The sequence below is a fragment of the Mixophyes fleayi genome, chromosome 1 (assembly GCF_038048845.1).
Source record: "Mixophyes fleayi isolate aMixFle1 chromosome 1, aMixFle1.hap1, whole genome shotgun sequence".
In the NCBI taxonomy this organism is placed as follows: domain Eukaryota; kingdom Metazoa; phylum Chordata; class Amphibia; order Anura; family Limnodynastidae; genus Mixophyes; species Mixophyes fleayi.
Window position 1 is genome coordinate 40,853,922 of NC_134402.1, and position 72,089 is coordinate 40,926,010.

At 40.4% G+C, this 72,089-nt stretch overlaps 2 protein-coding genes across 3 annotated transcripts; one reads left to right on the top strand and one right to left on the bottom strand.

Moving 5' to 3' along the window:
• Positions 1–1,659: 1,659 nt before the first annotated feature.
• On the bottom strand, positions 1,660–22,098 carry ZBTB49 (zinc finger and BTB domain containing 49). Of its 2 annotated transcripts, XM_075194656.1 has the most exons (8): positions 22,021–22,098; positions 15,279–15,452; positions 11,711–12,753; positions 9,536–9,582; positions 6,485–6,558; positions 4,710–4,792; positions 4,431–4,592; positions 1,660–3,200 (listed from the first exon to the last, which is right to left on the bottom strand). In XM_075194656.1, exons 2-8 carry the CDS (start codon positions 15,428–15,430, stop codon positions 2,542–2,544), a joined length of 2,220 nt encoding a protein of 739 aa, XP_075050757.1. In that variant the 5' UTR covers positions 15,431–15,452; positions 22,021–22,098; the 3' UTR covers positions 1,660–2,541. The 2 variants fall into 2 exon arrangements, with proteins under 2 accessions (XP_075050757.1, XP_075050758.1); XM_075194657.1 differs by lacking the exon at positions 15,279–15,452 and having other exon boundaries at positions 22,021–22,088.
• A 10-nt stretch (positions 22,099–22,108) lies between these two features.
• On the top strand, positions 22,109–36,499 carry LYAR (Ly1 antibody reactive). Its single transcript, XM_075194658.1, has 9 exons — positions 22,109–22,211; positions 24,128–24,288; positions 26,294–26,408; positions 29,713–29,820; positions 30,689–30,772; positions 30,869–31,235; positions 32,149–32,214; positions 34,220–34,305; positions 35,627–36,499. The coding sequence occupies exons 2-9, from the start codon at positions 24,167–24,169 to the stop codon at positions 35,759–35,761; spliced, it is 1,083 nt and encodes a 360-aa protein (XP_075050759.1). The 5' UTR covers positions 22,109–22,211; positions 24,128–24,166; the 3' UTR covers positions 35,762–36,499.
• Positions 36,500–72,089: the final 35,590 nt, after the last annotated feature.

Sequence of the window (72,089 nt, forward strand, 5' to 3'; positions counted from 1 at the left end):
TGTCACCAGGTATGTGGCAAACTACAAACATGACCACGTCAGCAAAAGCTAGGAGTGTGTGGCAGATATCGTCGGACTCTCCTCACTCCTTCCATCCTGGGGGTAAATGTATCAAATAGCAATTTTTGGGCAGTTGGAAAAGTGGAGATGCTGCCTCAACCAATCAAATTCTAGTTATCATTTATTTAGTACATTCTACTAAATGACAGCTAGAATCTGATTGGTTGCTATAGGCAACATCTCCACTTTTTAAACCTGCCGGAAACTCTTAGCTTGACAATGTATACAGTACAAAATAAAGATACCTCTGCCAGAAGAGCGTAACATCTAATTACAAACATAGGAATAGCTGCAATAATATAACAATATCTCTGATAGGTCAACTTTAACAGGGGGGGGGTGCATGGAGGGATGGGGGGAGCATTTTGATGATGATCAAGCATAGGTCTTTACTGTAGCAGATTGTATGACCTGCATTAGTATATATATTCTTTCCATTCCACCTGTTACATTTAAATCTTGCCACCACCATCTCTTAAAGTAAGACTGTCATTCACCATATAAATCTGCCTGGGAGTATTTATTCATAGTTGCCTGCTGACTCTGCATTTCAAAGACAGTCCCAGTTTCTGAAGATTTGTCCAGTAAATGTATTTTTCACTACCGCACAAAACAATTCTCCTCTTATGCACATCAGGTGTGATTCTTACAATCTATTTTATTATGTAGGTTTCAAGTTAATATCTACTGTTGATATTTCAAATGCCAAAAAATACACTAGACATTCAGAATGTCGACACGTTCATTAGGCCGACATGGTTAAAATGTCAAGAGGTTGTAAAGTCAACAACCCCAGGCTAGTCAGCATGGGGATGGATTCCCTAGGGAGAAGGGTGGGGTACGGAAGATCTGTGCTGACTACACCGACAACACTTACCATGACATCTGGAGTCTGGCTGGCTGCTTCCACAACGAGGATCCATCACGACACTTCACTGAAGCGACTTCAATCAATCCCGAAGACAGAAGATGCCGACGCTGTTCACGCTGCTCTTGAGGGGGTAATGCAACTATAGAGCTATGTGCAATGTACAATCCTTTGTAAAGTACATTGTACATAGCCCCATAGTTACATTACCCCCTTAAGAGCAACGTGAACAGCGTCGGCGAGGTCAGTGACGTCATCCAGTGCAGCCGGCGTCTTCTGTCTTTGGGATTGATTGAAGTCGCTTCAGTGAAGTGTCGTGATGGATCCTCGTTGTGGAAGCAGCCAGCCGGACTCCAGATGTCGTGGTAAGTGTTGTTGGTACCGATACGCTGACTACCAACGAGGGAGACCAGGTCAGCAAAATAATGTGGACCCCACTCCCTCAGTTTATCCAGCACCATGCTGAAAAACACTAGAGTTCCTCCCACACCCCTAGGGTGATGGGTGTGGGGTAATAATAATTAAATGTCAAGAAACCAGTTTGTCCCTGGTGCACTACAGGTGCCAGCTTAGGCCAGGTTGTCATTAAAGTGTCTGGGCATACTGGAGCTTGTAGTACTACAAGCACCAGCATACCCATGGGTGGGGAACAAGTGCCAGCATGGCCTGGCACCCAGGGCCTTTTAGGACACATAGTGAACCAAAAAAAAATGTAAATAAAACACACACAGTTGAAAACATTACTTTAATTGAAATCAAAACCACCACAAAACATCCATCATTCACACTATTTATAGCTCATCTACATCCAGGGTATTCCTCTGTAATAGCTCCAACGTTCTTGGCTTGGAAAATAAAAAACACGAATACATTCACAGCCTTCATCTGTAAAGCATCCATCGATTCTTTGCAAAATTAAAAACACTTCATAAAAATAAAACTTCAACGATTTGCATGAACCTGACACGTGTGTTGGAGCACTGTACCACCTGCAATTATCTCATCTATTCATTTAAGAGGAAATAGTTCCAGACTTTGATATGTTACCGCCTAATGAATAAAAGAATACAAAAATACATATTATATTTTATATTAATTGAACTACAAAAATAAAGTAATCAGTTTTAAGTTTGCTAAAATTTTAAAAACATTCTTACTTAGCATTTAAAAAATGACTTTTGGGTGGAGGCAAATGCGAGAACATAAAAAAGAAATTGCACTTAGCGTGAATGTACATTTTGTTTAATCCAGTAGGGTTCCCAATGTCTCACACGGCGCCCCAAACACCTCCCATCTTACCACTCAGACGGTTTCAAACAGGCCAAGCTGGTGTGAAATGTCCATTTGTGTCCATACGAAGCTCACAAAGAGGAGTAGACACCGGCTCAGTCTGTTCCAAGCAGGCAGAGTGCTAAGAAGAGATAGGATTGAGATATGAGTCTCATCAGATACCGGTGGATCTGGTCAATGATACATCCACGATAAGTACAATTTCATTTTTATGTTAAATCATTAACCTAGATTAGCTCATTAAAATGTACTAAACTTGGTATTTTTAGGTGGATGATTAAAGAAAAAAAAAGAAAAAAAAAAAGGGGGGGGGGGGGGGAGAATCATTGATCCAAGTCAGTTTCATTTTGCAGGGTCTTCATAGCGAGCCCCCAAAGAGTCATACTAGTGAAGAAGGGGCCGTCGGATCCTCTGTATCCATTAGAGGACGCTCGGTTATTCAATGGTTCATTGCAGTTATTCTCCATAGTTACTAAAGAGGAGCGTATCATCGATATATCGGAGTGTAAACTTTCTTCTGTAACTGCAACCTCTACCTCTGTAAACGCATAGGTGTGGGCTGTGTCTGCTAGGTGAGGCTTTGAGGCCTTTGAGCGCTGTGCACTTCTCTTGTCTTGTGTAGTAAGTTCCTCTTCCTGACTCACAGTTTGTAATTTGCAAAAGGAATTAGTTGTACTCCCTTCGAATTCACTCCTTGCGGCTTCCACCGAATGTCCAGGTTCTTCTATGAAAGCAACGGAAATGTTCTGCGTTAATGAATCTGAGTTCTGAGATTTATCCAGGTCTGAGGATTCCACGGCATTCGTAAGCTCTTCTGGACTGATGTCCTGGTCTTCCCCGGGCTTGCAGTGCATATTTTTATGGCGTCTAAGGACAGCTGAGCGAGAGAAGCTTTTATTGCATACATCACAATTGTACGGTTTCTCTCCTGTATGTGATCTCACGTGCCTGCGGAGGTCTCCAGAGCCAGCAAACTTTTTCCCTGAAAATTAAGGGGACGGTTTTACTAAAAGGTCATCATTATACTACTCATTCCTGTAGTGACAGAGAAACAAAATGTACAGAGCAAGAACTTCACTGTGAAAAAGTAGATTTGACTTGAAATCTACTTAATGAAGCACTGACTCCGTTTAAAAAAAACTAAACACAAAATGTAATGTATTTATACTTTTATTTGGGAAAGAACATTTCTACTAAACTACCTCTAATCGTCATTGCCCCCAAGCTCTAACCGCTTACTAAAGAGGGTGTAAAGACACTATTTCATATTAATATATGTGGGAGGCTGAATATACATAAAATAATTGGAGTATTTACTGAACTAAATATGTCCACCTTGCTCTGTTTTACTGCTCTGCAGCAGTTGCTCTGTTTAAAGGGAGGTGCTTCTCTAAATGGGCAGACAGAGAGTGAGTGGCACCTTTGCAGACTTGCTTTGCAGAAATGTAATGTGAATTGGTGGATTCATACACAGGGGCAGGGAACCAAATTAAATAAATTCTCAAGTTTTTAACCTGTATCAGATCCTATTAGGATGCTGTCCTAAAGGCATGGGAGGAGCTTCAGCTGTTTGTAGTGGAGTGGGAAGCTAATTCCGAACTATGCATTTCCCTTATGGTCTAAATATGAAAGTTAAAATTTTGGGATTTAATGGTGCTGTAAGACTGTATTCAAATGGGGTGGTTCTCTAACCTTTAATAGAGGTTTATTTAAATCGACTACTGCATCCCACCATTGTTTCTTTCCATTCAAATGACTCTGCTCATTTTTTTTTTCTTCCTACAATACTTTTGCCTTCTTCTCCACCTATCAGTGAACGTTCCTAACTTCTTTGTCCTGGCTCTCTCCCCCAGTTAGTACCACCCTATTTGTGTCTCCCCCTTCCCTTTAGAATGTAAGCTCTCATGAGCAGGGCCCTCTTTCCTTGTGTGCTCCTTCTACTGTTCCTTCACCCTCTGTACCTCTTGGCCTGCTAACCTAGCCCTGTTTTCCTTGTCTTCTTAAGCTTTGGCCTTCTTCTCGCTGATTTCTACCATCCCTTTCACGATCTGTCCCAGAAATAACCTGATTTGCTTTACCCTGTCACCTGTGTTTGTATACATTTTTGTATCATGTTGCGTCTTGGTTCTGTTTTCTGTATATGTAATGTACGGCGCTGCGGACCCTTTGTGGCACCTTATAAGTCAAAGATAATAATAATAGGAGGACTTACCACACGTCAGACAGCTGTACGGCCTCTCCCCGGTGTGTCGGATCCTGTGCTTTATTAACTTCCGGTGCATGTTGAATGATTTACCGCAGTCGTGGCAGGTGAACAGTTTGTCCGCTGCGTGGGTCTTTTCATGTTCCTTCAAGTTGCTGACATTACTAAAACCTGCCACATAATGAACACAGGATATGGCACTCGCGTAATTCACTTGTCACAGAATTTAGAGAAACAAAAGCGTTTTTAATTTCTCGTTTTACATGTATAAATCTTCAGTCACTTTACCTCGACCACAAATATCACACAAGTGAGGTTTCTCTCCTGTGTGGATGACAATGTGACGCTGGACATCTCCAGAGACCGCAAACCTGGAACAACAGAGAGTTCATTCAAAACCAACACCTCATTCAACTTGAAATATACTAGGGTGCATATAATATATATATATATATATATATATATATATATATATATATATATATATATATATATATATATATATATATATATATATATATATATATTTATTTTGTCATAGCCTACAGTTGTACTCTGCAGGTGCCCAACATTGTGGGATAATAGTCCTTATTGAAAGTAACTGAATCTTGTATTGGCATGGATTATATTTCCATACATTCTAAACTCCATACTACAGACAAAGGTCACCCCCTATCCCTCTGACCATGTTTACACACACTGATGATGGTCACAGGGAGACCGTTACATACAACAATACACAGTCATATGTGATCTACCTATAGATTGCAAGCTTGTTAGACCAAGGCATTATTACCAATTTGTATCTTTTTTTATATAAATCAAATGTTAACTCTAGCAACCTGACATGTTAAATATAAAAGCGAAATATTTTTATAAAACTTAAAAACAGCTTAGTTTTGTGGATAGTGTATACATGAGAAGTCAAAGAACGTTCTGTATGTACAGGAACATCCAAGTACCACATGGGCATTGGGCACATTGAGTAACTGACTGCAGATCAGGACAAGATGAGGTCTTCATAGAGAGGTTGTTCAACTGATAGGCAGACGTGGCTGCACAATGGTTTGTAGTCAAATATTACCGGAAACCCAGTCACTTATATCATGATAGAGTGGGAAGGAAATTAAACAGGTAAATAAACCTATAATAAATGAATATGTATAATGATATTTTGGGCTAGATTTACTAAACTGCGGGTTTGAAAAAGTGGAGATGTTGCCTATAGCAACCAATCAGATTCTAGTTATCATTTAGTTAGTACATTCTACAAAATGATAGCTAGAATCTGATTGGTTGCTATAGGCAACATCTCCACTTTTTCAAACCCGCAGTTTAGTAAATATACCTCCTTGTGTTTACTGTATGTGAATAGAGATTAAATTCTGTGGGGATATATTAAACTCTAGAAATATCTTACTGGATAATTGCACATTTGAATGTAAAAGAGAAAATGCAGCCCCAACCTTCCTATTCTCCGCTTAACTGAACTGTGAGGTTCCCTCCTTTGGAACCCCTTTCCTATGCAATTTTTGGGGTCCCTAAAGAAATCCAGCCTCCACAAGATGGAGCCCTGATCTGGAGTAGACCACAGCAAATCTCTATGCTGACCCCGCCATGGAATCTCCCAGCGCAATAACGTGGCTGCTGCCGTCTCCAAATGGGTTCTCCTAGATTTGTTCAGGGACCTCAACAGTGTAGAGGAAAGGGAGTCCCAGAGGAAATAACCTTACAGTTCAGGTGGAAGGGAGCAAGGGTGGGGGTCCTGTTTATAAACCATATGTGGATTTGTCCTGTAAAAACAGATCTGAACCACACTGCAGTCCTTATGTCAAACTAAGAAAAACAATATAATTGGGTATGACATATAGTCCCAATCAGTATAAGGAATTCTCCTGGCTACAGTAAGGATAATTTGGCAGCCACCTCTTCTTTTGGCCTAAGACAGCTATAATTTATATGTAGGCATAATACCTAAATGTACTTAGATGCAGACTACAGCAAGCTGAAAGAAACAAAATTATATGGCGTTAAAAAATAAATCATCGCATGTATCTATATACCTTTTACCACAAATCTCACATATAAAAGGTTTTTCACCGGAATGCCGTCGTAAATGAGTCTGAAGATTGCCGGCCTGAAAGGAAAGAGATTTGTGTCACACACTAAAAGCAAATCATTGTGATGTCCTCCCCCTGCTGGACGTAAAGTGCATTACCATTATTTCATCATGCACTGTACACAATGTTTGCAGAGTAGCAAAAAACAGGCGAGTAAATGACTGCTAAAATACAATGAACTCCAATATCAAATGGATTATGATGATTATGATGTACAGGAAAAATGCTGTATACATGACTAATATGAAATAGTATATAGCGGCCAATCCTCTCTTATTACAGCCACTGGATCGGACAACATTGTCATTACTATCAGTGTATGAACATATTACAATATTTATACATAGAATAATATATCTATTACTGGAAGAAATTGTTCCATGTGTTGGCATTTTCAAACTTTTATTTTGTAACCAATTCTTAAATAAAAACAATAATATGCTGAGAATATGAGATCTACCAAACAAACACATAACCTCAGACACACGAGTCTCTCTGTGATTACTGAGACACACTATTCTGATCCTTTCCAAGCCTGAGAAGGCCGATAACAGACGATACATTCTAGGTTACACTCTGTCACATATCTTAACTCCTGTCAGTTTTGTAGTGGTTTGATTTAACAAGTTCCCACACCCTATCACACTTGCTTCCCAGGACTGAAACAATGCAGCTCCCGTATATAGAGAAAGACTCAGAGTGAAGATGACCACAGGGCGATATAGGAAAATTGTCTGGCTACTGCCTGTGTATGTCTGAGAATAATTAGATTGGATTATTTTTGGGCATGTCCAAAAGTCTGGTCAGTAGATGGCCACTGCTGACCTTTGAACTGTCAACTGCACTCTCGGGCTAATACTGGATCCACCCGAGCAGCTGTATACGTCCAATTTGCCCATCCAGGTACGTGGCAAAAAGTAAAAACGGATACCATCACTCCATACTCATGTGGAGACATGATTGGCCCATATGTGGCCAGTATGATAAAGGGATAAAGGTAGAAGGTGGCTAACTCCACTTTTTAGATTTGGTTTACACTCTTTGTCAACCGGAAGCATCCAAGCTATAACCAGTGCACTGTCATTTACATATGTGTCTGTGCGATTTATTCAAGGGGAATCCACCTCCACCCAGAAGTCTGTGCTACATACATACCTTCCCCCTGCTTGCCGCTCATACAACCAGAAGTCTTGGCTACATACATACCTTCCCTGCTTGCCTGTCATACAACCAGAAGTCTTGGCTACATACATACCTTCCCTGCTTGCCTGTCATACAACCAGAAGTCTTGGCTACATACATACCTTCCCTGCTTGCCTGTCATACATCCAGAAGTCTGTGCTACATACATACCTTCCCCTGCTTGCCGATCATACAACCAAAAGTCTTGGCTACATACATACCTTCCCCTGCTTGCCTGTCATACAACCAGAAGTCTGGGCTACATACATACCTTCCCCTGCTTGCCTGTCATACATCCAGAAGCCTGGGCTACATACATACTTTCCCCTGCTTGCCGCTCATACATCCAGAAGACTGGGCTACATACATACCTTCCCCTGCTTGCCTGTCATACAACCAGAAGTCTTGGCTACATACATACCTTCCCTGCTTGCCTGTCATACAACCAGAAGTCTGGGCTACATACATACCTTCCCCTGCTTGCCTGTCATACATCCAGAAGCCTGGGCTACATACATACCGTCCCCTGCTTGCCTGTCATACATCCAGAAGTCTGGGCTACATACATACCATACCCTGCTTGCCTGTCATACATCCAGAAGTCTGGGCTACATTCAATACCTTCCCCTGCTTGCCTGTCATACATCCCGAAGTCTGGGCTACATACATACCTTCCCCTGCTTGCCTGTCATACATCCAGAAGTTTGTGGGGCTGAGAGTTTATCCTCTGTGATTTCATCTGCACGGTTTGCTGCAGAGGCCTGTAGGCAGCACAGACTACATGGAGGAGGTGGACTACCCCAGAATCATTTACAGCCTGAACAAGTAGAGCCAGCAGCAGACTGTAATATTAAATATTACTAATATCTGTTGTTTCAAAATGATCATTTGTAAAGCGCTGAGTATAGGGCACGATTCATGCGCACATCCTCATAGATCATTGCACAATTTTATGTGCCTTAAACCCAAACCAATACCGAAGGATGGTAGAGGACATTGAAGGTCATTTACAAACCACAAGGATTTCATCTTGAGGGATGGTATTGAAATGAAATATGTGGGTGGAGAAGGCACATTGACAGGGGTCTTCCCTACTTTTGCACAGCATTTTGTTCCCGGCAAATTAAGTGGGAAAATCATGCAAATACAATGCTGCATGTGCTCTGGCCACAGTATAACTGGAGTACAACATAACATTGCATCTCCTCTGTCTGTTCTCTCTTTCTGCACTTACTAAGAGGCTGCCACAGCTCTTACTGTCAGTACGATCAGATCAGATGACTGCACCATATTCTTATATCATCCACTGGCAGACAGATAAAGTTACAACCTAATTTATGTATATAGCGCCAACATATTCCGTAGCGCTTTACAATTGGGGACAAACATAGTAAACTAATAAACAAACTGGGTACAACAGACAAAGAGGTGAGAAGACCCTGCTCGCAAGTTTACAATCTATGGGATAGATATGGGACATATATACATCTACACATATATATATATATTACGATGCTAAGAGAAAATCAGAATTTGTATTCACTTTTCTCCTGTCGTATACAAGCATAAAAATTATACCCCATTCACATTCCTAAATGAATTATGTTTTGCTACGGAAAGAAAAATGGTAATTTTTAAAACATTGTTATTACCAAAATCATAAAGCCAACGCCAAGATAGGAATCTTGAGCCAGACTGAATTCATAGTAATCTCATAGTTGCCCTGGGCACTATGAGATTACAGAACGGTGCATAATATAACACATTAACAGAACGCTATATTATTTAATATAGGTAAGAGAATCATCCCACCTGTGAAAAGTGCTTCCCACAAACGCTACATTCAAATGGTTTCTCACCTAGATGGAGACACAAGTTAGAGAAAAAAGTTTAGATGAAACAAAATTATAAAAATAACTACTTCAACCTGGCTAAAGGAAGAAAGATTTATAAATTGGTCAATTAGCTAAATATAATCATACTGGTCTACTTTTTGTACTTCCCTTTTTGGAGATCCTGGTGAGGAGGTCCAAGGGGCAAGTGCAGGGGTGTGGTCATGATGATTTAATTTGCATCATCAAGCCCCACCCACTGGTGCATAAGCAGAAGCAGGACCTGTGAGGGTGGCTTATTCTCCCGGGAGTCCAGGAGGGCTCCCCAAAATGTGTGAGTGTCCCTGACATCCTGGGGGGAGAAGGCAAGTATGAATATAGTCCTCACTAACAAGTAGTCTCATCAGGCACATTTTCCAGTGAACCATTTTCCTTAAGGGACCTATCTTCGCACAGAATGTAAAGACATGTCCACCAATTTAAGAGATCTGCTTCTGATAACTTCATTCTGCTGATCAAAAAAGGTGAAAAATCTCAGTAAAGCTCTCTGATGTGGTGAAAAGAAAACGTCATTATCAATGAATGCATTGTACAAGAAAGCTAGAGGATGTCTGCAATCCACTTACAACCCTCCACCTCCTTTACTTCTCAAGTTACAGGTGTTAATAAGTACAGGTAGTAGCTGAAATGATCTGCAAACTTCACCACCGTCATTTCATATTGGATGTCAAGTGACAAACTAAAACTATTAACTTGAATGCACTTGCTATAGTAACCGGTGGTAGTGATATTACCGACAGAAGAAATACAGACAATTATCCTGTAGACATGAAAAATATTTTAAAAAAAAGCACGATTCCCCCTTAGTCCCAATAACCCTAGTGCTGGTAGGAGGAAAATCGGGGGAAAAAAACAGTGTAGGGTCCCCCCGATTCTCCTGCAACCAGCCCTAAGCTTTGCCAGCCTGGGAGGGTGGCCCTGTAGCAGGGGGTCCCCCTGACATAATGACAGACAGCCCCAGACTGAATTCCCTAGGGATATTTGGTCCAGAAAAAAAGAAAAAAAAAGAAAAAAAAAAGTGGGCCTCTGGGCTTTCCCATGCCGTCAGTGCTGAAAGCGCCAGGTTATAAATAGACCTGCCTGCTGTTAGATATTATTATGCGGCGGGACTTCCTTGATTAAGGAAGTAATTTAACGTTCTGCTGAATCCTGAAGGATTATTTTGGGGATCAAGCTGCCAGACTATTTATTTTAACAACATTTAAGTTAAAAGCTTACAAGATTTGATTGCACAGATGAAGAACAGAATTGATAAGTATGAATGTTTGTTTGTTTATTTTACAAAATATTGTGGCAACGAGGGCTGCAATTTATTTACATTTTGCATTGGTGCACTTCAGGGCCCCCTTGTGGTTCCCCAAGTACCTGCATGCCTTTTGTTTACAAAATTGTTTATTTTTAACACTGTTTACTGCAGGGGCTTTCAGTGTCTGTGTAGCCACTGGACAAGCTGGCATTGCCGACTTAATGTCAGCATTTTGACTGTCGGCAATCACAATGTCGGTATTTTATCAGTGTGGGGCAAACTGAAATACCGGCATTTACCCCATCGGCAGGATAAGGGTCGGTATTTCGAACCCAACCCATGGTAATTCCCTGATGTCGGGTGAATGACACAGTAGAGGGGAGTGGCTTAAACTACCAAAGCAAATAGCGATTTTCGATGTTAATTTAAATCACCATGATGAGGGTAGGGAGCATCAGTGTATAAGGATTTTTGCTGTTGTTGTCAATTATATAAATTAAGAAACTTGAAAATTGCAAAAGACTGTTACAGGAACCTATTGGTATTAAAAAGAAAAGGAAATGTTGCTGGAGGGTTGCATTAGAAGACATATTATGTAAGTTATGGGGAATAAGATGAACTTTGGACCTTTGTTTTAAAAAAACAAAAACATCATTTGAAATGGGAATGGAAATGAATCTCAATTAAAAACAATAAAAACGTCAAAAAGTTGTAGGCTCTTACCACATTTCAACTGGATATGGGAAATGTCTACTGTCGTGCACTCCATTGGACACAATGCAATTTCCTTTCAATGTGAATTTCCTAATTTCAATAAACGTTTGACATGAGACCATTACCTCACTGTACCTGTATGTGAGCGTTTGTGTAGCTCTAGATTACTCGGGTGTTTGAAACTCTTCCCGCACACGTCACAGGAGCAGTGTTTGGGAGCCGGTATACCATGATCTTCCGGATCAGGATGCTCAGCTCTCTCTCCCTCAGTATCATGATCCACACTGTCAAGGATTTCACCATCTGCTTCCTTTTCTAAGAAGTCTTTATCGGGGCTCTTCAGCTCCTCGCTGGTGAACACGGTCTCCTCTATAACTTTCTGCAAGACCCCGATCGGTTCCGATGACTCTTCAGCAGCCTTCTGAGACCTGAGAAAGTTTAACTTCTTTAGATGAATTGCTTTTTTAAGACGCATTTCCCGAGGAAATTGCAATAGTGAAGCCTCTGGATCTTGTGAGGAGACAAACGTATGAGAAAATGCAGGTAAGGGCTCCAAAGGTAAAGAATCAGAAGGTGCTAATACAGTCTCCGAGTTATTCAAGGACCATGGCTGGGATTCCACAATATTCGACTCTGTGCAGATGTTGGAAGCAGAAAGCTGCTCTGCCTCCTTATCCGCACTCTCCTTGTAAAACAGTTTGCTGTAAAAATCCCGCAATTTGTAAGGCTGACCAAATTGTTTTAGTTGAATTTCCTTATTACTTGCGTTGAAGGACACAGCTGTGCTTTTGGGCACAACACTTGAAGGAAGATTCCCCTTATCGGCCTGAGAAGGTCTCTCATCCGCTACTGGCTCCTCCAGTAGTGTTGTGCATGGGTGCTCACTGGATATAGAATTAGTAAATGTGGGATAAGAGCCCTGGAGAGGTAGAGAACTGCCGCATGGCAAGGAAGTTACTGTGTCCACATTTGTGGTCAGTTTTAAGAAACTGTAACACATGTTTAGGACGTGTTGTACTTGAAGACATTGTGCAACGTCCAACATCATTTGTATGTTATCGCTGTTCAGGTCTAGTTGAGAGGTATACATAAAGTCCAAAATTTGACCTATGCCGCCAATATTTTTAATGTCCAAATGAAACACATCTTTCTGGTTTGAAGCATTCTGAAACAGAGATCTGTTAGAGAAAACAACACTTACAATTAATAGATAACGTTGAAAACCCTACATTTCTGCCAACTTTTACTTCTATCTTTCAGATATGCTACAATGGCACAAGCGTGTTACAAAGAAGCCAATGATTGAGCAGTAGGTTGCCATAGGAAAGATTGAAGGGTCTTTACATTGGCAGAAGACAGGGACAACCAGAAACCTGTGTCCTACCACAAGAGGTCAAATATATGTTAAAGGGACAAGATAATAAATACTTGGCATTAAAACTATTGTATAGTTTTATTAATTTATTTTTTACTATTTTGATGGTTTATTACAGGAGACACTATACCATGGGGAGTTTTAGTTACTGTTCTATATCTTCATTTAGGGGATACAGATACATTTTTATTCTATTACTTGTAACGGAAAGCCAGAATACCAGGCGCTTGAAATACTAAAGAATGCCTGGATAGAATTACCACAATTACCATGGGAACTTCATAATAAATAAATTAATTTAAATGATCAGAACATAAATCTCATGTGGTACAAATGGGGCACCAGGATACCATTGAGAAGTCCTGAAGCAGTCCAGATAACACGAGGTGGAAAGCAAACACAACATGCTCAAGCAAGTACAATGGTCAGACATATTATAATAATCCAATACTTAAGGACCCAGCCTTTGGCTATACCCCTGTAGGGGAACATAGAACAGAAAACGGAATTAGACTTACTGGTAATTAATATTCCAGGAATCCTATAGGAGAGCACCCATCATGAGATTACAACCTACTCACTTATGGACAGAAACAGACAAATTAAAGAAGAAAGGTAAACCTGCCACCACTACCTTCACTTTATTTGTATCTAGGTCCCCCTTTAAATGTCAATTTATGGCTTTTGTTAACCCCTTGTTTGTTAATGTAGGACACTACGTTCATATTGTCACGCTAAATGGGAACATTCCAACTACCAGGTCTCTGAGGCGCGGCTTCCAGATTAGTTCTTGTCAATTGTAGAATAACTTCCTCTGGTTCTCTGACATTTGTGCCAGGAATAGAGAAGCCTTGTAGGCGAGATCCCCACAGTGACAAACTGGCATCGATGTTTGTGATGGTAAGGTCCTAAGTGGACCAGAACACACCTTGGCTCCAACAGATTCCTTCTATCCAGCATGTCAGGTATATACTTAGGGCCTCTGAAACTCTCATCCTTTGTACCTCTATTTCATAACTTTAAGATTCCTGCCTATGGGTCATGAGTGGTGCTGATAACAGCTTATTTCTGGTATAGAAGCAGTCACTGATCTTAAAATGGAAAAGGCTTCCCTGATGAATATCTAGGACAGTATTGGAATCAAAAAACAAAACAGGAAAATGAACAATCACTCATGGAGGGGGGAGGCAGGACTAGATTCCTAGGGAACCAATCCAAGAACACATGTGTGAACTGGGAACAGGTAACCAAAATACAAAAAGAAAGAAAGAAAAATATCTATACCTATCTCCAAAAGCTGGCCCTGGCTTCACAAACTCCAGTTGTTGGCCAGCACCAACAGATAACTCCATGTTGCTCCCAACAGACAGAGAAGTCAAAGCACAAATAAGGCAGGTTTTAAATATTCCCACCCGTTTAGGCTCCACCACCTTGCAACAGGGAACAGAAACTTCCCTCATCCACACAGGAGAGCCCTACAACACTTTAGGGATCTCCCAAGATGCCACTGGCCTCCTTATATCCTGAATATCAATCCTGGTAAATTTAAATCAGGATGATTCAGAAGGCTTTGGAGACCTAGGGGTAAATGTATCATTATGCGGGTTCTTCAACACCCGCGTGTTCAGCCTCTTCCGCGATTAAATTTCAAGCGGCGCTGCATTGTAAAGGGAAGTTAACCCTTTACAATGCAGCGCCGCTTGAAATTTAATCGCGGAAGAGGCTGAACACGCGGGTGTTGAAGAACCCGCATATTGATACATTTACCCCCTAGATTCTTGCGAGAAACTCCAGGTCTGTATCTGGAATTGTGTACATCTTCTGGGTCGGCTGCTCCATTCCTTGTGAAGCAGCTACCTTGCTTCAGGAACCTGAAACCCCTTGTCTAGCTATTCTCTGAGACATCCTGAATTTGAAAAAAAAACCCACCTTGGGCCCATAAGGGGTTCTAGAACCAAACTTCTCTTGTCTTGAGAGAGAGAATTAATACGGAGGAGGGATGGTTGTGGGAATTTTAACTTGTCTGTTCCTGTCCATAAGTGTGTCCTGTCCTAATCTCATGGTGGTTGCTTTAAATTATTTGATCATGTCAGTCAATCATTTTGCTATTCTCCAGCATAAATTCAGCCACTCAAGGCTTTTATGGTCTATGGATGATAATTTGATACACAAAGGAATATGGCAACTCACATACAAATTAATAAAAATCTTCAAAGAAAAGAATGTTGTCCTGCTCAGACTGACTAATCATCAGAATACACTATCTACCTTTGTATACAGTATGCTTAATTGCACACATTTTTTCCATACATAAAGAATAACCCTTACCGAAAGTATTGGCTGAAAGCAGCCAGCACATTTTTGTGTGCCTTAAAACAGACTCCTTTCACCACCAGCATGCAATCGCAGAGCAGTCCTTGGATACGTTGCTCATGAAGCTGCTGTAGAAGGTGACAGCTGTGACTTGCAGCACGGTCCATTCTGGATGATCATTTCAATACTCTAGAAATCATATTACATAATCATCAATAGTACACTACAATACACCCAGATTTCTTCCACAGTAGAAGTGTGATTTGTAAGAGAATATGACAGCACTCATTTTGCATCAACGGTTTACACGTAACATGGGGAATATAAACACCTATTGTATGAGCCACTAAACCCAAAGTACAATTGCATTTAATATAGAGAGCTGTTCTGTAACATTACAAAATGTATATAAACGTTTACAGTGTATGAAAGAATGGATAATATTTATAAATGCATAGAAAGCGGAGCTCAAGTTATTGGGGCAGATTCAATTAAGCGCTAGGTGCCACGGAGCATTGCCTCGATGTTCAGATGCGCCTAGTGCCAGATGTTACACAAGGAAAATCATCATCAACATTTATTTATAAAGCGCCAGCAAATTCCGTAGCGCTTTACAATTGGGAACAAACATTAATAAGACAATACTGGGTAATACATACAGACAGAGAGGTAAGAGAACTCTGCTCGCAAGCTTACAATCTATAGGACAATGGGAGTTAGAAACACAAGGGCATGTGCTACATCATATTGCACAATGGACCAGCCAAAAAAATGGAACAAGAGGAAAAATGATCAGACGTTCCTGTAAGAACTCTGACGGGATACGTCTCTGTGGACTGTTCCGGGGACACATCGCGTCACCTTGTGCCGAATTGAATCTGTCTTCCATAACCCTCCATAAACACATTGGGGCATGTCTGTGCCCTTCCGCAGCATTACAGTAATTTTTCCTGTGCTGTGTAGAGGAAATGATCTCCCCCGTAAATTAAATGCTAATTTAATCTTTAATACATTGCACAAAAAAAAAAAAAAAACCCCAAAAAAAACAAAAACAAACCTATAATCAGTTTCCACAAACCCAGTTAGAGGTTATCTGTACCTGCAACATGAAAACTAAACAATGTAGAAGGTTGAAAAGTTGGGGAAAGTTTTATGCAAGACATAATTACATTGGTATAGAACTAGTAAATGTGGAGTAAACCTTACATACTGACCACCCTTCACAATATCTGCAAGGTATAAACTTACTTATTAGATATCTTCACATTTTAATGCAGATTTACTATTTGCTGAATTTACCGATTTCAGAAATAAAGATAAAAACAGTGAATGTGGTATGTGTAAGTCAGCCAGCGCTTCGTTACACCTCCTTTAACACAAATCAAGGCTTCTAAATCTTTCTTGTAAACCGTTAAGAGACTACTTTCCCCTGCACAACTCTTCTAGCTCAGAAATATCCCTGGTTCTTCTCGCATGCACTGAACGTTTGAGATCGCCTCACAGTGTTTCATAATGTTCAAGTATTGGGACTGCAAAGGTCATTCCAAAACCTTTTCGCTCCTGGGTTCTTTTTGAGGTATGTATGTTCAATTTCTTCACCGATGCTGGATCATTATCCTCTACGATTTCTAGATCTTTAGTTGAATTCATTATTCCTTCCACCTGGACAATACTTCCTGTATCACTGACAGCAACACAACAACAAAGCATAATAGATTCATCCCCATTCTTAACTGTTGGCAAGTTGTTCATTCAATGCTTCTTCACCTGTTTTCTAGAAAGGTATCATTTGTGGTTGTGGCTAAACTTTACTATTGTAGATTCTGATTTGCACATCTGACCAGTTTACGTAGTTCTGAGATTATTCTCTATCTTCCTGGTCTTACTTCGACTTCAATGGTTCCCTTTAACGCCAATTCTTAATAATGTTTCTGACATTGTATTTCCAATCTGGAAGCATTTAGATATCATTACAACCTACCCTAGCAATGTTTATTTTCAATTTCTCATTCAGCTGCTTAGAGGAGCCCATGATTGTTGTATATGTACAACAAAAGGTCGAAGGGTTTATTCAATTCTGGAACAGTCTTCACCTGACTAAATTTAAGGCCTAATCAGTCCATTAACTTTTAAAAGGATAATTAAAAAAAAATAAAATATATATATATATATATATATATATTCATGAATCAACTGGAAGGGTGCCTCGACTTTTGCACATACCACATTCAATGTTAAATGCACAATAATACGTGACGTTTAGAGAATTAGTGAAACAAGCACTTTGGCCATGGGTTCCTAAACTTCTGCAAACATACTCTGTACAAGCTAAAGGTTCCTTGTTTCCGACCATAAACTGCTAAACATTAACATATTTACCGCAGCTTTACCTCAACACATTACTCTGTTTGGAGGACACCTCTTTGAGTAAGCAGCTGCAATATGAATAGATTGCTAATGGAATAGTCTGCACTCCAAGGAACCCTCTATAAGCATTTAATTGCACACCAATGTCTTGCTCCATTTTGGCACTCTGTAAAATACAGGATATGCTATGTGTTTATGTTTATCCGGGGTTGTGGTTTTAAATTAATTGCCGGCAATGTACTTTTTTTTAATCAAACATGTCTATGTCATATATAACCAGGCTGTTAAGATACAGTGATACTTTGAGACATCTAGTGGTTACATTAAATACTGCAAGCCATTGCTTACATATGCTAAACATCCTCGATACACATATGAACATTTGTAATTTATCTTCTATACCTTGGAGCACTACACCTAAAATACACTAAAGTACATTCAAAAATTCAAAAATTACAGCTGTATTACCCTCTTTAATAAACTGTTTAGCAGTGCTCAATATAGTATCTACTTCACGATCGTGTCTGCAATATATATATATATATATATATATATATATATATATATATATATATATATATACATACATATATATATATATACACACATATACACATACATACATATATGTATATATATATTTATTTGGTTTTTTTTCACACACATTAACCACTTAGTGATTTGCAGGTTTTTATCCACTCATAACTAGTCCAATATCTGGTGATGTATCCGTATCACAGGAAATTACTTTTTTTTTTTTCTTTAAATGTATTTATTAATTCGCTAACATGTATTTGATATTGTATTTAATTTTGGTAGCATGGATTATTTTTTTTTATTTTTTTTTACCAATAAATAGAACAATTCTACTTTTATTTTTTATTATGGTCAGTAAATGGAAACTTTGACAATTGTGCTTCACGGACAACAATAGCATATTCTAAAAGGTGATTCACAGCATCAGAAGTCGAGAGAGTTGTGTGCATTTTAACTAATGCCGAATTACTCAAAAGTATGATCATTTTGCTATATATCTGGCATTACGTATGTCTATTGTAAAATTAACTGATTGAACCTCTATCATAGGGTAAATTTTCTGCGCAAACTACCAAAGATAACGTAAATCCAAAGTAACATGAAAGGTCACCTTTAACCTGTGCAAATGATGATGTTCCAGGAAATGATGTTACACTAGTTGTATTAAAACACAGCATATAATGATGGCATAATAATAATACAGTTCCTTGCCCTGTATAATAATGTGTAGATCTGTGTATATTGTAACACAACCATATAATAGAATCAAGTGACTGCACAATAATGTAAATCAGTCTTCAGATTACAAGAGGAGACGTAGTAAATACATACAATGGTGCCAGCCTTAAAGTCTACAAAGCAGGAATGATGAAAAGGAAAGTTTCATTTAATTAAAGAAGCAAAGATCCCAATCATTAAATAAATGATGGATAGGTTGAAATACTAGTCAATAAAACAAGTAATTTCAACCTAGAAAATCACAAGGTCTGGAAAATCTCTCTTTCCTAAATTATACGTTTTTGTGATCACATGCAGAAAACGTATCCGCACTCGTTAACCCCATGGGTGAGCGCTGACAAAAATCTGCAAGAAGTAAAAACTTGTGTAGGAAGAACCTGCTTAGTTCTGCAATGAAGCAATGCACAGCCTTCAATGGAAAACTGCTCCAAAAGCAGAACATTAGTCACGGGTATAAATTACCTAATTATGATACAATACAAGTTTTTATGCACCTGGGGGTAAATGTATCAAGCTGAGAGTTTTCCGGTGGGTTTGAAAAGTGGAGATGTTGCCTATAGCAACCAATCAGATTCTAGTTGTCATTTTGTAGACTGTACTAAGTAAATGATAGCTAGAATCTGATTGGGTTTTCAAACCCGCAGAAAAACTCTCAGCTTCATACATTTACCCCCTGGGGTGCAACAATCATCTAATCTGGCAAGTACCCCGAAGGCTCCAACAATCCAGCACTACTCCCCTCTTTGTTTGTATTTTAGTGTCTCAGTGAGGTCAGTGCCTAATAGTGAATTGATAAGCTGAATTCTCATGCATATTGTTTCTACCCACAATATGGTTCTCCCCACTGTGTGAAGGATACAGACACTCTTTAAAAGGGTCAAACATCTAAATGAACTTAAACAAAAATGTTGTAGGGCCCCAAGCACTTTACATGCACCATAAATAAGGTCACACACATGATGGGGTAGATTTATCAAACCTTCCGAAACAGAAAACTGAAGGTGTTGCCCATAGCAAAAATACAGAATCTAGCAATCATTTATCTGGTACATACTAGAAACAGATAGTTAGAATCTAATTGGTTGCTATGGGCAACAACTCCATGTTTTCCTTTTTAGAAGGTTTGCTAAATCTACCCTTAAGTTATGCGTTCGAGTTTAAGATGCACTTTATCTCCAGCTGCTGTGGAACGAGGAATCACAGCACAGTGGCCTAGTGGTTAGCACTTCTGCCTCACAGCACTGGGGTTCGATTCCCAACCATGGCCTTATTTGTGTGGAGTTTGTATGTTCTCCCTGTGTTTGCGTGGGTTTCCTCCGGGTGCTCCGGTTTCCTCCCACACTCCAAAAACATACTGGTAGGTTAATTGGCTGCTATCAAAAAAATTGACCTTAGTCTCTCCCTCTCCTTCTGTCTGGGTCTGTGTGTGAGTGTGAGTGTGTGTCTATATTAGCTAATTTAGACTGTAAGCTCCAATGGGGCAGGGACTGATGTGAATGAGTTCTCTGTACAGCGCTGCGGAATTAGTGGCGCTATATAAATAAACAATGATGATTCCCTGTCAGACCTGGTTCAGACCATGCTTCCTTTGGCTCTGCCTAGCAGGACAATGCACCATAGATAGAAGGGCAACTGCCTCATTTTGTGATATTATCCAGGAAATCAGCTGTAATATATTTAACTAACTCCATTTGTTGAATCATATTGTCAAATTAGTCTCTATGACATAGGGACCTAAAGGAAAAAAATGAGTTGAGCAGAATATATTCAAACATTAAAATGAAAAATGGTAGCAATAAAATTACCAGGTGGTAGGTGTATATTATTAATGATGAAACCTTCTACTGCTGTGTGGAGAGGATAAGGATAAATATAGGATGTAAACAACTCAACTAGATAGCCTATACCAGTGTTGGCTAACCTGTGACACTCCAGGTGTTTGTGATACTACAAGTCCCAGCATGCTTTGCCAATATATAGCAGCTTACTGCTGTAAGAGTATGCTGGGACTTGTAGTTTCACAACACCTGGAGTGTCACAGGTTAGCCAACACTGGCCTATACCATCATAATGTTCTTTGTTAACAAACCAATCGTGTAGCTAGTTTGTCTTGTTAGACTAGTGCTATTACCAAAGATTGTAATAAACACTTTATACTTACTACATGTAAACTTTCTTCCAAAACACCCTCTAAATTAAATAATGGATAACCCCAACTTCTCGGTTCAATACTGAGCCAGTGAGAAATATCAAAATGACCCTACTTTCATATTACATCAAAGACAGAACTTGGACTAGACACGGTAATCTGACTGTCCATCTTTCTCTGGGTGAGCTTCTTCAAAAATTAGAATGCACTGCATGGTCTATAAACAGCAGATTTATTTCTATAACTCCATTATTATTGGGCACATGTCAAAGTCCTATGCAACAGAGAGAGCCTCATGCAGGGACAGAATTACAGCATATGTTTAGGAGAATATTCACAGATATGATGTAGCACTTACCCTTGTGTATCAAACCATTGTCCCATAGATTGTAAGCTTGCGAGCAGGGCCATCTTACTTCTCTGTATGTATGTATTACCCGGTATTGTTTTATTACTGTTTGTTCCCAATTGTAAAGCGCTACGGAATCTGCTAGCGCTATGTAAATAAATGTTGATGGTGTTCATGTTGATGCACAGCGTGTAGAGTGCACAGCGTGTAGAGTGCACAGCGTGTAGAGTGCACAGCGTGTAGAGTGCACAGCGTGGCCCTGTGAAGAGGAAAGCATGCATGTTTTCTACCTAGCAGTGAGCTTGTCTATGTCTACAGACCCACAATGGACACTACAAAATAATCATCATTAGATGTTGCAGCAGACTTTGGCAATATGGTTTACCACCTGTTGTGAAACTACAAGATCCAGCAAGGCATTTGCCAGGAAGAGGGGGGTAAGGAGATGCTGGGACTTATAGTGAAGGTTGCATGTCTGTGCTGTAGTGGGTACAGATGTATCCTGCCAGCCACAAACTTGTCCTGCAAGATGCACATGCAGCAATGTGGATACAGTTACACGAACCACAGCCTATATGAGATACAGTATATAATGTACATGGCAGTCAGTATCTTACCCACTACTCTACGGCTTCTGTCACCGACAACTGATGACAACACCAGACTCAGTGACGTGCATTTTATCCGCCGCCAACGTCACTTCCGCCCCCACAACGAAGCCGGTTTCGATGTCTGTCCTGAGTAGCGGAAGTGACGTCACCCAGTAAACAGTGCCCGGTGTAGAGGGGGAACACGTGGATCTCAGGAGGTGAGCGGGGTCCAGGCGTTACATGTCATATAATGGAGGCATATGTGTGTATGTCAGCACCTGTGTGTGATAACTACAGAGCTCTGTCAGTGCCATACATTGTGCCAACATGCACTGCTCATCCTAGGTTATTATGTAGATCAATGGCTGCTGATTATAGAACCACTGATTGACAAGTCAGAGTGATTTTTACATGTTATCTGTTTATGTCCCTGAACCATGCAATAGTGTACTGAAAGATTACATTCCAGAAAGCACTGGAACAGTGGACACTGTTAAAGTTTAATAGCACTTAATTGTGGCTGCTCTCTTTAGCAGCATTGGTTCTTGTTGAATTCCATCCATTATATTTTGAATAGATTTCACTTCATCCTAGTGTCCGAACGTACGAGAGTCCAGTTGTTTATTCCAGTATATTGTTGGGATTGAACAATGCATCTACACAGTTGGCTATAAATGACAGACACATATACAGTTTGGTGTCACACCCTTCAGGTGTCTGCACAAATTTAAGGAATCTAGTTGTAAAAATAAGGTATTGGTCATGGTGAAATAGTTGCATGTTTCTGATTTACAGGGACAATCCTTTTCAGAGTCCCAGCTTACTGTTTTGTATAATCATCATCATTTATTTATATAGCGCCACTAATTCCGCAGAGCTGTACAGAGAACTCATTCGCACCATTGGGGCTTAAAGTCTAAATTCTCTTCATACACACACAGACTATGGTCAATTTGTTAGCAGCCAATTAACCTACTAGTATGTTTTTGGAGTGTGGGAGGAAACCCACACAAACACGGGGAGAACATACAAACTCATCACAGAGAAGGCCATGGTTGGGAATTGAACTCATGACCCCAGTGCTGTAGGACAGAAGTGCTAGCCACTTAGCCACCGTGCTGCCCTGTTTTGTATGCACCATTCAGTATATAGTATTCTTTTATATATCATTTAACAGTTTTTAAATATTAGAAAAGTGAGTAAACACACATTTGGACTTTACATTCTAAAGTATTTCAATTACGGCAGTGTTTATGTGTGTAAATCTGTACAACAGCTTTTTCTCCAGTGGTATGATCTACAGTATAATGATTAACTGTCTGCTTGAGAGGGTAGAGCTTCTCTTTGATCACTCTAGGCAACTCCTAGGGATATATTTTCTAATCTGCGGGTATGAAAAGGTGGAATTGTTGCCTATAGCAATCAATCAGATTCTAGTTATTTAGTACGTTCTTCAAAATGACAGCTAGAATCTGATTGGTTGCTATAGGCAACATCTTCACTTTTTCAAACCCACAGCTTGATAAATTTACCCCCTGGTGTCATTCTGGGTTCCAATGTCCTAGTTAAAGGGCTTGGACCACCCACAACCTGTCAGTGAAACCACTCCCCTTAGACAAGCTTTTGGGTAGGTTTGCGCAGTGCTCAGAGGAACATAGTCAAAATCAAACATTTGATCGGTTTTTAAGATTGTAATGAAGACAGTCACTACATCCCCTCATCGTGTTTAATTTAAGACCCACTGAAGCTGAATAAAGCAGTATTTAAGGAGAAACATGTAAAAGTTTAAGTCAATAAATGGGGTAGTACTAAAGTGGAAATATACAAAAGTGGAAGCTGCTCAAATCAATATACAAGATTTTGGAGTGACGTTTTTACTATTTCCAACATATATGTTATAATGTGAATCTGCAAATTAGTGCACTTTAACATGGGACATTGAAATGTGTTTGGGGGGAATAAGTCACACCAGCAAAAGTAAATGTGGGTCTGGATTTTTTTGCAATTTGTAAATGAACCTTTGCGCTTATTCGTTAGAAACGTAATAATACAAAGAATAAAATGTAAGAATTATGTGTCACATTAACTATTATTGCCATGCTTTGATAACCATTTGTTTAAATCTTTTCTTTAGGACAGAAGACTACCCTGTACAGTTCCTGTCCTTTTCACCATGGTGTTTTTTACCTGTGATGCCTGTGGGGAATCCTTGAAGAAAGGACAAGTGGAAAAACACACAGCTATGTGCAGGAATTGTCAATGCCTCTCTTGTATTGACTGTGGTAAAGATTTCTGGTATGCCATCTCCACTAACCAGTACTAACCGTAGGTTAATGTGGAAAGGGGTATTGCAATATGCATAGATACATATGTAAAGTTGTCATAGCGGAGATTAAATCGTTCAATGTCATCTAGTTTAGTATTTTCTGACCACAGTAGTAATCCACGTTAATTTGCTGGATTACTCTCTATACACTTACAGGTGGGAAAATGCTATATGATATATTTGTGAATGTAATTAGTACTTTCATATAAAGTAATGTGCATTTTACATTAAGCGGCCCTTAAAGGAACTTGTAAGAGGGGTACGGCTTCAGACATTTAAAACCTTGTATAAAAAGCAGGATGTATGAACGTTGTTTCTAGGACCAGAGCACATAAATGTGCCCTAGGCAAATGCACCTTAAAAATGGGTAAAAGGGTGAGCTGATTTAAATTGGCTGAAGGGATTAGTCCCTGATAAGCTTTCCCCATCTATTAGTGAATATGTATGCAGACCAGTCATGGTATTCTAATTGTTTATATGTAAGACCAACTTACTAGAAATGCCTTTTATAAATGACATATTGCTATGTTTACATGTAATGAAGATCATTGATTTTATTATAATTTAAATCCAAGCTTTGAAATGGCTGTTGATGGATTGTGTTTGTGTTAGGACATACTGGAGGTTATTTATGAAGCATGAATGACGTAGTGCTGGATTGGCTTTGGTCCCGCCACGCGCCTCTGTTTGTGCAGGTGCGCTTACATTTCCAACGCAGCGCACAGGTTTACAGAACAGGGAGGTGTTGGCAGATTTTTCCATGCACAGGCCGATGGGAGGAGTCAGAGGGGGAGCGAGAGAATTTCTTGCTAAGTACTTCATCTGCGTTTAGTGCAGAAACAAGATTTCATTTTGCAGAAATAGATTACTGAAATGAAGTTAAAGGGTCGAAGTGGTGCACCAGTGCATAACCAAGGTGTTTTGAGGTGCACTTCATTATTAGAGCTAATGCAGAGTGAGCAGTTCAGAGACTCAGATGGTTAATTACAAACAGTCTGCCGTACCCATAATTACTCATAGCAACTGATCAGCAATGAGCTTTAATTGATCATGTGCAAGTAGGTCAGTGAAAGCAAATTTCTGACACTTAATATCAGTTACTGCATGTTTGTTTCCAGGGGGTATATTTACTAAACTACGGGTTTGAAAAAGTGGAGGTGTTGCCTATAGCAACCAATCAGATTCTAGCTGTCACTTTTTAGAATGTACTAAATAAATAACTAGAATCTGATTGGTTGCTATAGGCAACATCTACACTTTTTCAAACCCGCAGTTTAAATATTCCCCCAGGAGTGTGTGTACAGAAGAAGGGCTGTCACAGGTTCCTTCTTAAAATCCCCTTTCTTAGATGTTTTCGTGACTGTTATGGAATTGCTGATAATTATTTATATTCATGGTGGTTAATCGTCTTTCACAGTTTTGGATCTCTTCAATTTTCAGTTTAAAAAAAAAAAAATACTACATCTATTTTTGCAAACCCGTGTTGTACCAATACACGCTGCCATTCAGCTAGCCAAATAGGCTGTTGTAGACTGAGTTGGCTTCAAACAACAGCATACACAGGCCTCAAGTTACTTCCGATCCCCATCAGGATCTTTGAGATGCTGCTGAGGACAGCAGGGAAAAGGGGACTGTGTGTAATAATCACCTGTCTGCACTAGCTGCGCTCTGTAAGCTCGCTCCAATGTTTCCCATTCAGCCACATACGTGTCTGGCCACTTGGTCGGCTCAAGTGGCCAAACTGCCTGTATATGGGCACCTTTATTTTAGTAGTGACTACAAGACACATCTATTCATTTCTTTAAAAGTGATAAAAGGATAGTATATACTGGTCCATTTGGCTATCTCAGCCTCCCCCCCCCCAAGTTGCAATTGGCAACTGACTTTTAATAAAATATGACAGTTTTTAGTGAGCAACGTCAAAATTATAATCTTTATACACTAATTGTTCATTTTTGTGTATGTCTAATTCAGGGGAGAAGATTATAAAACACATTTGAAATGCATTAGTGAAGACCAGAAATACGGTGGGAAAGCCTTTGAAGCGAAAGCCCACAAGGGAGATGTGAAACAGCAGCAGTGGATTGAGGTAAGTGTTCGCGTCACGGCCTACTTGCAACGCTATGGGCCTGATATTACCTCTGATACCGTCACATGTGGCCGGCATTACAAATTACAATAACGTTTCTTCTGTCCCAGAGTACAAACTTCTTCAGCTAGAGGTTGTTATTTTGGGCTTTGCTTAGAAATTATTAATGGTGTACGGTAAATCCAGTCGGACAATGACTGCATCGAACCGCGCATGCGGTCATTCTCCAGTTGTGTAACTGGTACGTTATCGGATCTGAAAGTTTAGTCCAAGCACCAAATGGCCAGATCTTAAGAGGGGCCACATCTTACAGAGATCCGGCCTCCTAGTTTTACAGTCAGTTTATTTGATTTTTTTCAATCCCTTAAATTGCATATTTTGTGACTAAAACACTTTCTTCCGTTGATTGATTGGGGCGACTTGTTTGTGGTTTATCTCCGTTATTTTGCACTATACCAGGGTTTCCCAAACCCAGTCCTCGGGGCTCCCCAACAGTGCAGGTTTTCCATATCTCCTTGCTGGAGCACAGGTGTATTCATTACTGACTGACACATTGTAACAGATCCACAGGTGGTCCTAATTATGTCACATGTGATCCAGAAAACCTGCACTGTTGGGGAGCCCTGAGGACTGGGTTTGGGAAACCCTGCACTATACTGAAGACTTTATTGTTCCTGTTATGGGGAGAGTAGGGATATTTCAAAATTAGTATCTGAAAGTATGCTGCTTTCTAGGTGTGCGTCATCTGAGGCAAGACGTTCCCTGGGCAGTCTGCATAATGGGTTTTGTCAATATGTCTGCCATTACTCCTTTTATGCAAATGTTTATATAGAGGGGGAAAAATTCTGTATGCGCTAATTGACTCTTACAAGTACTTATTCTGGGTCAGCAAGGGTTTGTAGCAATTATTGCAGAGAACAAAGTTGGCTTAAAACATGGGATTCTGGATTTTTCATTCTAACAGACAGTATAAGGAGATGGATTTCCCCATCTTTTATAAAGTACCAAGCATAAATATCTCATAGGTTAAACATTTATAGAAAAACACCATAAAAAAACTGTTTGCAGAGTCTTCAGTCAGTAAAATAGTTGAGAGGAACTGTCACTACTTTTTTTTTTTAGTTTTGTATATCTTGTGCTCTATGTACGAGCTAATAAGAACTAAGGGGTATATTTACTAAACTGCCGGTTTGAAAAAGTGGAGATGTTGCCTATAGCGACCAATCAGATTCTAGCTTTCATTTATTTAGTATTCTACAAAGTGACAGCTAGAATCTGATTGGTTGCTACAAGCAACATCTCCACTTTTTCAAACCCGCAGATTAGTAAATATACCCCTAAGTCTCCCAATGTTCCTTGTACCTAGGAGAGAGAGTAAAAAGTCTCTGTGGGCCACAGGCAGATACATAATGTTGGCTATGGAGATGATCTCCTACATGCTTTTAGGGTTATTTCTCCTACAGCACCTCTGTGCTTGTGAGGTATGGGAGCTGTGCTGGAGTGGGAACCTGCCTGGGAGCGTGTAGACGTCCCTCTCCGCAGTCAACATTTGGCATTTGCATATAACGTGCAGACATATTTCATTGGAGACGAGGTAGCAGTGAGCGGAATTAATTCAGTTTAGTTTATATAATACATCCTCATTAAGAAATAAAATAATACAGTTGAATATATGGGATCCTTTTATTAAAGTCCAGAACGAAACAGAAATAATCAATAACCTGATGACAAGCAGTAAATCCACAAATGGTGAAGCAAAGTAAAAAAAACAAAAACAATAAAAAATGGAAAATAGTCCCCCACTTGTCTATCTACAAGTGTAATATAGTCTGTGTCCAGGGCCTCCTGGTTAAATTTTAGAACAAGAGACATTGCACCTTACTGCATTGATGATGAACCGGAGAACCTGACCTTACGGTAACACAGTCTTCCTGGTGGCTTCCTGTGGCAGCTGCCAAAAGTATGTGGACATCCCTTCTAATTGGTGTATTTGGTCACTTGAGCGACACCCATTGCTAACGGCTGCATGGAATCAATGGTATAGCCATGTAATCTCCATAGTCAAACATTAGCAGAAGAATGGGTCACACTAAAGAACTCGGTGACTTTCAAAGTGACACGTCATAGGATGCCACTCAGTTTGTCAAAATTCTGCCCTGCTAGAGATTCTCTGGTCAACTGTTAGTGCTGTCATTGTGAATTGGTAACGTTTAGGAGCAACATCAATTCAGCCGCAAAGTAGTAGGTCACAGAACGGGACTACCGAGTGCCAAGGCGCGCAGAACGTAAAAATCGCCTGTCCTCATTTGCAGTACTCACTGCCAAGTTCCGAGCTGTCACTGGGAGCAATGTCAGCACAAGATCTGTTAGTTTGAAGCTAAATAGATTCGGTTTCCATGTGTGAGCAGCTGCACACAAGCCTCAGATCACCATACATCATGCCAAACTTTGACTGCAGTGGTATAAAGAATACCGGCATTGGACTCTGCAGCGGTGGAACCGCTTTTTCTGGAGTGGCGAATCACGGTTCATGATCTGGCAGTCTGACAGACGAATCTAGGCTTGGTGGATCCCAGGAGAACGCTTCCTGCCTGAATGTGCGCTGCCAGCTGTAGAGTTTGGTAGAGGAGGAATAATTGTCTGGGGCTGTTTTACATTTCTTGACCTGGGCCTCTTAGTTCTAGTAAAGGGAAATTTTATTGCTACTGCATACGATGACGTTCTAGTTCCAATTTTTTGGCAGCCGTTCAGGGGAAATCCATTTCCTGTTGCAGCACGTGCACAAAGCGAGGTCCATCAAGAAATGGTTTTCTAAGTTCGGTGTGGAAGAACTTGACTTTGAGTTTGCACAAACTGCCTGCATTTTTTTTTCGCAATACGTTTTAACCCTAAAAGCTATTTGTTTGGTACATTGTAATGCATAAAGTAACAAATTGCATTGCATACCATAAGCAGCAGCATTTTCGCTGTAGATTTTAAATGTACCTTAGTAAATATGTTGGAACATTCCTGGTCTGTGGTCAAGCTCATCCTAGATGCTTATCTAGATAATACAGAACGTTTTGGCTTAATTACTGCTACAGTAATTCTCTGTTTGTTTTTACTGCCAATTCATTTGATTTGATGACGCCTGCTCTGGCAAGGTGTCTAGATATTCAGTGCTGGGATCTGCATAGCTGTCACTTATATTTTGACATGTAAAGAAGTGGTATGTCTGAGTCTAGTATTAATGATACAGTAATGCTGCAAGTATAACTTACTGTGAGTGACTTTAACATTCTGTCCTTTTATGTCCCTATTACAGAGGATTTATGAAGCAATGAAGAAACCCAACCTTAGTCCAAATATCAAGAACGTTTTAAGTCAACTAAGTACATTTGATAACATTCCAAGAAAAAAGGCAAAATTCCAGGTATGTGTTCATCATTTAACCTTTATTGCCGCTCAGTATAATGGCAGATGGAACAGTAACTGCAGTGGTATCTTATGGTGTTCTAGAACGCGGCCACCGAATCACCTTGTGTCATCAGTGCCCTCCGCCTTGTAGGCAGTTGGTATAGTCTGTATATAAATGTAGCCGGTTTCCCGGCCACAATGAAGACTGTGTGTCAGCCTTCCACTGGCGCAAAAATACGAAGGCTCTGAGATCTGCCGCATCTGTAAATCAAGCAACGACTCATAAGCTACTGTTAAATTAAAATATTAAATTAAAAAAAGTCTTTTGTTTTTTCATCCTAACATTGTCTAAATGGTGCACAATTCGGACAGGCAGGACTGGGTTTTAAAGATCTGGTAATTCATCTATCAGGCTGAACACCCAGATCACAAGGGTCCCTGTGTATTGTGGTCAGCCAGTGGGCACGCTAATATGTCAACTGGCCACGTTTTTACAAACACCCAATCAAAATAAGATACAGGCAGAAGAAAACCTCAATACATTGCATTAATATCTTGTCAGTGCTCTTGTACTGTGTATACCTCAGCTCATGTATGTAATTCTACACGTCTAATTTTTAATTGTTATATTTCATCCAAGAGCAGATATGTCTCTCACTACAAGTAATATCAACAGCTGTTTTCAAGGCTTTGTGTGTAATTATAAAAAATACTGCTTGGTTTAACTCAAATGCGTAAATACATATACACCCTCTGCAGCACCGATCTGTTAGTTTCTTGGCCGGAGACATAAATGTTCCTTTTCTTGATTGACAGTTCAGCATTTAAAGCTCTGTAGACTCTTCGCCCAATTTCTTAACCATTGTTGCTCCGTGTCGTTCTAGAACTGGATGAAAAACAGCTTAAAAATTTATAATCAAACTATACAGGACCAAGTGTGGGAGATCTTCTCAGAAGCCACAAGTACTGTAAGTATTATCGCAGAACAGATTATATGCATTCTTTAAAATGAGGTACTATTTATAGTGATTCCTCCACCATCCCTTTCACAATGATTTCTGTAGCAGAACAAAGCTGCCAATAACAATGCACAGAAGTCGTCCGACGCTGTCGCCACTGAAAGCAAATCGGAGGCATCGGGAACAACAGAGGAACCCAATAAAAAGAAAAGTAAGAGGGAGCGGAAGGAGGAAAGACAGGCAAAGAATAAAAAGGAGAAAAAGGAACTGAACTCAGAGGACCAAATGGAAAACGGGGTGAAGAGGAAGGGCAAGAAACAGAAGGCGGAAGACGAGAGTGAAGGAAGCGGTGATGATGAAGACAAGGATGAGGAATCGACAGAAAAAACGAAGAAGAAGAAAAAACGTGGAAATGAAAGCAAGGACGAGGAGCCACTGCCACGGAAGAAGAGAAAGCAGAACGAGGCAGAAGGTACACTATTTGCAGACATTGGGGGAGATGTAATTGCTGGCAATTTGGTGTGCAGACATCGCGCTGCGCACATTGCCGCCAGTAGCGGTAGGAATCTCTGCCCATTCTTCCTCGCACTCTATTATGGGGTGTAAAGAAAAATGAGCGGAGATTTCAGTCAGAACATTGCCGTGAGGTGTTTCCACGTACACCTCGCGCCAATCGAGGTGTTCTTAAGAACATTGCGGACACGGCTTTTAAACGTTACTATGGTTAAACGTTCATTTTTGCTCGCACATCTATGGGGCACAAGCAAAAGTGTGCCTCACTTCTGTTAAAAAAAACAAAAGCAAAAAGTGCAATGCTACATGGAGTGGCTGTATATCTGCAATATGAATCTTATCACATAGTTTGTATTGTAGCATAAAGCTGGGACTTGCACACTTAAATAATTGGTCTTCTCCCCACCCCTTTAAACACAGCTCTCTGATAGACACTGTTAGTGCTCACCATGACCGTTGTAGGCTCTGCTTTCCTGGGTGCTGGCTGTAAGCTGTTGTGATTACAGCATTGGCGGAGATCCCGGGCTCCTCCAGGTCACATAACATCTGTCACTGATAATAATGTGTTAGCACAGTACAGTATGTGTTGGTGAGCACTGACTGATATATCTGCGGTCTCTGCACTTCTCCACAACGCTGAACGTATGACAACACCTGAGCAGTCCCAACTCTGCTGCAAGGAAGCAACGTAGCTCTCCATAAGTTTCTTGAAGTGCAATTTATGTAAAATACTTAAATCTATGTAGTCAACCTGAGGGGCTGGGTTAATGTCTAGGAGGAAATATTACAAACCGTAGTCCTCTCAGAGATTGCTAAACGTCTTCTATTCATTTTTAATCTATGTTTAAGTCTGGATTCCTTTGTTTTCTCAGAAGAGCCGCAGGAAGAAGAGGCAGAAGACAATTCTGCAGAGGCTGAAGAGGACGGAGGTCAGAGAGGTAGGAAGACACTCCACTCTGGACCAATATAACTTGTTATAAGAACCTAGTTTCCTAACTTCCATACCCCATTAGGTCAGCTGCTTAACTAAACTTATGCTGCCATGTGAAGTAATGTGCACTCAGTCTGCTAATGCCAACCATGTTTTGTTTTCAGTGTCAACAGTGAACGCCTCCGGCGCTCTATTGCTGCCTCCGGCGCTCTATTGCTGCCTCCGGCGCTCTCTTGCTGCCTCCGGCGCTCCTGGTTTACATAAAATATTAATCTGCATTGAAAATAATAGCAGATAACGTAACTGCAGCAATTCTAAACCCTTCCGAGAAACAATATTGGCTTCTATACATATAAAAATGAGCAACGTTTAGCAGTGGATAATCCCAAACCTCCAATATTATAATGGGGAATTGTTTTTGCCCACCTGTAATGGTTTACCCCCTACCTTTCAGGTATACGTTGGTTGTTCCTTTTTTTTTTTTAAATCATAAACAGTTAAACCCCATGAATTGGTGCATTAGACATTGTAAGGATATTCAATTCCATTTTACAAATTTTCAGTGAGAACAATAAAAGATCTAAAATAAATGGCATATGTAGGCCTAATACTTTCACGTGTTACTGCATTTATGCTTCGTATAATGCTAGTACCGTCTATAAAGGAAGCAGATCACTGCAAAATATGTTATGTGTTTCATATGTTTCTGTCTTTGGGAACTGCCTACGAGTAGATTTAGGAATCTTTAGGCAGTAGTGGTTTTTCTGGCGGGTACCGCTATGGCGGGCATAATCCGGGCACTGTTTAAATAACCACAACCTCCACATGATCATAGCGTGTAGCAGTGTGTACCCACCTTTCCGTGGCACATGGGGTTGTTGACCGTTTAAACCAGCTGATAGATAACCCTAAAACAAAACACATTTGGCTTTGTGGCCATTTATTTTTACATTGTGAATGGTGTATTTACCCACTCATTGTTGGACTTAATATTTATTATTAATAATAATATCATCAGTGTCTTTTTATATAGTGCTAATATATTATGCAGCGTTTTACAAGGAATGTTTAATCATTTACATCAGCCCCTGCCCTATTTGGTTTAAGTGTGTCTTGCAATTTGCAAAATCAATTATTTTCTGTTTGTTGGTCTTAGAGGCATATTGCCTTTGGTTTGTGAAACCAGTAGATATGTTTCGAAAAATCCAGACCAATTCCCGCAAGAGAAGAGATCTGCGTCCCTAATCTCCATACAGGCTGAGCAGCTGCCATATTTACTAGTCCACAGTTCTGTCCCAGCTCTTGCTCCGTAATGGAAAACTAAAGGCAATGTAACCCTATGTGCTGCTTTTTCCATTTGTAATAGGCCTAATGACAGCATTTAGAGATTAATACATAACATACTATAGAACTATGAATGTCTTACTGGGTCTGCTAGTAGAGCTCACCTTTCAGTAGACTTCCATTCTTTTTGTCTGTCTCATAATGCCGTAATCTCCTGTAAATCTTATTCATGTATGATAATCATCTCACTATATAACAGCCTGGGAATGATGGGCTGATAGAACACCATCGGGGTTGATCTAATTGGGCACATGTCAGAGTCTAGAGAATGACATATGACCCAGTGGTGGAAGCCTCAGAGATGGGACAACCTGGAACATTACCCTTTGCTAGCCAGAACTTGGCGCATATAATGGTTTGTTGGAGTTCTTTGCACTAATCTACAAGTTCCTATTAAACCGTTATCTTTTAGTTAAATAAAACTTTAAATGACCTCTAAACTTTACATGTACCAGTTTTCTACATATATGATTCACAAATCATTACGGTTAAGGTTCCAGAGCTTGTAATACCTCTCTGGCACGGTGTGGGAATTATTACATATATTTTTTTTTCTTATTAGTGAGATCCCTTTGTGTATTAAACTAACTTGTAGGTTTTAGTAACCCTTGAAATACGAGTAAGCGGCAGACGTGATATGAAATTCTGCACCACTTGCTATTTTGCAGGTAAATTTAACTGGAAGGGAACCATCAAGGCACTGTTGAAACATGCTCCCGACAATGAGCTACCCATCAAGAAACTGAGGAAAAAGGTAAATTATTTGTTTTATTTCTAATTTTTATTTAAACCCTGCTTACAAATTTGGTATTTTTGTTTGTTTACTCAACATATTAGTTGTAATTAACAGTTCTAAAATGGCGACAATTGCCTACCGCACTCAACGCATCTGTCTGTTCACATGTAAGACTACTGGCATGACAGGAGTTGATGTGACCTCATTCATTTCTTAATGAATGATGTCATGTATGACATCATTCAGTAAGAAATGTTTGTTATTGGCAGCTTAAGCATGTAGTGGAGGGAATATTTAATATGAGTTAAAAAAAAATAAAGTGATATTAACAACACTGGGGGCTAGATTTACTAAGCTACCAATCAGATTCTAGCTGTCATTTTGTAGAAAGTACTAAATAAATGAAAGCTAGAATCTGATTGGTTGCTATAGGCAACATCCCCACTTTTTCAAACCCGCAGCTTAGTAAATCTAGCCCTAGCGTTCATCTTAAAGCTAACTTATGGAATTTCAGTATGGCTCTATCCTTCACATTTAATTCTCAAATTTATTTGTCATAGCTTGTGTGGTGTATTGCGTGAAAATACAGCTGATATATTATTACAGAGTGGTGTCTGTTTCTTTGATTTAACTATGTTGTTTTAGTGTATTACTGAGGTAAAGGGTAATGTACAGTGCTTTTGAAGGTTAGAGGGCCGCCGCACTCGTGTCCCTTGAAGTGTATGTGGTTACCTATCTCTACTATATTCTCTATTTCCGATGACTTCCTTACATATGTTCTCCGACACAAGAAAGACAGGGGAGCCGTGACTTTAAAAAAGCGCTGCTTTACAAACGCTCCTCACAGAAAGGGATCCTTTTAAGCAGGACCATTGGATTTTCTGATGTCATTATTATTATTATTATTATTATTAATAATAATAATAATAATAATAATAATAATAATATCATCCATCATTTATTTGTTAGGCGCCACAAGATTTCCGCAGCGCCGTACACAGTACAAACAGTAGACCATACAGGGTGACATAGTACAGAACAATAAACACAAAGTACCAATACTTCAGAAACTCCGGGCAGACATATGGGTAAAGATGGAGCAGAAGAACAGGTATGGAGACAGGAGGGGAGAGGGGCCCTGCTCATACGAGCTTACAGCCTAAGAGAGGGTGAACAAAACAGGCACAAAAGGGAGCCATCGAAGTAAGGGGGAGAGAAAATAGGGGCCAGGGGAGAGAGGGGGGTCATCACCCCAATATGCCCTTAGAATGTTTGTGACTGTGTGCGAGGATATTATTCAGTTGTGACCTTTGACATCTTGCTTTCCATTCCTTTGTAGGTTATCGCTCAGTATTTCGCAACATCTTCTGAACAACATAAGTCTGAGGAGGAGCTTCTCTCTACCTTCAACAAGAAAATAAAAAACAATCCAAAATTTAGACTGTTAAAAGAGAAAGTAAAACTAGTAAAATAAAAAAGTAGACTTGATTATGTTACCAAATTGTATACGTTAGCCTGTCCGCCATCTTTACATGGACAATGTTGTTCTGCACTAATGTTCAGTGTTATATTCAGGATTTAATGTTGGAACAAACGTTTTACACTCTTATCCAAAGGTCCCTGCAGAAATTTAAAGTGCACCTACACACAGGAGGCAGCCATTTTGTGGATTGAACGAATATCCATGTCCATTCAGCCTATCGTTTCTGTTGGAACTAGCGCTTGGTGAATAATGGTCATTGAGCGACTTCAACCTCACGGCTGCATCCATAGAAATATTGATTTATCCCACAAAATGTCTGCTTCCACTGTGTCTGTAACACAGGTGCTGTTTAACTTGATATATGTGACGATTGTTGTGCGCACTTCTGATCTGTGTCATATAGATCATTGTGTTACTGCGGAGATTAGCATTACCTCAGCTAAGGTCTGCTTTACACAAAATGGCTATTCTGGTTTATACTGTAAAATGGCACGCATTGTTGTATACACATTACACAGTTGTGATGAGAAACTGTAAATTGGTAGTTCAGCCTATTTTTTGTTTTGTTTTTATCAAATTTCTTTGTTTTGTTTTTTTTAATACTGTTTTTATTAGATGTTTGGCAATAATGTGATGGAAGATGGGGCATGGTTTTTAATCATGCTTATTCTCGTATATCCTCACAGTTGTCATTGTTTTAGGGGTATATATAAAAGTTTTTGGACCTTTTGAGCTGTATTGTGTATTTATAGTATATTTTTATGCAGCAATATTTTGGGATGAATCGCTCTTTATGAGAATGGAGCATTAACTAACAGGATTGCTGCATCACTGATGGCAGTAGTAAGCGGGTCCATAAACTGCATTCTGCTCAAAACTACTAGTACAGATCACAAAAGGGGGATTCAATTGGCCGCGTTACTGTTAAAAGTAACGCGGCCTGCACACTATTACCATTATCACGGTAGTTTTAACGCCGGGAGCTGCGAGCAGAAAGCCAGGTTCATATTACCGTAATAACGGTAATATCTTTAATGCAGCGGTACTCCAGGGGGGATTGAATTCCCCCCAAAAAGTCTTCAATAATTGCAGTTCACATATTCACTTTATTACACATTTTAGTTTTATATTGTTTCTCAGGCAACATGTGCTTGGATTAGTATATGCAATTTACTAAATTCTCCATGGAATAAACTATTTGAGTGGAGATGAATACTGTGGTTCTAGCCTATGCCAAACCTGTTCCCTTGTCTAAGGCCAATTTAATAATGTAGAAATAGCAAATGTGCTGTAACAAACACATACATTTTATTAAAATATATATATTATATTTTATTATATTCCAAACTGGTTTACAGTTTGATTCCAGCAGTCTGGGGTCATTTTGAAACTAGAACTTTAATCTGGGTGCATTGGGGCACATTTTCAAAATTCAGAGTATTAATGATTTACTGGACAGCTTTTAATAAAATAATTTTGTGAATATGGTCATACAAGGTTTTTACAGTCTCCACACCACAAATTTAGAAATTATTTTACAAATAACTATTTTTTCTTAAATACCTAACTTCTAAGTAATTGGCACGGTCTGTGTATTGTAGTAAAAACTACTCGTATAATGCAGTTCTAAATAACGGTAAAAGAGAAAATATACACATGTTGGGGGGGAGACAAGGGGGCATGGGGGTACATTTACAGGCAATAGTAGAGGCAACAAGGAACACTGTGACTGCGAGACACATGGAGGAGACCAAGGGCACTGTGAGAGAGACCTAATTGGGGCAGACGAGGAGCACAGTGAGAGACCTACATTGGGAAGACTATTGCCACAGTTACCAAGAGACACATGGGGGAGACGAGGGGCACGGTGACCAAGAGACACATGGGGGAGACGAGGGGCACGGTGACCAAGAGACACATGGGGGAGACGAGGGGCACGGTGACCAAGAGACACATGGGGGAGACGAGGGGCACGGTGAGAGCCTTTCATGGGTGAAAACGACGAGTACATTGACCAAGAGACACATGGAGATAAGGGGCACAATGAGAGAGACCTACATGCAGAAGACGAGGACTACAGTGACCAAGAGACACATAAAGGAGACCAGGAGCACAGTGAGAGAGCCTTACATGGGGGAGATGAGAGGCACATTGAGAGAGACCTACATGGGGGAGACCAACATGAAGGAGATGAGAAGCAATATGGCCCAGATAGGCTTGGGGTTGAGGGCAGCTAGGTTTTGTACTCTGCAGATCAGGTTTAGCAGCACGTAAAAAATATTTTGCTGATTTGGAAGTGGGTTGGAAGAGGCCACGTCTTGTGAGGAACACCATTGTTTGATCATTTTTATTAAGGTACTGTAATCTTCAAATTAAATCTGATACAGGATCATTTCAAATCTTTCATAACCACTGTGCTATTATGTATCATAAACAGGCAGCATCAACTAATAGCATTATCTGTAATCCTTTCTTAAATTACAAGGCTCAATACAAGTCAAACAATAATCCAAAATTAATCGGTGAAAGTAAGCTGCACAAAGTAATTGTAAAATATTTAAAGACTACAATTGAACTGTCAGTCCGAGCAGGACTCTCCTGCCCTCTTCTACAAACATTTGTGTTTTGCTTGCAAAACTACATATAAATAGAAAAACATTTGTAATAATCGCTTGACCTTGCAGAGACGTGAGTAGCCATAGCAGCTTGTGTAATGTGGTGCTCAATTATTTTTTACACCATCCTTGTCCATATCTGTAAAAAATAACATTATAGCAATGAAACACAATTGGATTTCATTTTACTCTTGAAAGGTTAATAAATACAGATATAATAATTAATAAAACCTATTACTGTCCACGTTAAAGCATCACGACTCACTAATTGCCAAAGAAGTCAGATGGAGGAGTTTAGGGTTGATGTCTAATGTGCATACATAACATCAAATAGCAGGCCTTTTAAAGGGACCAAGCAATGTGCACTATAAGTCTACACTACCTCCCAAACTCATCCTGCCTGCAAAGTATCATTGGTTAATAGCCTAAGAAATATGCTAGGTTCAATCAAGACCTCCAGCCCAGAGGATCTCTACCAGGAAAATAAGTCTGTGATAGTGGTGTTGGGTAAGTGAAACTTTTGGGGACAAGCAAGAAATGGGCAGCCATCTGCTCTCCTGTACATCATCCATGATGTCCACACACAGGTATGTAGGAAGTTTCTTTATATGTTTTCAGGTGTATACAATGCTTTCAGTCAAATATATACGTTTAGGGTATAAACGCATCACTACTGAGAGGAAATGTAGAATCAATGGGTGCAATTAAAAGTGCCATTAGGAAAACAGTGTCATTTGCAACCCAGATTTTTTTAATAGAGATGTTCACTGACCCCGTGTTCTGGATTTGATTTATGATCTGGATTAACTTCGTATTTTGGTTTTGGAACCTGTTTTTTTTCTTAAATCCCTATTTTTTTTGGGCTGAAATCACATATTTTTGCCTTTTTTTCCCCCCTACATTATTATTAACCTCAATAACACTAATTTCAAGTCATTTCAATTTTGACCACCTCACAGGTCACAATATTATTTTCATACACTTTCAAACAAAGACTACAGATTCAGAAGACCAAGCCTGCCAGACCTATTATTTTGTGTTTCAGCAATGACAATTAGCAATGGAGTTCTCCTGAATGTCACTGTAGACTTTGAAGAACACTGCTACCCCTCCTCTTTCTTTTCTACCTATGACGCTGCCCAACTGCACTAGAGACTGCCAAGAACTGTGCTACCCCTTCTGTGTCCCTCTGTGAAATGGCGCTGGATCGCCATGGAGGGCGGTACTTATAGAATCCAAAGCTCGCGAGAGCCGACGACGTAACAATGACATTTTGCCTTGTTTTTAATTCCGAGGGCGCGTGAATCTGCTAAGTTCGGGTGTGTTCGGTTCTCGGAGAACCGAGCCTGAGCATCTCTAGTTTTTATAGACCTTGATTAGAAAGGAACTTTTTCTTTGGAGGAGCAGGAGGACAGTCTTGAGTAGATCAAGGTGTTCCATATAGAATAAGGACTAGTTACAGTAATGTGATGCATAAATGTGAAAACGAGTTTATTTTATGGGATGAGATTGTATTGACCTGGTGGGGGGTGGTTTGGTGGTGGTTCCATTTTAGCCGCTGCCCACAAAGCCTCTTCCATCATTGCTAAATGGGCAGTTTTTATTGTGACATCAGAAGTGGCTTGGCTAAACTAGGCCTGCTATTTTCAGTGGGTTACTTTTGGTACCAAAGCAGTACCTTGAGGTGTAATGTTTTACTTTATTGGGTAAGCACGTTTCAGTCAAGGACTACTAGCCCACAAAATTCAGCTCAAAATGCCTGCACAGCATCCTTTCCAAAAGCAGAATTTATGCATAGCTTAATGTAGGAACACAAGGTATGTGGTGCATTTCTGGATTTTTATTTTTAGTTTTGTAACCGATACCTACTACTCATTAGGATCAGTGCTGTTACTTCAGTGAAGCCCGGACCAACCTGTGGCTCTCCAGGTGTTTTGAAACTATAAGGCCCAGCATGCTTTGCCAGTAGATAGCCACAGGTTGGCCCGGCCTGCTTTAGTGTGATGACCATTGTTTAAAAAAAAAAACGTTCATATGCATATTTGGTGGGACTGTCCCAGAATACGCTCATACTGGATGGCGGTTCTTGTGCTAGCCTCAGCAGTCCTCGAATACTCTCTGACCCTAAGCATGTTCTACTGCCCTTACGTCTCCCAGACCTCCCCAATCATACCCATAAGCTTCTCCGACATATAATTAGTGCAGCTACCTGTCAAATAGCTGCCTCCTGGAAAAAACCTATACCCCCAATACTTCAAATGGTCTGTAGTCGGGTTTGGCATACCTACCAGATGGAAAACATCACCAGTGTGCTGAGGGATTCTTTTGTGTCCTTCCATAAAGTCTGGTCTCCATGGACTTCATAGCACAACCAACCTCTGCTCCAATTTCAACGAAAACCAGAACTTTGTTGGTACTATCAGATTAGACTACTACTTTCTACTTAATGCGTGAACTCCTTCCCCCTTCCCTCAGTCCCTCCCAACTCTTTCTTACCTCCCCCCTCTAACCCTGTACAATACCTTGTACCCCTCCTTCTCCTTTGTTTATACTGTTCAAAAAACAACATCTTTATAGTAGCACCCCTTCCCTGGAATGACCTCCCTCGCTCCATCCGTCTCTCTCCTAATCTGTGCTCCTTCGAATGTGCACTTAAAACTTACCTGTTCCTCAAAGCCTACCAACCATCCACTTAACCCCCTCATCTCCTCCGCTCGTTCTCCCATCTCTCCTCCCGGTCCCCTCTTCTCCCCCCATGCTTCAACTGGCTCCCCTTGTGCCCGTTCTGTTAACCTCCCCTAGGACGTAAGCTCTCATGAGCAGGGCCCTTTACCCTCCTGTCTCCTCACCTGTTCTTCTGCTCCATCTTTATTACATAAGCCTGCTTGGAGTTTCTGAAGTATTGGTACTTTTTGTTTATTGTTCTGTACTGTTTCACCCTGTATAGTCTACTGTTTGTACGGTGTGCGGCGCCGCGGACATCTTGTGGCGCCTAACAAATAAATGATAATAATAATAATAATAGCACTAAACATACAGTTATATTTCTATTGTAAAGGCACTTTGAGAGAATGTTGTACATCCTGTTATTTACATGCACGTATGCTAATGAATTTTGTAACACTGTTCAAGATAAGATGTTATTAATAAAACGTATTTAAAAAAACAAAAACAAAAAACGTTCATACCCGCTTTGAAATCAGGAATAAAGATCACCGTGATGGACGTGTGACATGAACAGCAACTGGTACAGAAAGTCTACGGAAATATGGAGGACACTATAACATTGAGGCACACAGGTAAGATGATGGATAGGATAATACAATACAATCTATCATGTCAATATGACATTCAATCTCAAGTGTGTTAATTGTGTGTGTGTACCAGCAGAAACAATTGTGGCAGTGTTACCAGCTCTTTTGTATAAATTAGTTATGAGGACTGGCTTTCTCTATTGTAGGTTTTGTTACATGATATATCTGCTATATTTGTGTGCTTCTTGGTAGATAATTCATCAGCTGTTTTGTGCTTATATTAATGCCGGTAAAATGTAACCGGTGTATTTGCCACCTCTAGGCACAGCTGTCACTATCAATGTGATACAAAGAGAAGCATGCAGTATTTACAAATGCTTAATGTCTATCAACTTGGTACCTGTAAGTTGTCATCTCAGCTACAGACTACCATGTATTTCCCAGGTTTTGATGTATTATCTTTATTTCTGGATCATGCTGTTAACATGCAATTGATACAAATGTGGCTCCAGCATGTTCAGAGTTCTTTATGGTCATAGAGCTGAAGCTTACTTTTGTGCCTATACAATGATCTGTGACGCCCTTTTACCCCCTCTTATCCCAGGGCTTCATAATACGGGAATACCTGGGAAGACGGAATAAAGAGAAGTAAATCGAGAAGTTTAGTAGAAAAGGGAGAATAAGGGAAGTCCGGAAATGGCTCAGAAAGGAGACCACCACCACACACAGCCATTGTGGCCTTTGTTAATTGATTTGTGTTTATTTTTATTTTAAGAACAACCACTACAGGAAATTATTAATGATTTAAAAAGTAAAGTAAGATCGCTTTCATACAGAGATTTCTTACCTTAATAATAGACATACTTTAATCAGATCCGTCCATTGTGCTATCTTCCCATCCATTTAGTGAAAGTTACCGTGCTTTAAAACCTTGTTTTCTATTCAGCCTTTTAACTATTGCTTCCTGTGAGAAGGTATATCTGTAATTGCTATGCCATGTGTTGCTGCGTTGAGAACAAGCAACTGTTTCACTATTGCTGTAACTTCCATGAGTAATTGGTCCCTATTGTGTGGTATGATAAACACCAGATCCTCCCCTATTATTATTATATAGGGCCGATCATATTACAGTACTGGAGCTTACATTCTAAATATCCTTTGTTCCCACGCTGCTTTACAGGTAATTGTAGATACTATGAAAATACAAAAAAATAAATAGTACTGTATCAGATTGGTAATGATGCAATGACTAAAGTGTTAGCCACTGTTTGTGGGGTGGAACTGATCTGTGTGGACAAAAGTGTTCGGATGCTTGACCATTACACCAACATGGACTGTAATGACATTGTATTCAAATACATATACTTTAATATAAAGTTGGTCCCCCTTTTGCAGCGATAACAGCTTCTACTCTTCTTGGAAGGCTTTCCACAAGATGTTGGAGTGTTTCTGTGGGAATTCGTGCTCATTCATTCTGTAGAGCATTTATGAGATCAGGCACTGTTGTTGGACGAGAAGACCTGGCTCTCAATCTCCGTTCCAGTTCATCCCAAAGGTGTTCAATGGGGTTGAGGTCAGGGCTCTGTGCGGGCCAGTCAAGTTGTCCCACATCAAACTCATCAAACCATGTCTTTGTAGTCCTTGCTTTGTGCACTGGGGCACAGTCATGTTGGAATAAAATAGGTCCTTCCCCAAACTGTTGCCACAAAGTTGGAAGCATAGCATTGTCCAAAATGACTTAGTATGCTGAAGCATTAAGATTGCCCTTCACTAGAGGTAAGGGGCCTAGCCCAAACCCTGAAAAACAGTCCCACGCCATTATCCCCCCTCCACCAAACTTCATAGTTGGCATAATGCAGTCAGGCAGGAAATGTTCTCCCGGCATCCGCCATACCAAGACTCGCCCATCTGACTTCCAAACAGAGAAGCGTGATTTGTCACTCCACAGAACAGGTTTCCACAACTCCACAGTCCAGTGTCGGTGTGCTTTACACCACTCCATCCGTCTTTTGGCATTGGTCTTGGTTATGTAAGGCCTGCATGCAACTGCTCGGCCATGGAAACTCATTCCATTAGGCTCCTGCCGTGCAGTTTCTGTGCTTACATTAATGCCAGTGGAAGTCCGGAATTCTTTAGCTATGGAATCAGCAAAGCGTTGAGGGCTTTTATGCACTATGTGCCTTAGCAGTCGTTGACCCTGCTCTGTGATTTTACGTGGTCTTCTGTTTCGTGGCTGAGTTGCTGTTGATCCTAAATGGTTCCACTTTCTAATAATATCACTTAAAGTTGACCATGGAACATCCAGCAGGGATGAAATTTAACGAACCGTCTTACTACAAATGTGGCATCTTATCACAGTACCACACTTGAAGTCGCTGAGCTCTTCTAAACGACCCATTTTGTATCACAGATGTTTCCAAATGGGGACCGCATGGCTAGGTGCTTGATTCTATACACCTCTGGCAAAGGGTCTGGTTGTAACACGTCAATTTAATAATTAACAGGTGTGGCCAAATACTTTTGTCCACATAGCGTGTGTGTGTGTGTGTATGTATATATATATATATTAGAGATGGTCACTGACCCCCGTGTTTTGGTTTTGGTTTTGGATCTGGATTACCTTCGGGTTTTGGTTTTGGCAAAACCACCCTTGCGTGTTTCGGTTTTGGTTTTGTTTGGTTTTGTTTTGCTATTTTTGAAAAAAATAAAAAAATTTTGGTCTAAAATAACCTAATTTAGTGCTCCACCTGTTTCTTGGATAAGTAAGGTAATTGTAAAGCTAATAAATTATGAAAAGTTTAATTCCTGGTAGGCCATCATTAATTCTACATACAAACCAGATTGTCTTCCTCTCCATCTATGCCTATTGGCAATGCAGCTATCGCCTTTGGGTGTATATTACACAATACACTTATAGTTAAATATATAAAGAAATGTACAAAGGCAGTTTGGTTTCTGTCTGTATAGGCCCCCCTCCACTTGTAGAAAATAGTAAAAAATTCAGCCATTATAGAATGTACAATATAAATTGAAATGGACAAAGGCAGTTTGGTTTCTGTCTCTAAAGGCCCCCCTCCACTTGTAGAAAATAGTAAAACATTCAGCCGTTATAAACTGTACAATATAAATTGAAACGGACAAAGCCAGTTTGGGGTCAGTCTGTGTATGACACCCTACCCTTATTGAGAAATTGCCAAAACAGCAGCCTTTCAAGACTGTACGTGATATAGAAATGCCCCAAGTCCCTTTCCTATTTGGGGGTAGATTGCACCCTACACTTATACTTATAAGTATACTTATTTTTTTTGGGGTGTGTTTTTTTCCCTGATTTAAAAAGACTATGTACTTTTACATAAGCTTTACCAGATGACGTACAGGGAAGACTACCATCATTACTGGTGCCAGCACCTGCTTGCTGATTCTGCTCATATGGGGACTGCTTTGAATCCATTTTAATGAGCCCAAACCACCTGTAGTGCAAAATATTCAATAGATACTGCTGCTAGATATGACTTTTTACAGCCAGAAAAATTAGTGTTTCACACAGGGGAATATGGGACACCCCAAAGCACTTGTAGTGCAAAATATTGTATAAATACTGCTGCTAAATATGACTTTTGGCAGCAAGAAAAATTAGTGTTTCACACTGGGGAATATGGGGCACCCCAAAGCACTTGTAGTGAAAAATATTGTATAGATAATGCTGCTAAATAGGACTTTTGGCAGCCAGAAAAAATTAGTGTTTCACACTGGGGAATATGGGGCACCCCAAAGCACTTGTAGTGAAAAATATTGTATAGATAATGCTGCTAAATAGGACTTTTGGCAGCCAGAAAAAATTAGTGTTTCACACTGGGGAATATGGGACACCCCAAAGCACTTGTAGTGCAAAATATTGCAAAAAAAATGCCTCCTCTATCCTCCTCTAACAATTGCTAATATAATTGGTAATAATAATAGAATTGAAATAATAATAGAAAGAATAAGGCATACAATTATTGCTCTGTCTCTGCTCTAATACAGCCTGTGACCTAACCCTGCTCTCTCCCTCTGTCAAATGGCGATGGATTGCTGTGGAGGCGGGTACTTATGCTTTTCAATTCTCGCGAGAACCGAGCTCTGAGATCCGACTACATCACAATGACGTTTTGCCTCGATTTTGATTCCGAATGGGCGGGAGAGTACTGAGCCTGCTCGGCTCGGTATTCGGATAGGCGAAGTTCAGGTGGGTTCGGATCTCGGGGAACCGAGCCCGCCCATCTCTAATATATATATATATATATATATATATATATATATATATACACATACATATAACAAGTGTGTGTGTGATCTATTGTCTGGGATGCTTTGGATTTCTTCAGTTTCATGAATCCTGTTGGTTAGGTCATCATGCCTTAAATATACCAAATAAAATTAAAAATGACTGCTGTTTATCCAAAATTGTCACTGATTGTGGAAAAATCTATTATCTAAAATATGGAAAAGTCCCAAGCATCCCAGATAGTAGATGTTACAGCTATATATTTTATATTGTGTTCATGTATTTGTGTGTACGGTAACAGTTACTAATCCCTTCATTTTCTGTCTACCCCCCCCCCACTCCCTCTGTCCCCTCTCCCCAGCTCTCCTTTGCCCTTCCTCCCCCTGCCATTCTTGCCTCTCTCTCTCCCCCCTCCATTTCACTCCCATACAACAATTTCTTGTTCCCGAATTTATTTTACTTCTGAGAACTCTGTGAAAACGATGTCACACTCTAACTCTTTGTCTCGCAGGGAAAATGATCCTGTAACCTGGAGTTGTAGTCCCATAGCATCAGGACAATGAGTTTAAACCCCAACATGTCTAGGGGACGGGATCCCATGACCAGTGAATGGAGAGAGGCAATGCATCATTTCATTCAGACTCTTGTTGAGCTGAAACACTCTCCCCTACAAAGGAAATTAGAGATCAAATATTAAACTTAGTGCAAGATAAGCAAAGAAGGCATATTGTTCCATACATTGAGCGCTACCCGCAGGTTACCAGATCTCACAATCAATATATTCAACATTTCTCCCTTGCTTCTCCCAATTAAGCATTCAAGAAATTACAAGAATAAGTCCCCTTAAGTTCTTTTTTCTGCTCTGTCAGTCAAGAAGAGAGTATTGTGTTTCCCATTAGTACTTACATGGAAGTTCACCTTATACGACATTCTAAACTTCTGTGGGTTCCGTGACATTGTAGTAAGGGACATTTCCTCTTAGCTGTTTAAGTTGTTAAAAAAAAAAGTTATCTTTAATCCATGTCAGTTGTAGCCTTATTACATCAGAACACATGTTGCTGGGTGGTTTCTAATCTGATACAAGGTAAATATAATTGTGGTTTGTATTTATGGTTTAGCTTTTTTTTTTTTTGTTTCTGATTTGTTATTTGGATTTAGGTGTATTAGGAAATGAAATAAACTCAATGGAGCCATAATTTTTTAATTTTTTTTATTTTTAAAAATGTGATTTTTTCAAATGAATGCGTGATATAATACACATATATAATAAATATGTGACCATTTATTCAATAGTGTGCTAAGAAGCAATGTACACAACTTATCACACAGAAGAGTGATGGCAACAGGCGGCCCCTCCGAGCTTTCCCCTGCAACCGCCAGCTGCTTCCTGATTTGTTTGTTATAACTTGTAACACTTGTTTCAATTGCCTGCTGATAGGTTATTACAGATAGGTGTCTCTTTCTTTGAGTAAATGGATTGTTTTAACTTATCACTAAGACTGAGGGTGATGTGCGACCCTCAAGAAGGTTAGAGGGCCGACCACGTGGCCCCTGAATTGGATCAGGGGCCTATTACTGTGTTAGAGCATGGTCAATTAATAAAAAATATTTCTTATTATTAATAATAATACTTAAGAAAGCAAAGTGGATAAAAGCCTTACTATAATATGCTATGAAAAGACATATTTCAGTTATTTGCCTTTTTTTTTTTTTAAAGTGCCTTGTATTGTCCTATCTTTTATATCTATTTTTTAGAAAATAGTCACTAATTCCTCCTAGTTTACTCCTTACTGTGGTTCTTCCCTTCATCATCATCATCACCATTTATTTATATAGAGCCACTGATTCCATAGCGCTGTACAGAGAACTCGCTCACATCAGTTGGAGTCTACAGTCTACATTCCCTAACACACACACACACACACAGACACAGACACAGACTAGGGTCAATTTTGATAGCAGCCAATTAACCTACTAGTATGTTTTTGGAGTGTGGGAAGAAACCGGAGCACCCGGAGGAAACCCACGCAAACAAACTCCACACAGATAAGGCTATGGAAGGGAACTGAACTCATGAGTTGTGGTTAGCAGAAGTGCTAACCACTTGCCACCATGCTGTCCTTGGTTTACACTGTTGAAATCTAACGTGACCATTGGTTACTGAACTTTGCTGAGGATTTAAAATTATTTTCCTCATAATCGCTGTAAATTTCCTTTATTTCAGTAAACAAAATCATGTAGGTAGGTGCAACATTCAGTGCACAGAATCAAAATCAGATAATCTACGATTCTGATCCTTCTTCTCTTAAATCTGTCTGAGGCATCAGCTTGTAGCTACCCATTTTCTGCAAATTTCTCTCTGCACAGATTGGTGGCGTCGTAGACTTACCAGTTTAAAAGGACTACTTATCCTTTGCTCTTAGAGCTTTTTGACCCATTTCACTAGCCATATAAGCATTGTCTGTTGGCTGTGGAATTGATTTTTTATTTTTTTTGCTGTACGTGTAAGGAAGGAAAATTTTAAACTACGGTTATCCCTTGGCCTCTAGTAGGCTAACACTTATGTGATTAACTATTAGTCCAGCTGTTATGTTTGTTGTTAACATGTATTGTACTCACCCATTTGTCGATCTTTAAAAAAAATTAAAGACTTTATTTTTGCAAAGGTCAACGGATGACAGCAGGCAATGACGTAGTGGATAACAACAAGCACACGAACGCTCACAGCACAGAGCAAAATGAGTAAAAACGTTTAGCATAAGTGGAGTGAGTGGGTGCAAATAACACAATAAGTGTCCATCTGAAGGACTAGTAGTCGGTAAAACTGGACTGATCCCGTTTTACCGAAAAGAAAAACAGAGAAAATGGAAGAAAGAGGTTGGACAGTATTGTCAGAGAAGGAGGCGGTGTGGTGGGCTGCTAGGAAGAAAAGACAAAGAGACAGGAAACAAAAGAAAGAGAGAGGAGCGGTGGGGTAGAGGGTAAAGGAAAGGCTCCAGGTGGGACAACGCCAAGAAAGAAAAAAATCACGTTAAAATAGGAATATGGAAATAGGAGGCTCATGGTGCCCATACTTTTTAAAGTTTATTTAAGATTTTTTTTCCAATTATTATAAATAAAAAAAATAAACTACGATATCAATCCTTCAGGTTCTTCAATCTGTACAGGTCTACGTGATTAGCTTGCAGTCTTAAGGGTACTCTGGTGGATTCATAAATAGGGACAGGGCAAGTTTGAAAAGCTTTTTGTTCTTTGCTCTTTTAGCTTTTTGACACAATTGTAAAAAAATAACTCCCCAAACCCTCAATCACCAATATATTTAAACACCTCTGAAACTTTTTGAGGTACAAGGACATTTATACAAGTTTACAATAAGCTGAAACAATGAAGATCTGGGGGCTTTAGGCTATATGCACGTTGGGCGTGTGGTTGCCACTCATGCAGTCCTGCCGCACCACCTCTCTTCTGATACTGGGTCACATCACTTCTATCTCTCCTGGTCACACATTATGCCCCCAACCCTTCCTCTATACACTTATCACATATGTCCCCCCACCCTCCTACCTCTTGTAACCTCCCTCCCATTGTCACATATCATATTCCATTGTAGCACATCATTTGGGATGGGAGGGGGGGGGGCAAGGGCAAAATGATGGGGAAGAATCCTGGCTATAGGTTGACTGACAGGAAACTGGGCCACTCAGAGCAGGGGGTTACACCCCACTGTCATTAGCAGGACATTTAATATGTTAATGGGAGAACCCCAATGTAAGGGCCAGTTCTGAATAGAACAGCTCTGGCCCTTACACCCACAATGCCAATTAAAAAAGGTGAACAAAAAAAAAGATTGAGATTGTGGGTGTTCTGTGGGATGCATGGGTCCAAAACCATGGGCAATCCCTATTGTTCTGGGCCCATACAGTCTCCCCAGCTGCCTTGTTGTGTCCACCACTGCTGTCAGTAACATTGTTTAGTAAACATTTAACCAATGAGACACTCATATTCATGTCAAAATAATCTCCCGTTAACTAAAGGAATGTTCTAATCACATTATTATTGCCTATCCTAATTCATGATCCAGGAGGAAAAAAAATGATATGAAAACTAAACTAAATTACTTTATCTTTGAAGAGAAGATGTGCTCACCTTTGACATCCTGCATCTGCTTACTGCATTCCAATCTTTTTACTATGTCTGAAATAAATTAGGAGATAGCCTATTAATGGATTATCTCATTTTCATTAAGCACAGAGAATGATATATTCAATGAAGACCCAAGATTATCTTTCTTAAGCTGCTTTGCCCATTTGATGCATTGTTACGGGTCTGTTAAATTAATCATAGCTTGATGAAGGAAAGGTGATTTGCAGATAATGAGATTGAAGGTTATCCAAACTTGAATGTTATTCAGAGCACCGTACGTATGCAAAATAATAAAATTATTACGTTAGAAGAATTTAATTTAATTTTCAGATAGAATCATGACTATGAGCGTCAGGTGACCAACAAATGTGCACTGTTGTATAGGACCATTGAAGGACAAAAGAATGATTGGAGGAGATGTCTATGGCTTTCAACTCTGATTGACCTTGACGGTGATACCGCAAGGTATTGAAACTGGAAGTTTATGTTGTTTTACTTAATAATAAACCATTTTTTAGTGGATCTTCATTTTTAAGGTGTCAATCACCTACCGCTTGCTACGATTTCCATATCAATTTGTGAGTACGTGCTTTTTACATTGGCTGACCTTAGACTAGTCACCATATCTCGCTATTTTCTAAGTAACAAAAAATAGGTCTGAAAGCTCCATGCATAAGGAATCAACAATTAGGTCCAGAATGACTGTCATGAACTGTGGGTAATGTCACTGACTACGGATGTGTACCCACTGTGTTACTAGTGGTTTAAGCTGTCTCCTTTGGGAAAGGAGTGTAGTGGGCAACTCATTTTCACCATGTATCCCATGAATATTGTGCAGCACAGCGGCTTAGTGGTTAGCACTTCTGCCTCACAGCGCTGAGGTCATGAGTTTGATTCCAGACCATGGTCTTATCTGTGTGGGGTTTGTATGTTCTCCCCGTGTTTGTGTGGGTTTCCTCCGGGTGCTCTGGTTTCCTCCCACACTCCAAAAACATACTAGAAGATTAATTGGCTGTTATCAAATTGACCCTAGTTTGTGTGTATGTTAGGGAGTTTAGACTGTAAGCTCCAATGGTGCAGGGACTGATGTGAGTGAGTTATCTGTACAGCGCTGCAGATTTAGTGGTGCTATATAAATAGCTGCTGCTGATGATGGTAACAGACTTGGTTGTGAGTCACCCACAGACAGCGATCCCCAGGCTATCACCACAAGATAGCAGCTGAAAGTCTATGAAGAACATGATAATATAATGAAATACAGACATAGTTGGGTTCCAACAAGTTGTCAGGATGGTCAGTACATGTTCCAGTAGGTCAGAATTGGTCAGGGTCATAAGCAATTAACCTTGATCACCAGAATTAACATTGGTCGGTAATGAGTGACTTAAACAGACAACAGGCATAAGGAAGGTCAAGAATAAGACAGTCAGCAATGGGTAATCTGGTAAACACATAGACTGCGGAGATTAGCAAAATAACCTGTTCCTCAGGCACAGTAATGTCTACTGAGTGTACCTTTAAATCCACTGCCTACTGACATCAACAAGCGTGAAAATGACATGAGCTTGCTTGTTCATGCTACAAAACAGAACATAGAGGAAGAGGAGAAGCTGTGTGCCTAAGCAGAGACCTGATGCTTGGATTGAAGAAGGCAGGCCAGATATACGGCAAGCGGAATGTTACAGGCTGCTTGCTGGTCTCTACTACTGTCTGTTAAAATCTCACAGATATATTGTTTTTATGTGATCCAGTCACACAAATGACGATGGGCCTGATTGATTAAGGAAAGTTAAGCAAAAGTAAAAAAGTAAGGCAAAACCATGTTGCATTGGAGGGGGAGGTAAATTTAAAATGTGATGGCAGATTTATATTTGGGGTAGGGCATGCCCTAGATCAACTTTAAATTTCAGTGTACACATAAGCTATCAAGTATTTGTGCGCTACATGAAAAAACAGACAGTATTTTCCTTATGTGCAAAATAATAAACTAATTTGCACCCCTTTCATTGCAACATGCTTTTGTCTAGAAAACTTGAGAAAGAAAACGTACTTAACTTTCATTAATGAATCAGGCCCGATATGCTTAAGCAGACATTCTACGTTCCAAAAGTATAACTGGTTTTGGGTCATCTCCCGATAATTTTTTCCTATTATTTGAAAAACAAAATGTAATTTACGTCACATTAAATTTAAACACTTTGAAGTTAGATTCTCTCAAAACTAGCATCTGATAAAGAAGAGGTTCCCTTACATTAGAATACAAAAATATACAGGATCTGTCTTAATTTTGTTTCATGTTATGCTTTAGAAAATCTGATATATGCAGGGAAATAAAGAAAATGGAATTAAATAAAAGGATGCGGTGACAGGACTACAATTGAATGGGCCAATGGGCAGGGACATGGCAGTTAATATATACAGGGCCATCCACTTGAAATATTTCCTTATCTCTCTCTCTCTCTCTCTATGCATTTACATATATATATATATATATATATATAGAGGGAGAGAGAGAGATACATATATATATATATATATATATATATATATATATATACACACACACACACACAACATGGAGTAGCTCTGAACACAGGGAATAATGGGTTATCTAAAATTGCCATATGAATACAGTATTCTGTGATTGTAAGCTTGCGAGCAGGGCCCTCTTACCCCTCTGTCTGTATGTACTACCCAGTATTGTTTCAATACTGTGTTTATTCCCAATTGTAAAGCGTTTCGGAATCTGCTGGCGCTATATGAATAAATGTTGGATTATTATGATGATTCCCCAATAACTGTAAAAGCCTACACAGGTATAGTGCATTATTGTATACAATTTGTCCCTCTAGCCCTCACACACAAGAAGACACCTATGGTTTGTTTTGGCCAGCCTTTTCAAAATGTGGGTGTGAAAATGTATCACCCACATAAACAGACATATCCAGGGCCGGACTGGCCATCTGGCACTTCTGGCAAATGCCAGAAGGGCCGATGGGCAGATGGGCCTGTCCGGTCCCAGGCAGTCAGTGCACGGTGTACTGACAGCGTACACCGTGCACTGACACAGCGTATACTGACAGCCTGATGGTTGGCTCCTCCCCAGGAACCAGCCACCAGATCACATGTGCAGCGCTGCGCGCTGCACTGTCAAGTGCATTTGAGGATCCAAACAAGCAGCAACTAAAGACACCAGCAGCCACAGGTGGTGTAAGTGGCAAGAACACTGGTGGGGAAGTCCCGAATTTTGGTGACTGTCTTGTTTAGTGAGATTTGGTCCGACTACAAGGACAGTTGGGAGGCATGTCCCACTTCACACTGTACTGCTTGTGAAGGCAAAGCTGCGTGCAACTAACAGTAGTGCACACAGCATTGTCTGTGTATGTGTCTAACATTTTGTCTAATATGATAACCATGTTACATAATAGGGGCCCCCTGTCTTAAACACCCCGTGCCCCCGAGCATTAATCCAGCTCTGGTTAGCAGGAGGAATCTGATAGTTGCTCCCAGTCCCTGGATAGAACACAGCCTGCAGAACAAGCCGAAGAGCTCTAGGTCTCACAAGATTTGGTAATCTCGTGAGACTAAGAGCTTCCCTGATCACTCTACAGAAAGTTCCATCCCTGATAGATGTCATCAGCACCAGAAGCATAGATAAGTACAGTGGGCTGGGGGTGTCATAATGTGCTTGGGGGGATGGAGTGATGTGGCTGGGAGGGCGTGATAAATGTAATGTTTTATTATAATGTATGTATCAATGCCCCATGTTGGCCACACCCACAACACAATGTGGCCACATGAGGCGGCACACGATTTCTTTCCTGCTGGACCTGAGGTGGGCCTGTGTACTTTAAATGCCAGGGCTGATTTTTAGTCCCAGTCCGGCCCTGGACATATCTATACCTGTGAAAGGGCATTATACGTAAGAAAAGTCAGTACCTTAAAGCATTTACATTAATATACTACAAACTACCAAACTACACCATATACATTTCAATAATAAATGATTTCTTTCTATTTTTGTGGGGAGTATGGGGGATCCAGCCATAGACGATTAATATCTATCTTCTGGTGCTGGGTCCTTTCGTACCAACTACAATAAAGAGACACAAATCTGACTTAAAGTCAACCACTCAACTTGAAAGTTAAATATTGTGCAATTACAAAACAAGTGATCTATTGCCAGGAATGATGAACAGGAAATACACCAGGTACAGATCTACTGAACCATACAGTGATAATGTTTGGATTCATTTCCAACAAAGGAACATATGGCTCATCTCATTCGCTAAGTCAACACAAATTACTAACATTATTTGGAATGCGTTTCAGTACCAGCTGTCACGGCTCAGTCTATGCTTCCATGAGAAAGAGTTTCATAAGACAAAGGGGTCTGAGGCAAGGCTTGCCAAGAGATGTACTAAAAGGAGAGGGTAAGGCTAAATAGGTGAGCGTGACGTTTCACCAAAGTTGGAGTTTGCTCTGAGAAAAAGAAATCTGGAATTTAAAACTCTTTTTTAAAATGTCATTATTATCTTTTTAAATAAAAGTGACCTTTTTGTTTTTTAACCAATTGTAGTTAGTTTTTTAAAGGATTGGTGAATCAGTACAACAAAAACAGAACTAAAATCCCAATTCTGCGAATCTTCCCATGCACCAAACAGTAGGGACTGTAGAGCAGTATCAAATTAAAGCTACAATAAGTCCAGGGCAATCTTATGTACTTTTTAATCACTCCCTGAAACATCCTCTTTTTCTTATTGTCTACTCTGCATTAATTTATAATATACAGTTTATAATCCAAGTAATTTCTATAAACAGTGAGTATATCTACTCTAGCTCATCAGAACATACATCAAGCCCCTCACCCAAATCTCATTTTATGGCTTGTCAGCATGGAGCACTGAGTCTGAAGGATGAAGGTCTAGGCCCCTTTTTTGCCCTGGACTCATGCCACCACCCACAGTGGCCCTATTTTATCTACCACTGAGACTAAGTGAGGTATTAAAAATTTAGATAGCATAGTAAGAGTTACACAAGAGTTGAACAAGAGGAGAACAGAATATTCTATCTGGGAATATTGCTACATGAAGACATCAATGAACAATCATCTGTGAGCTATGAAATCCTCCACCTGCATTGTACACTGCCTACATACACCCTACTGACCTGTTTCTTAACCTCAATTGTTGGATCTGCTGTTTTATTATGACTTGTTGGATTCACTTATGCTGTTGCTTGTATTCCCACCTTCAAAGCACACTTGTTGCTTCACTTACCCAGACTCTTTAAGTGGCGCCTCTGCTTCCCCTTGCACACTGTTCATACACAGCTACCTCAGTGCACCTTCCACTGCAACTTATGTTTTAAAATCTTCCTCCACTCCTGTATTATGTCACTATCTTGTCTAACTGTTTCTTACTCATCTCTACTGTCCTAACTATTTCCCATTCCCTTGCTGAACCTTTTACATCCTATCTTCCTCTTCACTCTCCAACTACTTCAACAGTCTCTCACTTTACAAAAAAAAATTCTCTCCTATTTCATGACTCTGCAAGGTCTCAGTTGCTACATCTCCTGTATCTTATTACTCTCCATTCAACACTTCCATCCATTCCCCTATGGCTCCCCACATCAGTACTCCATACTACAAACCCAAGCCTATCCTCTGTATCCCCTGTCGCTCTCCCCACCACCACATATCACCCTGTCTCCCCCAAAAATCCAATCCCGCCAAACTTATTCCCATCCTTCCTCTCACTCACCTTCCCCAGTCCTGTGCACTCTGGAATGCAAGATCTATGTGCAACAAACTCACTCCCATTCATGACCTATTCCTCTGCCATTCCTTTGGTCTCCTGGCCATTACAGAAACGTGGATATCCCCCTCTCATACTGCTTCCCCCGCTGCACTCTCCCATGGGGGGTTCTCCTTCTCCCACATTCCCCATCCTGGGGACCTCCAAGGAGGTGGTGTAGATGTTCTACTGACTCCTGGCTACACTTTCAGGGTTATTCCCCCTGAACCCTCCCTATCCTTCTCCTCCTTTGAAGTTCACTCCATCCACCTCTTCTCCCCTCTCCACCTTCGTGTTGCGGTCATCTATCGTCCCCCTGGCCCATATTCTCAATTTCATGATAACTTTGCCACCCGGCTTTCCCATTTCCTCTCTTCTGATCTTCCCACTATCATTAGGGGTTTTAACATCCCTACTGACTCCCATATTACTACTGCTGCCTCTAAATTCCTCACTCTCACTTCCTTCCATGGCCTCTCCCAATGGACAACTTCTGCCACCCACCGTGATGGTCACTCCCTGGATCTAGTGTTCTCCTATCTCTGTGACATCTCCAACTTCTCCAATTCTGTATTCCCCCTCTCTGACCACAATCTCCTTTCCTTTACCCTCTCTTTACCCCTGCCCCACCTCTCCCACCCAAAGTCACTCGCATGCTGCGTCCCATCAACAGCATTGACCCCATCACCTTTGCGTCCTCTCTCGAACCCTTACTTGCTCCCATTTCTTCCCTATCATATCCCAATGCTGCTGTCTCTCTTTACAACACCACACTCTCTGTAACCCTTGATACTGCAGCCTCTGCCATTCCTCTTAGTCCCCGCCAATCTAAACCCAACCCTGCCACTCCCTTTAGAATGTAAGCCCTCTCGGGCAGGGTCTTCTCTACCTATTGTCCCACATCTGTCTCCTATTCCTCGTACATCCTGTCACGTCTTTTGCTGCACTCTGTGTGAGTCCCCATAGCACTACTTACACTCATCTGAGCTACTGACATGTATTACCTCATTACTTGCTTTTGTATCTGGTGCTACGGAATCTGCGGTGCCTTATAAATAAATAATAATAAGTTCACTATTTTGTTGTCAAGGTCATAACTTCACCACTGAGTTTGAGTAGCTAAGGTCTAAGCCCCCTTGGAGGTACCACTCCTAATGCCACCATTACCATCTCTTGAAAAAGGTAACATATGTATGCTAAAAACAATCTGTCGTCGATCAAATCCTTCATCAATCATCATATTGGATAGATGAGGCTATATGAAGCATGATGATGATTTAAAGAGTATCTATTGTGAAAAGCATGCAAACAGATAGCTCCTCACACAGATTTCAGCTGACGCACTTAACGTTTATTCACTTGTCAGGATGGATAAACAGTCTCGGCAGTGTCTTCAGCAATCAAACAAAACAATCACCAAAACAAACATAGCCCTAAACTTTGACTATAACAGTTAGGTCCATAACTGGTCACTGGCCACTTTTTGGCTTCAGTCTCACACACACACACAGATCAAACCCAGCTTTTCAAGCTTCCTGTCAGGCATAGCTCTGGCTGACTCCTTAATTGATTAGACTAGGTGCTCCACCTGGTCTCCTGCTCTGTGTGTGTGTGTGTGGGCAGATTTAACCCTCTTCGCACCTTTAGGCTGTGGTTTCCCAGGGAAACCACAACTCTTTCCTCTATTAGACGGTGGCAAAGTGTCCCAATTGCCACATACCCCTCCCCGTAGCTTCATCCAGCTACATGAAGCGGACTTCGCTGGGAGCGCAAAACTGCCCTCTTTTTAATACACCCGTCCCTTTGGCTTCATCAACCCCAGTGAAGTTGATACTACGGGAGGTGCATTTTTATGAAAGTGGTCATCTGCAGTTTTATGTTTAGGTCCTAGTCTATGCCCTCTCAGTGGGGTCTCCTCATACCAGGATTTTAGAATAGTGGCATGTTTAACTTGTCGTGCTTGACTTTTATTCAACTGGCGAACTTTATCTCTCTTCTTCTTATACAAGAATGAGGCTCTGTAGTCAGGTTTTGGAGAGGTATTTTTTTACAGTTTGGGCAGGATAAGCTTTTTACAGCCCATGTATTCCTGGCCAGTAACAGCGTAGTAAAATTCTTTCCCGAGTCTTATCCTCTCTTAAATGACCTCCACAAAGATGTGTATGCGGTTTCTAATATTAAAGGTACGTGTACCTGCGGTATTAACAGCTGTTCAACTTTCCTTCCCTGAACAACCCCCGCCCTATACAACGAATCCCCTTTTAATAACGAAATACGGTACACATTCTGCCGGCCTGGCAGTTTTCACAACATCATTAATTTTTACCACAGATCTAAATGCAGTTTCTAGGTTAGCATCATTATGTTGATCCCTAGCAAAGTCCTGCAATGAAATGAGTCTTGGAACTGGGAACCAGTTGTCAGCTTCCTCTGCTGACCCCAAAGTCTCCATGACAGTGTCACTTGTAAACGATTGGCTCAAGTTCCCCTTTTGTTTTCTTGGGTGAGACTTGGGACGAGTAGCGGTCGTGGACCTGTATTCAGCATCCATAGGCGACAGTTCTGTTGTCTCTTCCCGGACCCAATGAGAGTTGGACATGTTCCTTTAAGATTGGACTTTCGGTCGGTTTGTCAGTTGCCGATATGTCCAGCCGGATCCGGTCAATAAGAACCTCCTGGAACATGACAAAGTCTCGCAACAGGATAAGGGGGTAAGGTAGTTTTGGGACTATAGTAGCCACTACCTCAACCGTTTGGCCTTTTAGGGTAATTGGAAGTAGAGTCTGCTTGTACTCCGCAGTAGCTCCATGAATGCACATCACCTTCAATTTAGGTAAACTTGCAGACACCTCTTTTGAAACCAAAGAACTGGAGACTAATGTCAACTCGCTTCCCGAATGCACCAGGGCCGAAACAGCACTCCTATTCATCCGGACAGTCACTCGGAATGATGAAGGACTCCCCATGGAGGAAAACATAGCGCAACAACAAGGAAAGGCTGACCTCCGCCGAGCCATAGCGCAGTCTATTGGTTCCTGTTGCTTTGGACATTTAGCATGGAAATGCCCAGGTTCATCACATTCAAAACAAACAGGTGGAGAAACTTTTCTTATTGGCTCCACCAGCCGTGGTATCCACTTTGGCTTGAGCAATAACTTTGGATTCTCCTCTGGAGCCTTAGACATGCGTTGCAGTGCTGAGTAATGGACTATTTCCATAGCAAGTTCCTCATAAGACCGTTGATCCACTTGCAGCACCCATCTTTGTAAGCTCCTTTCCAGCCCACGGACACAATGGTGAATTGCCTGTACTCCACAATGCGGCCAGGTGTATTGGTATTTTGCTGCAACCAACTCTTTATCACTTTAGAGAGATCAGCCATCTGTTAGTAAACCGATTTTCCTGGGAGATAACGCCAGTCATGGTAGCGCTGAGCTCTCCCTGCTCCAGTCACACCTATCCAGGCCAAGATTTCAGCCTTTACTTCCTGATAGACAGCAGCCTGCTCATCAGATAAATCAACATAAGCACGCTCAGCTTCACCACTCAAATATGGCGCCAGCTTCTCTGCCTAGGTTCCTGGTGGCCATTTTAATTTCGCAGTAACTTTCTCAAAGGCTAAGAGCTATGCCTCCACATCATCTGAGGTGGTCATTTTCTGCAAGACAGACACCTCAGACACATCATGCACCTGCCTCACTTGTGCTAGCTCCTTACGCAAGAGCTTGGTATTCTCTTTCTGGGCCTCTGCAACCTGTAGCATTTGGGCCTGCTGTGCTTGTTGTCTAGCTGCTACACCTAGTAATGCTTCCTGCTGCCTAGTGGTCACATTCATCAGAGCCTTTAAGAGTTCCTCCATATTGCTATTTTGGTGTGAAGGAAAATTAAACTTTGCTTCCCTAAGCATAAATTAAACAGACTTGTTTGTGGGAAAGGCTGTATGTCACTTGTAGTTCACAACAAACAACCATCAATCAATTTCATACACAGGGGTGAGATATAATACCACTGCAGAGGAGGGGTGAGATATAATATCCCACAGAGGAGGGGTGAGAGATATTACCCCCACAGAGGATGGGTTAGAGATAATATCTCCGCAGAGGAGGGGTGAGATATAATACCACAACAGAGGGGTGAGGGATATAATACCACAACAGAGGGGGGGATATAATACCCCCGCAGAGGAGGGGTGAGAGATAATACCCCCGCAGAGGAAGGGTCAGAGATAATACCACGTCAACGGAGGGGAGAGTGAACACTCATGTGAGCGATAAATGTGAACTAATTTTAAATGTGACTGCCCCATTAAACTTCTGTGCATGTAGCCGTTAACAACTGTGCAGGAGGAGACAGTAGATGTATATAGGAACTGTACATGTTCATTGTATCACTGCAACTATTTAAGAAATTGCTGGAGTAAAGAAGGAGTGTAAATAAAGAGTTAATTTTGCAATATAGAGATTGTTTAGCGCCGAAATTATTGAGACATCTGATTGCACTACACTACCAAGTTACATCACCTGTGTCCAGGGCCGGACTGGCCATCTGGCACTTCTGGCAAATGCCAGAAGGGCCGATGGCCAGATGGGCCGGTCCGTGTGCCCGCCGAGCAGCAACACTCTGGGCGCTACTCGGCGGACGGAGAGTCAGTGACAGCCGCCTATGTGAGTAATCACATGGGACGGCATCACATGACAAGTGCCGTTCAATGTGATTACTGCATTGGCGGCTGTCACTGACTCCCCGCTGACCAGCGCGCAGGAAGGGGGTGCTGCTGCTCGGATGTAACAGGTAAGTGTCTGTGTGTGTGTAATAGTGTCTGTGTGGGTATAGGATGGGGGGCTGAATACGGTGGGATCAAGTCTGTGTGTGCTTGGCACAGGTTTGCTATGCCGATATGTGGCTGTATGTCATGACTATTGGACATTTTATATGTGGTAGACTGAAGGATCATATTGTGACATGGATGTGGTGGTCCTCTGGTGGTCACTGAAGATGATGTTGGATGAAATAACATATGGGGGCTGCTGTGGAAAGCCTAAGACACCTGTAATTACATCAATTTAATTTGATTATGGTAACTGTGTTTCCTCATTCAGATGTAAGATAATGGAGAAGATAGTCGTTTTGTCAAATTAAATTGATCACCTCAGTACTGAAGGTTCTCCCCCCCCTTCTCTTTTTATATATACTTTTTATATGTCTTCAATATATATGATCCAATTAATTGTCTAATTGCCGGCTGGTGATGTTTTTTTCTATGTTTGTTTGGATTTTTATGATTGCCTCGTTCTGCAATAAACACTGTACTGTTAGATATCTAAATCGCCAACGATTTCTCCTTTGATTCTTCAGAGAGTCCCCCAGTTATATTGATCTAATTACAGGTGTCTTAGGCTTTCCTGCTTGTTTGATATTGGTGGTCTCTATGCAATAGACCATGGGTTTTTACCCTTATTTAATCCTTGATGTTATATATCATATACAGATACACATCTAGATATTTCTCCAATCCAAAGTGTGCGCCATTAACCCCTTGTGGGACTTTTTGTGTGGGTATGCAGCACTGGAGGGCTCAACTGACTTTGGCACCTTTTTTGAAACATCTTTGGGACATTTTCTTTCATTTCCACTTTCCCTTTTTCCTATTTAGTTCATTTCTAAACCCCTTTTGTTTGGTTTCAATATAGAGAGTACAGATTGGTTCAGTCACACATTTATATATTCATTCACGTTTATTGCTATACTTTATTAGCATTTTTATTGTGATGAGCATTGAGATTAGATATTCTTTCCACTTTGTAGCGCTGTGGGTCACTATTGTTTATTGTTAGTGTATGACTAATAGTACAGTGTGTCTGTGGCTAATAGTACAGTTTGTCTGTGTGGCTAATAGTACAGTGTGCGTCTGTGTGGTTAATAGAACAGTGTGCGTCTGTGTGCCTAACAGTACAGTGTGTCTGTGTGGCTAATAGTGTGTCTGTGTGTGGCTGGTGTTTTAAATGTAAATGTAGCGCGCGTGTGTGTGTGTGTGTGTGTGTGTTGTATTTTAATATAATATGTGAGGGAAGGGAGGATCTTAATATAGTGTGGGAGGTAAGCTATTTAATGGTAGAGTGTAGGTGGGGGCTAATTATTTAAGGTGAGGTGAAAGAACATTTAATTTAATGCTGGGGTGGTTTAGGGCTATCAGTGAAATATGGGGCTGATTTTGAGGAGGAGGGCTATTTATTAAATGTGAATATGAACTATTTATTGTCGGGGATGGTTGTGGAAAATGGCTATATTAATTAAACTTTAATGCTATTTAATTTATTGCTGGGACTGTTTGGAGGGAGGGAAATATGTTTTGAGTAAATGGGTATACTGTTAATTTAATGTTGGAGCTGGTTGGAGGGAAATAGGTCTACTTATTAAATGTGAATGTTATTATTGTGGGGACTTGAGGGAGGCCTAATTTTAAAACGTGAGTGCTATTGTTTTAACACCGGGGCTGGTTGAAGTTTTATAAATCTCATGTACCCATTTTTTTTTCAAAATAGGGCATTCAATATTCCAGGATCAAGACAAGAATGAACTGAACTAAAGAAACCAGCTGCTACAAGCGGTGAAAGTGACCAAGACAGGTAGGAGAGAGCAGGACAGTCTGCCAACTGTCCTGAATCTGGTGGGGCAGTCCTGAATTTGGGTGACTGTCTCCCTTAGTCAGGATTTGGTCCGACTGCAAGGACAGTTGGGAGGTATGTCCCGCTTCACAACGTACTGCTTGTGAAGGCAAAGCTGCGTGCTTCTAACAGTAGTACCTGTGTATTTGTCTAAAATGATAAATGTAATGTATAATTATAATGTATGTATCAATGCCCCATGTTGGCCACACCCACAACACAATAAGGTCATGCCCTGTTCGGCGGCACATATTTTTTTCCCTACTGGAACTGAGCTGGGCCTGTGTACCTTAAATGCCAGGGCTGATTTTTAGTCCCAGTCCGGCCCTGCCTGTGTCCCAACATGTCCTGCATGTGTGGGGACCCCCTGGTCATCTACATCCACGCCAGGAGCTAGCCAAGGCTGAGAAGGAGGTGCACTGCCTAAACTGTGCACCTCAACACTACAAACACTGACAGGGGGTTACAAATACATTAGAGACTGTGCAAAGAAGGGCAACTAAAATGGTGCATGGCCTACAGCATAAAAAACGTACCCGGAAAGACTAAAAGATCTTAATATGTGTAGTTTGGAGCAGAGAAGGGAAAGGGGGGAGATGATAGAAACTTTCAAATATATCAAGGGTTTGAACAAGGTACAGGAGGGAAACATTCTTCAAAAGAAGAGATGTATTAGAACACGAGGACATGGACTGACACTGGAGGGAAGTAGGTTCAGAGGAAGTTAGAGGAAAAACTACTTCACAGAAAGGGTCGAGGATAAGTGGAATAGCCTCCCATCAGAGTTGATAGAGGCTCATACAGTAGAGCAATTTAAACATGCTTGGGATAAACATAAGGATATCCTTACAAAGAGTAGAATATCAAATAGGGTTTGAGGTTACCATAGGTTAAAAATTTGGCAGACTATATGGGCCAAGTGGTTTTTATCTGCCGTCAAATTCTATATAAACAGTTACAAAAGGCTCTTCTGATTTTCTTTTTGTAACTGTTTATATCCAACTAACCTTGGGACATCTCAGAACTACCGTGGAAGAGTTCAACGCCTTTTTTTGTTGATCCTTTGTATATATAGGTATATGTTTTGATGACTTTGTAGAATCATTAGATAGGGAGTAGGCTTCATCCATTGGAGCGCTTGAGTGGATACGGTTTACTTATAGATTGTGATTGTCGCTTCCTTGTTACATTACACTCAAACTAAATCAACAAAAAATACATTTGCAGTGCTTTATAGTGTCAAAATAATAGCAAAAGATAAACTTTGTGATATGAATGCAACATAAACCAGTTTTGTGAAACAGGTAGTGCCACTCTGCTACATTAATGGCGGAGTTTAAGAGAAAGATTATAATATTATCTGTACAAAACCTTTAACACAGTTAATGTTACTGTCATTTCTCTGTGAACATTAAATAAGCATATGTTGAAAGAACAGACATTTGAAGCAATTAGTATACAGTAATATCTTTCAAGATAAGATCTGTTACTGTTTCAGTACTATCAGGACCTTGTGTAAGTTATTAGAATGCTGTCACGTACCTTTTTGAACGTCCAGGAAAGGACAAAAGCCTCGAGCTATAGACGCACGAGAGCCATTAACCAAAGTCAGGTACCAAGGGATGACCTAAGTCATTGGGGAAGAAGTCAAAAGTTGGGACAGCTAACATAGTGTGCTGTGTAAAATAAAATAAGTAACTAAAAATTGTGCAGCGTGCTCCATCCCCAAATCCTCAAACAGTTGCAGTGCTAGACAGCCCCGGCTGGTTTTTACAATAACAAGGAGACTACAAGTATGGGGTCCACCTGTCATAGAGAGAACAAGCCCACGCTGCTCAGTCTAGGACTGGTTCTTCTAGGGCAGTGAAAAAACAGCATGTCCCCCCCATCTCAGAAGCTACCAGTCACACACTGAAAAGCATAGGGGCTATTCCTGACTTCCTTGTTGTGACATAGTCTATATGGGAATCCTGATATGACACTATGGCTGACTGATGCAAAATGACTATATCCCATTCATTGGCTATCCAATCATAAGTATTTTCACATGATGTCCGCCTGTGTTTGGCTGGTAGGCAAAGAGTAGTCCCGAACAGCCAAACAGTGTGAGAAATGGTTGTAATTGGCTGTCCACTAAAGTCGGCTATAGTCATTGTGTGTCAGTGTGCGGGTGGAGTGTTATTTTTTTCCCATTTGGACTATTACCAGTCAAGAAAGAAGAAATTAAGACTTTTCATTTTCCATTTGAATTCTTTTTTATACGTCTAGTAAAGTGAACAAGAGTTTTGGGAGGTCTTTTTCAAATGTAAAATTTATTTTCATCTTTTGATATAATGGGCAGGGTCTTGGGGATATTGGTCTATAATACTGGAACCACTGGGGTGGCAAAGGTGACACTCCAGTGGCCCAAATATTGTTAATAACACTATCGTGAGATGCCCAGGGGTCAGAAAGCGGTGGTAGTCACTATTGCGACTACGAAAAATATGACATGAAAGAGAGCGACATTAAAATGGAGAAACTAGTAATGGCGACATGTGAAAAATGCAGACTTAATGAAATACTTGCACACAACATTTCCGGCAGGGTTGATATAATGGCAGACAGGAGAACAAGCCGGCACTGGGATGCTCGTCACTTAAAAGGGTGACAGTTACATTGCTATTATTAAGGGAGTGATGCAAGGATCTGGTGCCTGTACCATGTTCTTCACTAAGGCTGACACATGGTAAACTCATAACATAGAATAATTTGCTTGAGCTCACCCATACCTGCATTTTTAAATGGGACAGACTTGTTGACAGTGCTTATCCTCACCAGTACAAATCTTTATGTATCTAGCATGATAAAAATATGAGTTGATTCACTCATAACAAACATAGATCATGTATATTATATCATGATAAAAATAGAGGATACAAAGGGATAGGATAGGACTGATCAAAATCAAACACAAAATTGTGTATAAGAACATGACAGGGAGTCTGAAAAAAGTTAAGAGGAACTAGTACACTTAAAAGGCCATTGCACATGGCAGCTCTCTCCCTAGGTGTGTGTAGCATCTGCAATTCCGTGCCGAGACACCTATGCTTTGTGAATCGTCTAAGCAAATGCACATCAGAACTGCCGTACACACAGGAATATTCCTGTAGTTACTGTGCCGATATGTTTGGATCCTTTGTGGTCGAAGAGCATTCAACTGAACAAATGGTTGCGAAAAATGATAAAAGGAACAGCACATGTAAAGATATTTGTAAGTCCTACAGTCCCAGATAAAATAATGCACGAGTGGTTAATAAAGATAGGGTGCAGTATGCCCCTGAAATGTTACGTTATTATAACAAGTTATGCTTAGTGAACGTGCTTAACACATTGACCAGCTTCCTTCTGTACAAACGCTGACTATGCGCCTCTATCCATGAAGCATGAGGTAGACAGCAATAGAATGGACAGTCAATGGGTTAATTGCACAGAGCCCTGTGAACAGTGGGATACATTCACATTCATTTCAGAATCCTCAGCCCCTCTGAAACACACTCAGTATCAAATAGTCGTCTTGAAAGTTATTCTTTCCTTTCTAAAGGTTCAAAGTCAGGTTGCTCTGTGATTTGATATGCACCTGAGACCACTGACATGAAAAGTGTTCGGGGAATGGGTTACCTCCATCACATTCTTTGGTTATTGATAAACCGTTTTACTACATACTGTTTAACTTGCAGATATTCTCCGTATGACATTCTAAACTGAAGTGAGCAGAAAGCACGTCTAACCTCCCTTTACAACCCAGGAGTTTAAGCCATCTCTATATCTTTATGTTCTGGGATGTTTAATAAAACAGATGTATAATATAAAGCTAACTTAAAAGCTCTTAAAGTTTTCCTTTAATCACAAGTGACTGGCTTTGAGGAATAAGGAATGGTTTTTAGTAAGACTGATAATATAGCGCATTGTTCTAGCATAGATTGTATAAAATATTACTGTCATATATTGATATACTTTGATTTTCAAAACTTTTAACCATAAGAATAAGCTGGTAACTAATACTTGCCAACTACTTATTTGAGTTATGTCAATGCCAGACTCAGACTGATGTTTAGAGTCACCAGATGATCCATTATCGGGTCCCAGCAGTGTTTTGGCATTTACAAAATGATGCAATTGAGAAGATAGATCTACATGGTAATGTATGTGTACTACATAAATGTGATAACATCTGCCTTTATTCATTATAATAGGTGAGTGTAATTTATTTCCATGCACTGAATACAACCTCTATATATTAAGTACACGAATCATGACATAAATAGATGTTAAATTCCCTGTAAAATAGATCCTTATATACGGAGGGTAGTGATGTCACTTATGTAAAATATAATATATTTGCAGATTAGTGATATCACTGGCGTCACATGACTCATTTTGAAAGTGATCCGGGACTAAATGTGTTATATAGGCCACTGAAACTGTATTACAAGGAATAAAGTATACCCCATTGATAAATAAAAAGGATATTCGGAGTAACCCAGTGACCTGTAAGCACTCTGCCTTGTACATGTCTCCCCATTAATTGTAGATAGAGATCAGTGATCATGTCTGTGTGTTTGGTGCTCCCTTCCTCATAAATTGTATATCAGCGCTCCTCATAGTAAGTGCAAATGGAGGAGCTCATCGATCATCTCTGTAGGTATGATAGGTTACTGAACAACAATAATTATTTATTTATTTATTCCATTTTTTTTTAAAAAAAAGCTTTTGGGATACTGGATAAAAGCTCTCACACATGTATACACATAAAATATACAAGTTTTGCCGAAAGGTATGTCTGGAATCTGTATATAGCTGCTGCTGCTGCTGAATCTTCCATTTATTTATATTATACTTGTCTTGCTGACATTGGGGCTCATGCAGGGTGAGTACTATGCCAGTTTGCCTAGTGCATATTGCGTGAAATCACATTGTGCATGCTCAGAAAGTGGGTGCAAGCATATGTACCAATGTGCCTGGAGAGGTGGGACGAGGTCATTCTAACGTAGGCCGAGTACAGTAAGGGTGTATTGGTGCGAACAGATGCAGACTGGGAAACTGATGCATATACACCTGGTAAAGACATATTCTTTGTGGGTGGTCAGGGGCAGGGGCAAATGGTGGTTGATGATGATGATGTTCCCCAGCACTAACTAACCGCTTGTGATTGGCTGCTGATTGCACCGCTGATGCTGATTGGTGCTTTTTTGTCCCTCGGGCATATATTTTTTTTACCTTACGTAAGGCGGGAAGTTGCTTCTATCGTATTAGAGAGTTTTTTAAAGATTTATTTATACCTAATAGTGCATGCATTTATTGCGCATAAAACATATGGCTAAAAACATGGGCACAAGTGAGACATAGTAGTCTGTAACATGACGAGAGTAAACCGGGTACATATGCTACTGGTGATAAACCTCCACAGCTCCTAAAACTTGTACAACTCAGCATATGGGCTAAAATGCACTATTTTAATGTGCTGCTTTTTTGAGTGTAAATAATGCCCAATTTGCAACCCACTCTGCAACAGGCAAATTGGAGCTACAGACTGCTGTCTGTAGAGACTTCTCTAGCTTACCTGGTGATGTGGAAAAAACAATGGCAACTTGTCCCACTACTGTAAGTGTAAACACGTACAAAAGCCCACTTCAATGCCAGTCTAACTTGAGCCAAAAATGATAACTAATCACAGCGCTCAATCTCTGACAAATTATATATCTGTTCTAGAAAAGGATGAGGATTTAAAACCATTCTTACCAACCAAACCCGCAACTCATTTTTAGAAAGGCACCAAGTTTAAGTTCCCAACTGACAAAAAAAACACATCCCACTGGACAAGAACACAGGGTCCACCTGGTTGAACCAAATGATCCCAACTAATGGTTTCTTTAATTGCGGTACATGTGTGAACTGTAGAAAATTAGGATGTAGGAGCACGAAACTGACATACCATTTAAGGTCACACCAAACTCAAGAAATTTTCAAAATCAAACAATTCTTAACATACGTCACAACAAATGTAATTTATTTATTGGAATTTTCCTGTGACAAACAATATATTGGTAGAACTACCAAAAAATGAAAAGTCAGAGTAGCTGAGCACCTTACCAATATACAGAAGGGCTATGAATTACATAGTGTGTCGCAACATTTTGCACAGGTACATAATAAAGAGATAAAAAACCTACGATTTATGGCAATCAAACAGGTTGCACCTAATTATTTGTGATGGTCCATGTATTGAGTTATCTGGTAACTGAATCTATACATCTGTATATCATCATCATCTATTTATTTATATAGCTACACTCATTCACATCAGTCCCTGCCCCATGGGAGCTTATAATCTAAATCCCCTAACATACACACACACAGACCGAGACAGACTAAGGGCAATTTAATAGCAGCCAATTAACCTACCAGTGTGTTTTTGGAGTGTGGGAGGAAACCGGAGCACCCAGAGGAAACCTACGCAAACACGGGGAGAACATACAAACTCCACACAGATAAGGCCATGGTCGGGAATCGAACTCATGACCCCAGTGCTGAGGCAGTAGTGCTAACCACTAAGCCACCATGCTGCGTATACGCGGCCGTGTCCGTTCTGCGCGCGCGCGGTGCACTGAGTGTGATGCGCATGCGCAAAATGGCTGCCGGGAACACTATAAATACACAGATTATCTGACAGCTAATACTACCCTCTTGAAAAAGTAATTTATGACAAAACGCGTTGAGGACCATTGGTGCATACTATAAGGGAGGATTCTATTGATTTTATTTCACCTGCCTTTTGACACTTTATGTGTAAGTGACTACTTTGGTTATTAATAAATGTGTTGACTTTTATAACCTGGACCCTTGATTTTATATCACTTACTATACACCTGTCTGAGATCTGCCACATTCTCAATTGTTAGGATGAGCCATACAACTGATCAGAACACGCCAATGAATACCACATGAGGCCTCCTTGGGACAAAGACACAAGACTGTGCATGAACCATCACATATTGGACATACAACTGGCTGCACATAACTTTACTTTAAGTCCACAATTACTTGTTCCTTGATGTGTTTATGATATAGATCAGCTCATCTATAGCTGCCCTCATTGACCTAATAGATACACTGTGCATGAGCGCGTCCTTAATCCCTCCATAGTCTAACTTGGACTGCAAACATTTATGTTAGTCATAAATGTTCACAGATGATGGCACACAAATAGGTAAGCACTGCACTTAGAAAATGACATAGATATAGATATACATAGATAGTGATATAGATATATTTCACTATTTGTACATTAGAAAATAATAATAAATAATATTACACAAACACAATGGTAATTCTAGTGCTTCTTGCCCAGTAATATACCAGCAGGTGATATGCCCAGTAATATACCAGCAGGTGATATGCCCAGTAATATACCAGCAGTAAATCTGACCAGTAATATACCAGCAGAAGATATACCCAGTAATATACCAGCAGTAAATATGCTGAGTAACATACCAGCAGAAGATATACCCAGTAATATACCAGCAGAAGATATACCCAGTAATATACCAGCAGTAAATCTGACCAGTAATATACCAGCAGTAAATATGCTGAGTAACATACCAGCAGAAGATATACCCAGTAATATACCAGCAGAAGATATACCCAGTAATATACCAGCAGAAGACATGCTGAGTAACATACCAGCAGTAGATATGCCCAGTTATATACCAGCATTAGATTTTCTCAGTAATATACCATCAGAAGATATACCCAGTAATATACCAGCAGTAGATATACCCAGTAATATACCAGCAGTAGATATGCCCAGTAACATACCAGCAGTAGATATGCCCAGTAATATACCAGCAGTAGACATGCCCAGTAATATACCAGCAGTAGATATGCCCAGTTATATACCAGCATTAGATTTGCTCAGTAATATACCATCAGAAGATATACCCAGTAATATACCAGCAGTAGATATGACCAGTAATATACCAGCAGAAGATATACTCAGTAATATACCAGCAGTAGATATGCCCAGTAATATACCAGCAGTAGATATGCCCAGTAATATACCAGCAGTAGATATACCCAGTAATATACCAGCAGTAGACATGCCCAGTAATATACCAGCAGTAGACATGCCCAGTAATATACCAGCAGTAGATATACCCAGTAATATACCAGCAGTATATATGCCCAGTAATATACCAGCAGTAGACATGCCCAGTAATATACCAGCAGTAGATATGCCCAGTAATATACCAGCAGTAGACATGCCCAGTAATATACCAGCAGTAGACATGCCCAGTGATATACCAGCAGTAGATATGCCCAGTAATATACCAGCAGTAGATATACCCAGTAATATACCAGCAGTAGATATGCCCAGTAATATACCAGCAGTAGATATGCCCAGTAATATACCAGCAGTAGACATGCCCAGTAATATACCAGCAGTAGACATGCCCAGTGATATACCAGCAGTAGATATGCCCAGTAATATACCAGCAGTAGATATACCCAGTAATATACCAGCAGTAGATATGCCCAGTAATATACCAGCAGTAGATATACCCAGTAATATACCAGCAGTAGATATACCCAGTAATATACCAGCAGTAGATATGCAAACTACTCTCTCTAACCTCCTCACTTGACCTCTCCCAGTGGATTGAATCTGCTACTCATCAGGATGGCCACTGTCTTGATCTTGTTTTCTCTAGACTATGCTCAGTTTCTCATTTCCTTAACACTCCTTTCCCCCTCTCGGATCATCACCTTATTAGCTACTCGCTCACCCCCAGTTCTTTACTCTCCCTAGTGTCAAACTCTTCCAAGCCTCCTCACAACTGCAGGAATTTCAACTCTATTGATTTTCAACAGTTTTCCACCTCTCTCCAACACCTTCTCTCCCCAATTTCTACATTCTCCTCCCCTGATTGGGCAGTACCCCATTTTCATCAAACCCTAGCAACTGACCTCTATCAAGTGGCTCCAGCGACACTACATACTTCGCATAGAATTCGTTGCCAACCGTGGCACACTACAGTAACACGAACTCTACAAAAACTTTCTCGTAAAGCAGAACATCACTGGCGTAAATCTTGTACCTCTAATGATTTCATCGCATATACTGATATCTACCACTCCTATAGAAATGCTCTGGACACTGCTAAACAAGCATACTACCGATCTCTCATCTATGCTCAGGCTTCTAACCCCAAACGCCTCTTTAACACATTTAACTCTTTTCTTAATCCTCCTGCCCCAAATTCTCCAACTAACATCAGTGCACAGGATTTTGCTTCCTATTTCAAGGACAAAATTGATAAGATCAGGCTTTAAATGGTATCATCTCCCTTGACAAGCAATCGGCTCAATTCCTTTGTAGCACCTTCTGACACTCTCTCTTCATTTGATCCCACAAATGAAGAGGAAGTTTCTACTCTCTTCTCATCTTCCTACTCTACCTCCTGTCCTCTTGATCCCATTCCCTCACAAATGGGTATGTCCCTGTCTCCTGTGCTCATTCCCCCTCTAACTAAAATCTGTA

What these genes read in the sequence shown, in the direction of transcription:
- LYAR (XM_075194658.1), top strand. Translation starts at nt 24,167, where the DNA reads ATGGTGTTTTTTACCTGTGATGCCTGTGGGGAATCCTTGAAGAAAGGA. An exon ending in GACTGTGGTAAAGATTTCTG is followed by an intron (nt 24,289 to 26,293) that starts GTATGCCATCTC and finishes TGTCTAATTCAG; the next exon opens with GGGAGAAGATTATAAAACAC. An exon ending in AAAGCAGAACGAGGCAGAAG is followed by an intron (nt 31,236 to 32,148) that starts GTACACTATTTG and finishes TTGTTTTCTCAG; the next exon opens with AAGAGCCGCAGGAAGAAGAG.
- ZBTB49 (XM_075194656.1), bottom strand. Translation starts at nt 15,430, where the DNA reads ATGGACCGTGCTGCAAGTCACAGCTGTCACCTTCTACAGCAGCTTCAT. An exon ending in GTGTGATATTTGTGGTCGAG is followed by an intron (nt 4,593 to 4,709) that starts GTAAAGTGACTG and finishes ATTATGTGGCAG; the next exon opens with GTTTTAGTAATGTCAGCAAC. An exon ending in GTACAGCTGTCTGACGTGTG is followed by an intron (nt 3,201 to 4,430) that starts GTAAGTCCTCCT and finishes CTTAATTTTCAG; the next exon opens with GGAAAAAGTTTGCTGGCTCT.